Source organism: Azolla caroliniana, unplaced genomic scaffold (assembly GCF_043228905.1).
Source record: "Azolla caroliniana isolate FFs.n. ecotype wild unplaced genomic scaffold, voAzoCaro1.0.p SCAF_9, whole genome shotgun sequence".
Taxonomy (NCBI): Eukaryota; Viridiplantae; Streptophyta; class Polypodiopsida; order Salviniales; family Salviniaceae; genus Azolla; species Azolla caroliniana.
This window is the reverse complement of record NW_028230444.1, coordinates 2,115,231-2,187,319: the sequence shown is the minus strand read 5'-3', so window position 1 is coordinate 2,187,319 and position 72,089 is coordinate 2,115,231. Positions and strand designations below refer to the sequence as shown.

At 37.5% G+C, this 72,089-nt stretch overlaps 4 protein-coding genes and 1 long non-coding RNA gene across 8 annotated transcripts; 3 read left to right on the top strand and 2 right to left on the bottom strand.

The window, feature by feature from the left end:
- Nucleotides 1-11,076: 11,076 nt before the first annotated feature.
- On the bottom strand, nt 11,077-12,872 carry LOC147859815 (glucan endo-1,3-beta-glucosidase 14-like). The gene is made up of 2 exons (XM_087325057.1): nt 12,740-12,872; nt 11,077-12,395 (listed from the first exon to the last, which is right to left on the bottom strand). Exons 1-2 carry the CDS (start codon nt 12,846-12,848, stop codon nt 11,152-11,154), a joined length of 1,353 nt encoding a protein of 450 aa, XP_087181183.1. The 5' UTR covers nt 12,849-12,872; the 3' UTR covers nt 11,077-11,151.
- Nucleotides 12,873-19,281: 6,409 nt separating this feature from the next.
- Nucleotides 19,282-31,795, bottom strand: LOC147859814 (calmodulin-binding transcription activator). Of its 2 annotated transcripts, none has more exons than XM_087324179.1 (11): nt 31,588-31,795; nt 31,013-31,138; nt 30,104-30,219; nt 29,415-29,506; nt 29,285-29,330; nt 28,841-29,194; nt 23,915-24,283; nt 22,861-23,570; nt 21,370-21,958; nt 19,955-20,239; nt 19,282-19,695 (listed from the first exon to the last, which is right to left on the bottom strand). In XM_087324179.1, the coding sequence occupies exons 1-11, from the start codon at nt 31,619-31,621 to the stop codon at nt 19,660-19,662; spliced, it is 2,757 nt and encodes a 918-aa protein (XP_087180305.1). In that variant the 5' UTR covers nt 31,622-31,795; the 3' UTR covers nt 19,282-19,659. The 2 variants fall into 2 exon arrangements, with proteins under 2 accessions (XP_087180305.1, XP_087180306.1); XM_087324180.1 differs by having other exon boundaries at nt 31,013-31,132.
- A 4,763-nt stretch (nt 31,796-36,558) lies between these two features.
- Nucleotides 36,559-47,798, top strand: LOC147859812 (Glycosyl hydrolase family 47 protein). Of its 2 annotated transcripts, XM_087324207.1 has the most exons (16): nt 36,559-36,660; nt 36,816-36,965; nt 37,590-37,632; nt 38,215-38,280; nt 38,395-38,456; nt 38,803-38,902; nt 39,035-39,217; nt 39,698-39,746; nt 39,834-40,013; nt 40,309-40,429; nt 40,523-40,604; nt 40,735-40,820; nt 40,895-40,995; nt 41,231-41,372; nt 42,154-42,301; nt 47,111-47,798. In XM_087324207.1, the coding sequence occupies exons 2-16, from the start codon at nt 36,820-36,822 to the stop codon at nt 47,354-47,356; spliced, it is 1,755 nt and encodes a 584-aa protein (XP_087180333.1). In that variant the 5' UTR covers nt 36,559-36,660; nt 36,816-36,819; the 3' UTR covers nt 47,357-47,798. The 2 variants fall into 2 exon arrangements, with proteins under 2 accessions (XP_087180333.1, XP_087180332.1); XM_087324206.1 differs by lacking the exon at nt 36,559-36,660 and having other exon boundaries at nt 36,703-36,965.
- LOC147859813 (uncharacterized) lies at nt 45,586-46,942 on the top strand. The gene is made up of 2 exons (XR_015530206.1): nt 45,586-46,514; nt 46,619-46,942. It is a non-coding gene; the product is annotated as an uncharacterized LOC147859813 (long non-coding RNA).
- A 1,594-nt stretch (nt 47,799-49,392) lies between the features above and the next one.
- Nucleotides 49,393-53,736, top strand: LOC147859811 (protein FATTY ACID EXPORT 6-like). Of its 2 annotated transcripts, none has more exons than XM_087325106.1 (3): nt 49,393-49,700; nt 51,998-52,085; nt 53,053-53,090. In XM_087325106.1, the coding sequence occupies exons 1-3, from the start codon at nt 49,502-49,504 to the stop codon at nt 53,072-53,074; spliced, it is 309 nt and encodes a 102-aa protein (XP_087181232.1). In that variant the 5' UTR covers nt 49,393-49,501; the 3' UTR covers nt 53,075-53,090. The 2 variants fall into 2 exon arrangements, with proteins under 2 accessions (XP_087181232.1, XP_087181230.1); XM_087325104.1 differs by lacking the exon at nt 53,053-53,090 and adding an exon at nt 53,270-53,736 and having other exon boundaries at nt 49,394-49,700.
- Nucleotides 53,737-72,089: the final 18,353 nt, after the last annotated feature.

Here is a 72,089-nt window from a genome sequence, read left to right as displayed (position 1 = left end):
TTTAAAAAAAACATATCAACTACAACATTACAAATTAATTCCAAACAAACATGTTTTCATATGGCATCCTCTCACCCTCATCAACAAGCATATTCCTTTGTAAGCTTTGCATAATTAGGTATGTGCAGCTAAAAAGAAGTCCTTAATTAAGTCCACACTTGAAAGCAACTTCTTATACCAAGCATCACATGTATGTGAATCATCACCACCACTCCCAACGTGTAAAGAATAATTAGAATCCAACTCCCAAAGTGAGGGTTTCCCTTCTATACCTCTCAAGAAAAACAATAGTATGAGCAACAGATCCACCATATTGTCATGCCAATGCATCTCCCATATTTTGATACATATCCATCAGAGCATCTGCTATATTGTCGTGTGCATCAACCTTGGGAATATCTGATAAGCCCAAGGAGAATAAGTGATGACTTAAGGCAGCCAATCCATAAGCATATTGAGCAACATTTTTCTGATCGAAGCTATCAATACAGTTTTTTCTCAAAACCCCCCAGTGATATCTTGGTTCCTTTCTATCCTTGCCATAATTTTGACCCTCCTTTTGTACAAAATTCAAACTGTTTAGTGCTCTTTGGTTCAATCTGTGTTAACTTTGGCAATTCACTTAAGTCCGTCAAAGATTCTCTCAAATCTTTCGCGGGCATCCAAACATCTCTGTCTGTAAGAACATTTGAGTTTAAATGCACACTAGAATGATGAGTGGTAGTCTTCACAACTGAAGGTCTGCCGGTATACTAATACCCAGTTAGATCGAGTGCTTGACTAACAACTCTCCCAAGCACTGCTAAAACTTTGACTTTGTTTCTGCAAATTTTTAGAAGTCCCAATGAATGAAATGCAATCACTCTCCCTCCGCAAAAATCTGGTTTAGATAACCAACAACAATTGCAAATTCATGGATGCCATCAAGCTCCATCATCTCAAAACTCTTAGTGTTTCATCAAAACATCCATGTTTCTGTAGTTAGGAGACTTTGGAACCCATCTTCTTCATGTTGCAAACAAAGATGGCTGAACTTGGGGATACACCCTCTGTTTGCATCTGGTTCAGCATGTACCGAAGATCTTCAACAGAACCATACCAACATACCATACTCAACATATCCACAAAGTAGGTCCATGTTCCACATACCATGTAATGAACATAGAACTTTATCCTCTATTTGAATGTGAGCATGTCCTCTGGTTCCCTATTGAGAACAATCTTCCCTAGCTTGTTTTCCTTTAACATATTCTCCACCTTGGAATAAAACGTAGTGGGCTGCCTTGGTTAGCCCACAACTATCCTCTCCCATGTGTCATGAGTAGTACTAAGACAGAGAAGTATTGTTAGGAACAATACTAAAATAGAGAAGGAATTAGTACTAAAAGATGAGGATTAGTACTAAGGGAGGTGTAGAACTCTCGAGGGAAGGAAAGAGAGAGTGTGTGAGAGAGAGAGAATAAGGATAACAAAAGATATATTATGTTAAGGGAATATACAATAGTAGCTAGGAGGCTTAAGACTGGCGTTGAACCAATTTGGTTCGAAATAATGCCTTGTGCCTCCTTTTATAGTGTTCTCAGGAGTACTCCTGAAGTTTCTAGAATGTTCCAAAGAAATTTGGAATATACATCAATTTTCTATAGTAAAACTTAAATGAAAATAATATCCTTTGTATTACAATACATAGCATAATGGTAAGAGCTCGACCCATGTAACATAAGGTCATGGGTTCAAGTCTTGCCATATCATGACACTATGTCGAAACTAACCATCTCCTTCATCTCCACGATCATTGGGAATATACTTCTATGAAACCTATACACCATCAACACTTAGGTTTATCACAACCTCGAGAAGTATTGTTCATGTTCCCACATTAGCCATGTCAACGGTTACCATCAAAATCATGTACCTATAACAACAAGATGATATAGTGTCCTCATTTCCTCAAGAAAGTATGCTTCGACCCCACACCATCTTCACTCATCCTTATCACAAAACAAAAATCTACTTCATTTAGTCCACATCAACCATCTCGCCGATTACCACCAAAGTCCTGTACGAACAACAACAAAAAGAGTCTAGAAAGTTTCCTTATCTCCTCATGGTATGCTTCAGCCCCCACACCATCACCACTATCTTGATAAAAAACAAAAAGTCTGCTTCATTTAGTCCACATCAACCATCTGGCTCTCGCCGATTATCACCAAAAAATTTACCTACAGAAACAAAATAAGAATCCTCTCTACCTCTCCTCATGGAAATATGCTTCAATCCCCGACATCATTATCACTCATCCTATTAATTATTTATTTGACTGAGACATCTCATATATTTCTTATTTAGTAATTATCTATTTAACTAAGACAAACATGTTCTTAATGGGCATCGTAATTAGGTATATGTTAAGTTTAATTTTACTTCAGGTGCATTTGAGGCTTCCACAATTGCATAGAGTGGAGATGTAAATGCTTTTATATGTTAACGTATTACATGGTTTTTGCCATTGGTGATAGGTAGTGATACTTGAAAGTTGTCCCCTTTGGGGAACTTGATTCATTGTAGTTAGCTACCTTTTCCTGCAAGTATACTCCTCGAGTCGAATGTATATATTGCCCTTGTCTCTTTTGTCCCTAAGATCATTTCCATGGTAGCACTAAGTGTTTTGTGAGATTTATCCCTCTTCATACCCTATGGGCCCATCTCACCTCAACCTTTTCTTTCATGAGAGACACTTGTCAACTCATGCTTGAATCTACAAAGAAGCTCACTTAGATCTTCATTATATGGCCCCATGTAGGTTTCTCCACTTCTCATTTCCTCACGTTTGAGGTCACTACCTTCTCCAAGTCTTTTGTGGGGTCATTCTCCTACTATCCTTCTCCTTTTTCTTTGTCTCTTCACGACCAATTGTCTAATCAAAGCTCAAGGTGTTAGATATATCTAACAAAACACTCGTCAATCTACTTCAACTCATCCTTTCATCATCTTGCATCTACTTGCTTCTCTTACCCCCATCCTTCATGTTTTCACTCTTGTTCATGCCATCGTAAGCTCAAGGTGTTATGACTAATCACCCATTGATCTACTCTAACTCATGACTTGTTCATTGTCTTACATCACATTGCTCATCTCAACTTCATCCTTCATGTTTCATTGATCTTCACACCATTTTCTCCTAGATCATACTATGGAGATTGTGGCATTGATCGAACCATCCCAGTTTATTGATTGTTGGCTTGGAGAATTCTTAGAGGTTGATACACTAGGAATTATTGATTTGTACGCTTCCAAATCATCACATCAATTAAAGATAAAACTAATGATTAAAAAAAAAACAATTAAGAAAAGAATGGATTAAGGGCTTGTGTACTCCCAACTACCCCCAAGCAAACGAATTGAGATGAACCTTAAGCACCATCCCCATACCATTGAATATTTCCTAAGGTCATACCTTGGACGAAAGTTCACCAAGTGATATCGTCAGCAAGAGCCTTGCCACACCATTGATGTCTCAACAAAGTTATGACAGAGATATTCCTCTCTCAAATGAGGTTAGTTACTCCTCTTTTATACTTGCACCCTAGTTCCTCATGCCATCACACATGTGCTTGCCATGTGTCGTGGCACTTTAGAAATTTTCCTCTTTACGGTTGTGCACATAAGAGCGTCTGACATTTGCGTTTGTGTTGTTGATTGTTTTCCCATCAAACAATGTACGACTATTATGAGATATGCAAAGATTAGGGATGTAATGGGCTAGATTGTGGGTTTGGTGGTGAGTCAATATGATATTGCATTCATATTCATTGTACCTCAATATATTTATTGATTAGTATATTACTTTTTGAGAGAGAGAGGGAGAGAGGGAGAGAGAGAGAGAGAGAGAGAGAGAGAGATGTGTACTTTCAATTCCTACATTCTTTCCTCTTATACTAAGTTCTTTCCTATCTTACACCAGTGGTCATGGAAGCATGCGACCATTTGTTTCACCAAGTTTATGATATTTTCCTTTCTTGTAATAGTATGGATAAATTTGGTTAATCTTCCGCTCCATTCAAGATTGGAATTCATATTCAATAGTCACTTATTTCCAAGGTCTCTCCTCAAATATGCATTTTTATGTCAATTTCATCTTCTAGAGTATAGACGGCCTTGACTCTTGAATACAAGAGTTAAATACACATGTTTTTTGTTTGTCAATTTTGAGCAAACTCAAATCCTTTGTACCTCACATTGGGATATCTAAAGTAGCCCTAGATTCAATGTTTTTCAAACCCACATGAGCTCCATGTTTCAAAATATTCATTCATTGTTAGATTCCATATGTAACAAAAACAATATTAGGTCATACATTTGCAAGTTTCTAGGTTGTTGAAGTTGAAGTTAGAAGCTCTTGTTCATTAACCTCTATTAAGACCCACATCATGCTAGCAAATAGTAGCATTCGGAAAGACAAAAATCTCAAACACCATAATTTTGGGAGTTTGTGTCTTATGCTTTCCCCCAAAGGTAGTGTTTTGATTGTTTCAAAAAAATTATGAATTCAGCTGTTGTAGAGGAAATACAACGTTTATTTAAAGCTAGCAAATCTTGGTGGGACGTCACTCTAAGTTGTTTTCCATACCAACTGTTGTGTTAGGTAATACGTCGTTGTTTGACCTAAATGATTCCTTTGAATTTGTTTCAATATATTTTATTGATGTTTATTCATTTATTCATACCTAATTATGAAATAAAAGACTTACGGTCTCATTGTAAAGGCCCATCTAACTTGCTCCTGGCATAACATAAAAGAGAAACTTTAATCCTAAAATTTAAATATTTAAAGTTTATATGCAACATTACATTTTCTGTATTTGCTAGTAATGTATGAAGATTCTTAAACTAGGATTGTGCACTAATGTCCCATTGTTAATTTCCACAAATAAAAGAATATCGTATTTTTTTTTCCCGAAAGAGATAGGCTTTGGTATTATAAAATTATAAGAAATACAAAAGTTGTGTTGGATAAACGAATATTCATAGCAACCGACTCCATTGTGCTCACATCATAGCCGATTTTATGTGTATATACAAGAACTACACATATTTGTACACCATATCTCTAATATTTTTATGATATACTCCTCCCAAACTGCAACTAAGCATGCAATGTAACCTATACCACCAAACATTTATAGCAACAGAATCCATAAACAAAGTTAGTAGACATTGTTTCCCAAAATGACAAGAGCAATATACATCCATATTATGTGATCTCCATCTTCCCTAAAAATGAGCATTGAATCCCATGACCTTTTAAAATGCATTTGCTTCCTGAAAATGACATCAACATTGCCTGTAAAACTTTCGTAATGACCTTGTAATGTATGAATAAGTAACAACCATAATTCAACAATTATAACAGAAACATCATGAGTGACGTTGTCAAAAACTGATGTACATCGTGCCTTCAAATTACCCACATTAGAATAGATGAAATTGGCTTCCAAATAATATCATCCCCAAATTGCAAACTATCAATTAGAAAAGGTTGAACTATTTGTATACGAGGAGGAACTATGTGAAAGGCTTCCACTATATCCTCTAGAATGTTCCACCTAACCACACCCCAAGTGATCATACAATTAGCATGTATCAATATCATGAGCCTTAATACTCTCTTTCATACTTGCATAATTTTAGGACAAGACCATAATACATGCTTAATTGATTCCATCATACATCCACACAACTTACTATTTAGTTGCCATAACCAAGCCCAAACCGGTAGTGGATAATTGATCAATAACCAACGAAAAAGTACATTTTTCATGGGATTTTGCATATTCCATAACCACTTCCAATATTTAGATGCATCCATTAAAGAGGCCCCATTCACCAACCACACTTTTATAGCAGATGGCAAATGCAATTTCCTACTTAAGAGCAACATTCGTTCCAACTTCACGAATTATTGAAAAAACTGAACAAATTTAGTATGAGACGAAGGATTTGTATGTTTCCAAAGATAATCTGATGGATCTTGATGCAAGTCCAACAACGACTGTTTTTTAAATACCCATAGTTGGCAAAATAACATACTATTAGAAGGAGAAGGATCTAAAATTCACCTTTTACCAGATTTACCAATCATTCTCACTGGATGTTGCAATGCCATTTGCCAAATTGACGATTCCACATCAGTTTGCCATGAATATGCACAAATTTCATCAAAATAGAGTATAGATCGTACACCAATTTTCTTTTTGTAGTAACAACCCTTTTAGCAAAGTTTGTATGATTCAATATTCTCATTCTCTAGATAGAGGGATATTAATAAAGGAGGCGAAAGCTAGAAGAACTTACATCTATTGAGAAATGCCCTCTTCCGAAGGATTTAGATATTTTAATTTCATATTTTAGTTGTCTCTTATAGATGTTCCCATTTTTGTGGTCACATTGAGGTTTTCGATATGACGTTCATTGCTTTCGTGCCTCCTCTCTGAAGCTCCTTGAGTAAAGATGGCAAGAATATAAGTCATTCTTTGGATGATTGCCATATGATTAGAATGCATAGATATATTGAACACAATATAGCAAAGGTGAAAATATGGTAAGAATGGTAATTGGAGCTATATAAAGTTGTGTGCTACGAAAGAAAAGCATCATGAGTGTTTGAGATTTGTTTTAGTAAATAATTGAGTTTCCATTTTATGTTTCAATTTACAGGATCAAGCAAAAATACCATAAATTTTAAGTAAATGATGTGTGAGGACTATAATGGTGTAGTTATATGATCATGTCAAATTGTATACAACCTACTTGGTGGTCAATGTATGGCCTTGTTAATAAAGAGTAGGGAATCCTCATGTGCAAACACTATGAAAATGTAGTATAGGGAGATGACTATATATATGAATGGTTGGGGGAAGATTGAGTGTCTTGTTAGTAGGATTGCAATGAAGGTAATCGTGCCACGTATATGGATGTATACATACATATATACATATACATTTGCGTGCACTTATGTTGTCCTCACACAAGAAGGAAACAAAACATTCCACGTTCAACAAATTAATTTTCTTTACTAAGGGGTCAAGTTTCTTTCCTTTTATTGAGGGGTGATATATTAATTTATGGTAAACAAAAGAAGGTAGCACAAAGGTTAAGATACATTAAAAAGGAGCTAAATCGTTACCACTCAACTGAAATTACCAAAACTAAAAATTATGTGCAAGAAATTGTGGGGAAATACCATAGATATGTAGGAATTTATTAGAGAAACTACATATACATATGTTCGATGGGATCACATTCACTTAATAAATATTTGTTTTAAGTAGTTGGAGTAACATTTTTAGTGAGTGCTCAAAGGTGATGGTTTAGAAATAATATTGATATTTTCCTAAGGCATCGATGGACTCTTGTGTCGTCGTGTGCTGGCTTCAACTCAACTAAAACACCTTTTGGGGCAAAATGACCCATCTAAAGAAGACGAAGATTTTCAATGTTCTTTTCCCAAAAATTATACACTAACATGTTCACCTATTACAAAACCTAACTATACCCAAAATATGATTGCTTATTGATGTATCACAATTTGAACAAGTAAATGTTCCTCCCTTGATGTCAATGATCACGTACATTAATGGTTAATAATTTAACATTATAGCTATTAAGAAACAATGTTCTAATCATTATAAATTAACATAGTGTATGCATTTCCTAACGTACAATTACATGCTTAATGCAATTTGGTGTGTGCATTAAGAGCATCGTCTTTGATCAAATCATGTAAATGTAGGTATTTTGAAAATAAGCAAAGTATACTTTCCAAAACTAAAAACATTTATAAGCATGCTGTAGTAATTTTCTGAGACTTGGAGTTCAAACTCTCGAAAGACGATCACATCAATCCTCATTCTAATAATATTTCTTTTGCTTTTTAACATGGAAAATGCATTGAAAACACCAAAGACTAAATTTGGTATACTTACTATTATCATCACATGGTGATACACTGTTGCAAGCAACTACAACACAATGCACACAAATTTATGATATAGCGCTAGACAACTCTATTGTTAAATGCAATGTAGAACTCATAAAACATTTTTATGCAAGCTTATTTGATGCTTTAAAGTAATCATACAGTAGGCATAAACCTCGTGTCATTAGGGGCAACAATGTTTGGTTTATTCACTTTCGAGGCACACACAAAGACATGGATAAAGATAGACCATGAATACACGTTTCCTATTATTGTTTTATTACTTTAATGGCGTTCAAATCGACAAACTTTGATTATATGTGGAGGACATTTTGGGATCAAATGAAAGTTGTTTACCTTTACAAACCCCTTAATTATCACTTCGTAGACATTTCCCTATTATTCGTGTTTTGAGATGGGCAATGATGTGCATGTATGCTAAAAACATGTCATGACTCAACTTATCATAATGTTATGCTTAGTAATCATGTTATGCTAAAAACATGTTATGACTCGTATCATCAACTTATCATAATGTTATTCTTTGTAATCATGTTGTGCTAAAAACATGTCATGACTCTATCATCAACCTATAAACTTATCATAATATGCCCTTGTTGAATAATAGCACACATAATAAGAAAACATATTGTTTTCTCTTCGAAGACAAAACATTGTTCATTCACGTGGACAATTGTCATTTATCTCTTGATATTACACACAATAAACTAGGCAGTGTCAACTTTTTTTTTGCATAAAAAAGATACAACATTATGTAGTATTAAGAAATCATTGAAAGGTTGTACAAGAAAATAAGTTACTAACATACACTTTTGGAGGCAACTAATCAACACAATAATGGATAATGGAGTATACATGGTTCTTAAGAGCATATCATCACATAATATTTAAAAGGACAATTCATGTTTAATGGTTGTATACGTTGGAGGTATCAACCACCTCTTTGGGTATTTCCTCCACCGACATGAGGCATGTGGCCATGTACAAGCAATTGATAAAGGAAAGGAAGTTCATGAGGAGATCATTGACAAGGAATTGTTAGAAAAACATGTTTTATTGTACTTAGCAATACTTTGGTACATATGTATGCAAAATGTGGTCCACTAATGAATGTTTGTGGTAGCCTAAGAGCAATTGAAAAATGTAAAAAATCCATCATGAAGTTGTTAAGAATATTTGGAAATTCCATGTATCATTTAAATCACTTTAGACACGATATAAACCGTTGTTGGAAATATATATATATATATATATATTACCCTGGGGTAGAGGGCATGCTACGATTGATTCATTAGACTCAATGACATAATATTCACTAGATCTCATTTCCACCAAGCTATTTCTCGGAGGCCTGACTTGAGAGGAGTAAGGGGCCATTTTCACAAGACAAGAATTGATAAGATTGACTAATATTTGACAATAAATTTGGACGTATAGTGTCATGATGGACCACTTATTGAGTGGGACAAGAATACGAAACTTTAGTCGAAAGCATAAAACAAAAAATGAAGGAATTGACATGGGATCATTCATGAAATATTTTTATGAACTCAAGGAAACCAGGAAAGATTGGTAAGGTCCACAATTTATAATGCATAGTCCCATATCATGGTTTGTAATACATAATTATTTGGAGATAGGTCACATCCACTCGGGACCAATTACGTCCTTTCAATGCCATCATTTTGATTCTTCAAAAACTTACCATGCTCAACATGCCAGTTATAAGGGCCCACAAGGTTCGCATGTGACGTGATATTGTGGCAAACCAGATACAGGTCGACTTCGTCATATGCGTACTCTTTTGTTTCATTTGTGGGAAGTTGATTACCTGTTTGTATATTCATCTTTACTATTCATCATATGAGTACTCTTTCGTTTCATTTACGGGAAGTTTATGACCCTTTGCATATTAACCCGTACTATTAGAATGACCTTTAGTAGAGAAATATCATCACTTCAACCCTTGGTACTCTAGATATGTGTCAATGCCTTTCGTTTCACTTGTGGGAAGTATATGACCCTCTGTATATTAATCTTTATTATTAGAATGGCCCTCAAAAGCGAAATATCATTGCTTCAACCCTTGGTACTCTTCGATATGTGTCAATGTATTTCCTTTCATTTGTGGGAAGTATTAGGACTTTGTATGTATTAATCTTTATTGTCAGGTTGGCCTCGAAAAGCGAGAAATCATTACAAATCTTTGTGCCAATGCCGTGAAAAAAAATGAATGTCATTTTCACAATTAAATAAATGGTCACCATGCATGATGTGTGACTAAAACTCCAAAGAGTTAGTATAAAGCATTCGATGGTGTGAATTCGTCATGTTCTAGAAAAGCGTGGAAAGGCATTCAAACACTTACAAACTACTCCCCAAATAAGGTTGTCCGAAATGGGAGGTACGTGAAACCATGGGGGTGCATGAAAACGGAGCACAAGTGCCGTAAAGCATATTCGATAATGTGAATTCATCATGTGCCGGAAAGCCTTAAGAAAGAGAGCACTCAAAAAAGCCAACAAAAAACAAAATGCTCACTTTGATACAATACGATTGTCCGAAATGGGAGGGGAGGGTATGTGTGAAACCATCGAGAGTGCGAGAAACAAAGCTACAAACAAACAACGCACGCACGCCATTTGTAATTAGCCGGTCCTACCAAAGGGGGCTCAAGAGTGGTGGGATGGAGCATAATATGGCCATCATAAGTCACCACTTCCTTTGGGTCTTATACAAGGCCATTTTGGCCTCATAGAAGACGTTAATATATGTATCTTTTCTTTCTTCTAATTTCTTATTATGGCCCGAGGACGTAAATGGACGTGTGTTATGGCCAGCGTCCATTAGAACTCTCTCTCTCTCTCTACTCGCAAATTGCAATGGCACGCACAGGCACAGACACACAGAGAGACGAAGACACACAGACATAGCCGCAGATACGCAGACACAGAGACCGCAAGAGACTTCAGTCAAGACGCAGACACACACCTGCACACGCTCTCTATAGTCGTAATGGCACACACACACAGACACACAGAGAGAGGCGCAGACGCAGACGCAGAGACATAGACGCAGAGACGCAACAGACTTCTGTTCGTTCAGAATAGAGAGACAAAGAATGTAATGTGTGTTGATGAATTAGGTATGTATTATGATGCGGGCATGCGGAGGAAGAAGAAGAGGAAGAGGAAGAGGAAGGGGAGCGCGATCCTGCGTAGATCCGGCGGCGGCGGCGGAGGAGCGGCGGCGGAGGAGGACATGGTGGCGTAGGCGTAGAGGGAGGAGTAGGAGGAGGAATAGGAGGTAGGGCCGACGTCGTAGACGCGGGATCCGTTGGGGTAGAGGAGGCCGTAGTGGCGCTCCGACGTCGGGCCGGGCTTCTGGTCCTCGTTGAAGAGCGCGAAGATGAAGGCGGTGAGCGGCGCCGCCGGGTGCGCCGGCGTGCCCCGCCCCGACGCCAGCCGCGCCACCAGGTTCGCGTTGTACTCCTGCGCGTTGCCCACGCTGGCGCCCGCCTCCTCCGGGTCGCCCCACGACGGCCATCCCGTCTCCGACACGATCACGCTCACCCCGCCTCCTCCTCCTCCTCCGCCGAAGCCCGCGGCGGCGATGGCGGCGTAGACGGCGTCCACTTGAGCGTCCAGCATGCTTGTGTAAACCAGGCCGGTGCTGGGGTCGGTCACGGTGCTGACGGCGGCGCTGCTCGTCAGCACCTCGGCGGTGGTGGTACCCACCGGCGTGCTGCTGCTACCACCGCTCTCTGACGACGAAGACGACAGCACGTAGTGGAGGGAGACTCCCCCTGGGTCCGCCTTGTACGCGAAGTAAGGGTAGGCGTTGATCATGAAGGGCGCCTGCGTGTCGGCCAGGAAGCCTAGCAGCGACGCCAGCGGCTGGGCGGCGCCGGCCGCGAACTGGCCGGCGGACGGCGGGTAGGAGGTGCCCAGGACGGCCAAGGAATGGGCGGTGGACACGAAGATGTCCCGGTGCAGCCCCTGGCTCTTCAGCCCCGCGTAGATGTTGTGGATGGCCGGGATTAGGTCGGCCATTAGGCGGGCGTCCTCGCCCGAGAAGACCTCGTTGCCCACCAGAATCCCCGAGATAATGGTGGCCGGGTAGAACTTCCCCACGTTGGCTTCCACCCATTGGGAGGCGTATGCCGTGTCCGTCATGCCCGACACGTCTTCGTTGCCGATGCTCACCACGACTGAGATCCCTGTGTTCGCGAACGCCCGCAGCACCTGTGGGTCCGCGTTGTAGATCCGGGTTTGGCTCACGGACATGGACTGCAGGATCTTGACCACCTCTGTCGGTGGCGGCAGATTATCGGCTACCATCCCGTAGTTGATCCCCAGTGTCGTCCACTGCGCTCCTGCAGCTACCCCATCCAGCCCTACCACAACGAATTAATCGCGTGATTAGAAAGGCCCTCCCACAAATTTAAAGAATCCATCCCCCCCACCTTACTTTTTTAACATAATCTACCTGACGCCAAGCTCCTAATTCTAATACTTCACTCTTTGAGCTGCACACTGATGCCACAATTAATCTACATTAATCCTAATTAGTTATCCAATGCGCCACTAATCAACCCCAACTTACTACACATTCATAATTCTGATTAACCAATTTTTAATAGGGTATGAAGACGCGGCGGGATAGATTTTTATGTAAGAAGAAATAAAGAAGAAACTAACAAATAAAGGTCCAATTTCAATTTGAGTTCTGCTACTTTACGTGAAATTAGAAGAAGAAGCACCATCGTCGTGAGAGTGAGGTACGAAGAATAGAGTCCAAGGTTCCACCTCCATCGCCGGCTGTGGCAGAGCAGCATCAAGAAATCCATCTCTTGCTTGATTTTAATACATATATATATATATATATATATAGCTCTGCGCAGCTAACTACTGCTATTGCCAGAGTGATAATAACTACTACTGTGAGCTCGAGCTTATTGCCATGGAATGATTGATTGATTTTATGAAAGATTAGATCTAGCCGCAGTTGTTAGGAGAGAGAAGCTCTCTCTCTCTCTCGGTATGTATTCGATTTCAATCCTTATTCACTGTGCCGTCGTCGTGGTGGTCAGTCATCAGTAATTGAAATGAAGTAGAATTTCAAGATCTGAATCGAGCGAGCGGACAGAGAAGATGTGGAATAGAAATAAAAAATAAAAGGAGATCTGAAACTCATGAGATCGGCAGGATAATTAACCTCTTCGACAAAAAAGCAAAAAATGAAAAAGAAAAGGAGGAAAATAGGAATTTTTTAAAAAATCGAGAAAATTGTAAGGCAAGGGATGGGATGGGGAGGGGGGGGGCCCGCCCACCGAAATGTTTTTTTCCGTCATTTTTTTCTTGTTTGATCGATTCCTCATTTATTTATTTGTTTTTGTTTTATTTTATTTTTATAAAAAGAATAGAATCCCCCCCCCCCCTTTTTAATTAATTGAATGATTAATATATAGAGTGATGAGGACATCCTTTCTACTGGAGATCTAATTAAGAATAGTGTTACTGAGCTCACTTCAGTGTCCATTGCTACATATATGTACATATACTGTATTAGTCTGTATACATATACATAGCCATGTGATCGATTCATTGCAAAGTGCACACACTCACTGGAACTCGGATCGTCCGGACACACATGCAAACCCCTCCTCACGGGTCACACCATGTGTGGCCAGATCGAGATCCCCATCACATCATTTGATTATGTAAATTTGAGTGGGACTTGTTTCGTTCTTGCAATAATTATTTTGCGTTTATGAAAACGATTCTACCCCTAGTAAACCATTCCATTATCAGTGTTCTATCAAATGCACACAATGCAATTATAAGCGTCCCCCTCCAAATATGTACTATCATGAATTCTTTTTATTAAAGCCAAATGATTATATAATCGTCTATAGCATACATCCAAATTAGATTTTAATAGGGTTAAATATTGAAGAAAACTTTTCTATTGGGTTGATAGAAGAATATTGACAAGTTAACTACTTAAGAAAAACCCATAGAACCTACAAAGGTCAAGGTTTCTAGAGATTTAAATGATTTAGAGTGAATAAATCTATTTAAGGTATCAACTAAAACCATGTTATATCTACAATGTATTTGAACATAAATGTACAAAAATATAGTAGAACATGTCTTTCGAACATATGGTTGGTTATGGGTCATTAGTTGCTCCAACAACCTAATCTACACACTAGTTTGCGTGGCCTAATGTATTTTGGATATCAAGACCGTAAATAAGAGATCCAATTGCCTAGTTCAAGTTCAATTTGCCAAATACATTATTCGAAAACAACAACTGATTTCACACCTTTTACGATAGTTGGAAAATCAAAGAAAATGTGGGACGTATATGATTCATTTACATTTGTAAGCATGCACATTTTTTCAAAATTGCCTTGAAACTAGGAAATCGGCATCTTGGGTGTAGAGAGATAGAATTGAAGACCATGCTTATTGAGAATGTGGCATAGTTAGTACTCGGGCCTTTGCATATATCTTTCTCAATTGTGTTGAATACTATTTAGCCCAAGGGCATTCAGGCATTTGGTCGATTTTAGGTGATAAAGCTTGAGCATTCAAACAAAAGTTGAAGTGACCATAAATTTGACATAACCCTTGCACCAAGGTTTTTATGAATACCTAATACATGTGTTGAATTACAATATATTTTCTTATGCATACAATAATGTTTAGTATTGTTGCTATCTTATGGATGATGACATATAGTCATGTTGAACTGTTTCAGCTCAACATGTGCTATAAAAAATCCACCATGTATAGTGAAGGAGGTTCTATGGAAGCAAGAAACCCAATAATATCCATGTACCCACAATGCACAATGGATTGATTAAAAGTCTAGTTATCTAGGGGCAATAAGGTACCATATTTGCCATATTCCTATTAGAGAAGTCATATCAAGCCAAGGTACATTATTTGGTGTCGGGCTTTAGAGTGGTTGACGTCTTTAGAAGTTTAGTAAAGTAAAGTAAAGACCTCTCATTCGTGTGTGGACGGGATACTTAAAAGATTATCCATAACTTTGTCACTTTACTTTTAGGATATAGATGTTATTCACCAAAAAAGTTCTATTTCTTATCACCCGTATTTGTGGCATTTTTAGAGGTGGGCCTACCATGTTGGTGCACAATTATTTTGGCATCATAGAGTTGTGACTATTGATGATGTGTATGAGTATTGCTATTATTTGTTCTTTATATTGGTATCTGTGTCCTTTGACTCTTTGGAATAAATCATCACAAAGCCATATATTGTTCTCCCTCATCTTTATGTATACAACTCTATGGTGTGCTATCGAATCTACTCATTAAAAATTGTTGCTTTCTTGAACATAGGATCACCGAGTCTTAAATTTGGTATACCATACAAGTATTACGCTTACGATATACAAACCCTGTTGGTGCACATATGTATATGTAAAATCAACAATAGCATACGATTTCAATAGCTAAGAATGACGGTATGACCATGCTACTAATTGTCATATGATGATTTGATCGAACTTGGCTGTAACGAGCTTATGCTCTGGATTATCAATGTTAGGGTGTGGTACCACTGCATCACCAATAATTCTAGCCTTACTATGCACATGATCATGGTTGGATAATTTTGAAGCCAATGTTGGTTTCATGAGCTTTCGTATCATATTTATAGTCATTTGACATTTTTATCATCAAGATTCGATGCCTACAATGATCACATGGTCTTTATCAAGGTAAGCTTGAATAGGGTTATGGCATTTCCAAACATTTCAAACACGTGAGAGATGTTGTTAACACTTTGATTGTTGGAATCAATGATTAGCCTTACTTGAAAAGTGGCGACATGTATGACCGACAATGAGCTAGTGAGTGAGTTTTGACAGTATCACGTCATCGTCAACTGACTATGTGCGTCAATACTGGACACAATGTGGTTTATGGTCATGGATATATGGACATCAATTGAATTAATACGTGTTGTACATATGTACTAATGTTTATTCACACTTAATATAAGAACTAGATAAAAGAAGTCCATGCAAAAATACACATTGAACATAATCTTAGGCCAAGACCCATTGCCTAGTGATGCCATGTGCTCAATCATCCCAACATGGTTATACCTATTAAAACCTCTAAATAATATATAAGGGGTTTCAATCTAAATAATATACAAGGGGTTTGATTATATCTACTTTTCTTCTATATTTCTTATGGTTATTATGTATATATGTATGTTTTTGAGCGAAGTGTATCTCATTGTATCCATCTCTCCCTCTAACATGTATGTTATAAAATCGTAAATGGTAGAATAAAAACAAAGCAACAAAACTCGTTGGATATTCCATGCACCAAAATTACAATTAAACACATGTTTGTACAATATTTGATGCATAACATGGCTTTAAAGATGAGATGTTCATTCATTTTATTTACTTACAGGGAAGAGAAGCATATTTTAATTAGCCAAGGACAAGAAATAAATCTCCTTGACAAAGAGGAATTGTAGAATAGTCATGTGTTTAAATATAGAATCAACCAATGGACCCGAGGGACCATTAATAGAGTGGAATGATGGAGGATGAGAGGAGATGAGCTATATATTGACAATACTCTAAACTAACCTGATTATTTCATGATGATTGGGAGAAATATGTAAACATACATGCACACATTTAGTATAGCCCATTAGTGCATTACAAGTTGGCTAGTACTTTTTGTTTTGGTGTGACCACAAATGTTATATATTATATAGATATAGGTATACCGTATAATCATGAGTCATGACAATATGATTATAATTGACAATACTTCCAATATATTGCCATAGTGAAGCCAATGCTCCTTTTTCTTGGATTCCATTGGTCCTTTCGTATTGACTTGTCTTTGTCATATTATGACATAGTAGTAATATTTAAATGGACCACTTACACATTTCTTATAAACATCTCGTTTCTCAAACATGTAAACAAGCTATAAGGTGGATATTGTTTTGGTTACGTAGGCCACAATGGCCTTCTTCTTATTCTTCTTCTCTCTCCATCATCATCACATATCACATTTCTGTACTAAATCTTGTGCCCATCTACTAAACCTTTTTCATGATGGACTTTTAACTACTCATAGCTTTGAACTCTCCTTATTTTGTAAACACATGATGCCACATTCTTCTTTCTTATCCTTATTTATTCATGCCACTCAATCTATGTATGAGCTTGATGTTTCAATAAAGGGCAAGGTCCTTGAGATACCGGTGTGCATGTGCCTTAATGACAATGACATATCTTAATACTAAGGTGATGGAATTTGCTCAAATGAGGAATATGGAGGAGAACCTACCTCCATAACTAGAAATGGCCAATCACTTCAATTTTAGGGCCTTCATGAGTTGTCCTTGCATTTATATGCATATCTTTTAAGCGGTTCTAGGTTGAGTTTACAAGGACTACCCCAAACAATGAGCGAAGCATACATGACCAAAGATTAGTGAGTTTGGCAAACTGGGTTGGAGGTTTGTCTTGGGGATTTATTGTTCACATACATGTTATGATTTAAAATCCAACCATTTGCACATATGGGGCATTACCCTCGTGATCGTGCATGTGATTTGGCTTGAATCCTTTCAAATGGTGCCCCAATTTTGCTCACGTATTCATGCATCCATTTTAATCCATTCTAGCTCTTATGTCAATCAATGACATAATCCTAAAGGATCAAGGATCTCTATTTTGTTCATCGAACATGTGTATTTCTACATTGTGATCATACATCAACACACATGTCTATAGTATAGTGTGCATGTCGGTGAAAGCATGGGAATGGGAACAATTAACTGTGTCCTTGACATAACCAATTAGCTATGCAAAAAGCTACATTTAATTTGCATATTTTGGCAATTTTAGGGATTATAATAATGTGATCTCAAATAAAGACCGACTAAAATGTGCACCATAAATGGTAATATTTCTTTCCCTATAAATTTATAACAAATGATATGTATCTTTAAGATTTTCTCACTAAATATTAGCTTTAAAAAAAACTACTTAACCGTGGTCATTTTTGCTACATGTTAGCTATAATAGTGTTTTCATTCACACGCTTTCACCCATGTGAGTGTGCGCGCATGCGTGTTACAATATAAATGCTTTGCAAGCAACATTTTGGAAGTTGATAATTTACAAATGGGAACTCTTGAAAATATATCACATTAGCTCGTTCAAAATGTCTTTGTTTTATTAAGACAAAATATTATTAGACTAAAAATACTCCATTTTCTTGAGTGTACAATAATGTACATAATAAAAATTAAATTTCATCCATCAAAAGGTAAATCAAATAGACACCATTATATCTCCTTCACATCCCTTTAAGTTGTCATTCTAATCTCATTTTTGTGACAATATTTAATGATATTGCCCATAGATAATTCAATATCAAGTTTTGAAGATGAAATATATAGGATAAAGTTTTTTAGAGGATGCAACAATTGGAAGAACTTGATAAATTGGAAGGATTCACCAACATAAGAAATTTATAGCTATCATCTTAAGGGTCCTTAATAATTGCACTTTGTTTGCCTTTGCAAATGATATTAGGTATCTGAAGACATGCTAGTGTATCAACCAATAATAACATAACTACCAAATTTATTAAAAATTATGAAAACAACCATGTATTTATCATCACAAATGTACCCAATGTTGATTGTTCCTTGCACCATACTTAAATTTGATAACAAAGCATCCCTACTGTAGAATGGTATCATTATCACCTTCTCAACTCAAACACATATCGGAAATACTCTTCCTTCCATAATTAATATTCCCTAGAATATTATGGATACACTTCAAATCCCACTGATGTTTCATATAATGATTGTGCATGTACTTATTAATTTGGCAAACCTTATGATATATATACATGGCCATTTGTTGGCTACCAAGTTAACTAGATACCCTACAATAACAATATCACCACCTCTTAGTTGCATTGCCATATATGAAGAACATTGGGAGGGGGAAGTGATATTGCTTTAAATCCAAACGTGAGTCAATAACTTCCACCATTGTCTCTCTTATCTAAATATATACAATTAGACAAAGGTAAAGGTGCCAATAATATAAGAACATTTACCTCAAGTTTATGATTTTCAGTTATAATGGTTTTACTAAAATTACGAGGCACAATGTGTTAGAGAGAGAGAGAGAGAGAGAGAGAGAGAGAGAGAGAGAGAGAGAGAGAGAGAGAGAGAGAATCGAGGTGGTTTTAACAAGCAAGTTCATTTAGAACGAATATAGGGAATGAAGCTTTTGTACAAGCCCAAATAGCCATTGTTTTCAGCAATTGGCACCAATGCCTCACCTAAGCCAAAAGCAATAATAGCAAATATAATAGACTCATAGATGACATGTAAATAAGTATAAACCATCAACGAAATAAATAATGTCGGATGGTGGCATAGACCATGGCGGTCACAACCACTAATCCTCAACCTCCCACTCCCAGGTGTGAAGGTTTTCAAAGACAATTTTACAGGGAGAGTAATTATACAACATCGTAACAAGGGCTCCAGTTTAAACTAGAATTTTAAAAGGCTCAAACGAAACATGTGGTCGTTCCTCCAGAAATGTAGATTTATTCATTCCAAGGATTTGGAGGATGAATCAGAAGCAAGCTGTACAAAGCAAAAAGAACAATAAAGATCACCCATCACGGGGTCAAATTGTATATACACATAAGAAGCAAATTAATGTAAAACTAAATACACACCTATATGTATTGTGTATACAGTACATATATGAAGTGAATATGTATGCACACGTGTGGGTATGTTGTTTATTGTATATATTGTATATATCTAATATAAATGTATGCATATTTAGATGTGTATATGCATTTGTATGTTTGAATGTGTGTGTATATCCATGAGATACCAGGGCCTGCTTGAAATTCTCTTGCATCCTTTTATACTGCTCTCTTGCACTGCCTGACTTCACCATTGATTGTACCAGAACCGCAGCTCGCTCTACTGAATCCTCAGCTTGCTTCCGACCAATCATGAGAAAATCATCATTGCTTTGAACCTGGTTTGCTTCTACCTGGTATCCCCGAAGACCTTTACCCCGCTGTCTCCATCGCAAAACAGCTTTTTCAAGAACACCCACCGACCATATGAGGCGGTGATATTGTTTACGAGCTTGATGCATACGGAAAAATGCCTGGAAATGAAATATGACCTGAAGTTAGTGATGTACGCTATTAGAAATATCTGATAGGCTTGCTTGGGGATATTTACATATATATATATATATTTCCAATCAAGAAGTACTACAGAAACTAGTACTTCTAGTTGAGATTTTTCAATCTGCAATACTTATTTGCACAAATCAGCCTAAATAAAGGTTGACAGCATAGGAATCTAGTGTGTTTCTGATGTGTCAAAGAGGCTTCTAAGGATACCAATTGACCTGTTATTGATGTTCCATAGACAAAATTTCAAGGAAGCAGAAAGCATAGCATTTAATCATTGACTGTGTATACCAGAATTTCATAAGCATTTTTTCTAATCAATATTAGCAGGAAGTATGTCCCAAACTTTCATTGGCTGATGGTTATGCAAAAAGCATCACTTATCTCTCCTAAGATTTCCATTTTTTTTTCCTAATCTCTTCTTCTTCAATGGAGTGATTGCATCACCCATATATATTTAATATATTGAATGTCTCTAGGCATAAGCTGAATGGTGGGATTCAGGACAACTCCCAAATTTGTAAACTTTTTTATATGCTTATGGTCATGAAATATTATGCTTCTTTGTTTATGAACTTTAAAATGTTACTTGGACAACTGTTGTCTTTTCACACAAGAGAATATATTTTTCTTCTATAATTAGAAGAAAAATCTCAATCTAAATTTTTTACTGAATGTGAACCTGTTTCAGATATACATGCACTTCCATGGTACAACTAGTTTAGTGGAAAGCACTGAAACCTTAAAAATAATGTGCTGTTTTGAAAACACCAAAGTTCAAGGCATAATGAAAGATATATATCAATATACTGAATCAAACATAAACCTAAGTCATATTCTTGGAGAATCAACAGATGGAAACCTTCCCTATAATAGTCCATTTTCCAAAATGAATCATTATTGTGAAAAAAGAGAAATCAAGAAAGAAAAATGAATTAACATTTACAAGAGACAAAACATGGACAACAGGACTTAAAAAGAGTTTGGAAATGACAAATGGTGTCTCATCTAGGGCGTCGAAAATGATTGCCATACACACATGAATCATCACTAATACTACACACAATTCATTTCCATTAAAGTCAGGAGAAGGACAAACCTGAATTTTGACAACATTTTTACGAAGATTAACAAAATCTTTCCTGATCTTCCACCCACGAAATCGATTCTGAATCTGTAATACTGCATCTTGTTTCCTTTTTTGTTCCCGGTGTCTCCGATAAGCTCTCTGCAGCTTCCGAACTGCAAGCTGTTCAGCTAATGAGAAGCCATACTCATCAGCTTCTTCAATGGCATGAAGACGCTCTTTAAGGAAATATATCCGGAAAGCGGCTTGAATTCGAGCTGAAGTTGTGGTTGCTTGTCCTACCGCAGATAAAGTCTCCTCAAATATAACCTCATCTTCTTTTGTTTTTATGCTTCTTCTTAAGCTTTGACTCCTTCTCAAATACTCTACAACTCTTTGGCCTTCATCTTCCGCAGACCTTTTGTCACTATTATTTTCTTCAAGAGTCAATGTATTGAGGTGACATAGTAAAGCTTTCTCTGAAAGGTAACCTGCTAAACCATCATAACCTCTCAAAGCAGCTATATCTGCCGGAGTGCATCCTGATGGATTTTCTGGCGTCGGATCTGAAACAGTTCCTGGTTTTGCTCCAGCTGCTAATAATGATGCTACCATCTGCTCTCTATATTAACAAAAAAAAAAACTTTCCTTTCTATAAACTAAAAAAAGAGTAAGATAAGAAGCTGGCCTGACTCCTCTCTTTTTTTTAATTATGACTAAAAATAATAAAAATATCATTAAAAGTAAGATAATAAGAAGATAGTGTAACTCGTCTAGAGCATTTCATAATCATCAAATTGCATTACCCTTATAAAGAACGCCTTCTTTTATTTACATACAAATTAAGGACTTACGAAAACACGATGTTATTAATTGTAGAGGATTATCATTCTGGACCTAAAAAATGGGATCAATTTCAGTATTGAATATTCTGGTTCTGAAATGGTCATAATACTTGTTTAACCAAAAAGCTTCCCTCTACTTCATGGTCAACATACAACATGGTTTCCGAAGCCTGAAACGTTTCATGTAGCAGCTGGCAAGGCCTCTGATAAATTTAATTCAACTTCATCGATATGATGAATTTCCTCAAGTTCCCCCAATTTAGTTAGCAATGATAAAATAATTTGAATTTTCATTCATGTGTCAGTTTGAATTTTGTTAATTTATGAAAGTGAAATATCTTGTAGTAGCCCTATTTGGACAAATAAAGTAGACATATATCACCAGTACATGAAATGCATAATTGTGGTAATACCTAAAAACGGTAAGAAGCAGCTCTATGGTAAAAGGTCAGACACCAACTTTTTGTTTTGTTGGCAATATATGGATTACTATAAGAAATATGCATAGGTACATGGGCCACAAATGGTCAATAGCGATCATAAAACTGAATACAATGCAAATGAAATAAGCACTTGCTTACCAATTTGGGAACCTTACAATTATTTTAGATGTGCAATAATTAGATGTGAAGAAATATAAAACCTTGCTATGATAAAACGGAAAAGTTCATAAATTTACCTGCCATAGAATGCAGCCCAGTGTAAAGATGTCCATCCTGTTTTATCTCTGAAGTCAAGACTTATTTCAGAATCAACTATAATATCTATGACCCATTCATAGCCAAGTGCTGCTGCTAGGTGAAATGCAGTCTGTCCTTCCTTGTCAAAAGCTAACCACTTTTTCCCATTAAGCATAGGTGTATTGCATATATTATCCATCAATTTACATTCAAAAAACATTTGCAAAAGCTGCTCCTTAATTTCAGAAATGGTTCTAGCACGCCCAGACGATAAGTTTCCCATGGTCACCCACTCTTGATTTAGAAACCCCATGAGTTGTAATAATCTGGACGGATTAGATGCAGCACCAAGGTGTGACCTCTGAGCTGTGGATTCACAAGTGCGCACATTGTTTTGCAGCAGCAATTGTGTCAATCTGCACTGAAGATTTAAATCCGTGTAGACTTGGTCACTCTCCAAATTCAGTGTTTTCTTCTGATTTTCTGGTCTACTTTTAACCTCAAAATGCTTTGAATCACTGAAGACCTGTCTACTCCCATTGATTATACAGAAAGAAACTGTGCCTGGATTAGATATCTCTGGAGAAATACATCTGAATACACCAGGTTGGACTATTTCTGCTGGAACCTCAACATCGTCAAACATACAATACCATTGCATCTTGCTGATTTCACATATATCCCCGCATAATTTTCCTATAATTATGACCTGAGAAAGTTCATATTCTCAATGCTTGATCAATAACCACAATCAATAAAAAATACATTACCTGTTAAAGTACAATGTGAAAGAATTGCCTTTATACATCATATAACATGTAAATATGTAGTGGTAAGCTTTCACTTTGTAGCCTTCAGGTTATGCATTAAGCCTTGAGTAATGGATTTCATCTTAGGTTCATTACAAAACTTCTTCATAATTTAGGTTGAGATTATGCACACTAAAAATTGTGCTCTAAAATGTGGTTTTATGAATCAAGTTTCACAACACAAGAGTTGAAAACAATAGCATTGCATTAACTAATGTTAACCATGAAATGAGCCAGTTAATACCTTTGTTTCCTCAGATGTAAAGGTCCATGTTGGAGAAAAGTCTTTTATCTCAAAATAAATCTGTGAGTGAGCAGGCATGGTCTGCCTTTCCAGTGACTGCAATGATACACTTTCTTTGACCCTGTTTTGAATCTCATCCTGCATTGGAGAATCCATATCAGAGCAAGAGTTAGAGTCCATCACAGGACTATTTGTATCACCAGGAAGCTCTCTCTCCATCCACCTTTCTAGACTGTCAAGTTTCTTAAAAACTTCACCAATCCCTTGCCATGAAACTTGGGAGCTAAGTTCTTCATTCTGTGGTAGCTCCATAATATTACTTGTGGTAGTGATTGAGGATGACAAAGAACTGCTCTGGGGAGGAGAAGCCTGAAAATCATAAGAAAGGTTAGTCAAAAGGTCTGCAATACACATGCCTTCTCTTTTTCTACATAAACGCAAAAACAATATACAAAGATTGTGTTCTTAAGATGCAGTTGCAGATAGGAATAAATAGAGAAATAAAATTCTATTGATATATCCCACCCTCATTTTAAGAGAGAGAAATAAACATCCTAAAGTTTATCACTGGATCCAAAAGCAGATTGTCCCGGGAGATGTTAATCGGACGATGAATATCTTCACCAGAGGGCTTAGAGCAGACAAGTTTTTTGAACAATTTTCAATGGCACTTGACCTACATCCCTTCAATCTGCTGCGGAGGAATGAAGGAAAACTAAGCTTGGCTTCTGTTTGACGGTACAGCATAGTCAAGGTTGAAAGGCCGCTAAGATAACAAGCTTGTGCACCATGTAGGTGAATGTGCCCTCCTTGGGGGACGTGTGTGTTAAAGTTCAACATTGACATAATGAATGGGAGATTCCTTCGCATTGAATGAAGTGGATTGAAATCAACAAAACAACAATAAAGTGTTTTTCCTTGTAGTTGACTCTCTTCCATGATTACTCTCAATGTGACCAAATGATCCACAGTGGAGTGTTTTGGTCTAAATCCTGCTTGTCCAAATGCTCTTTTGCTTGTACTTTCAGCCCATGTGCTTATCTTTTGCTCCATAATAGTGCTATATAATTTAGCAATAGTTGAGTTCACCATTATTGTACGATAATTTGATACTTGATTCTTATCTCCGGCTTTAAATATTGATTTAATCCAATTCATAAGCCTATCATTTGGAAATCCTTGTTTTATACCTTGCTCTATAATTGTCATTATCCAATGACGAGTATGTGGCATTGTCCATTTTAAAAGTTCACTTGAGACGTAGGTTGCATCTGTTGCTTTCCCACTCGCCATCTTCTTTATTCCCTTATTGACATCATCAATATCGATACATGTAGTGCATGGTGTTTCAATTTTCTCAACCATAGGAGCCACACCTTCATGCATATATAGCCTTTGTACATAGTCTAACATCTCTTCATTTGTAAAGTGACCTTTCACATCTTCTTTCTTACCCTTGAGTTGTCCCCATGCTAATTTTGGTTTGAGCTTAAACAAGTTTTTCTTTTTCATCTCTTGGATTGGAAATATCTTCTTTTCTTTCTCCTCACTACTTTCTTATATAGGTGTCATGCAACAATCTTTTCATTTTCCCCTTCTATGGACTTAAACCATTTGAGATACATCTTAGATTCATCGTCGAACCAGGAATTACATGGAAAACTACACATCTTATGCCCACCCATCTGCCTCTTAAAGTATTGATATCCAACCTTGAGTATGATATCCTTCAAATGTTGTCAATTTTCTTTAACATCATTGATTAGAGAAAAATTTAACAAATGGTCCTCCACTTCATTTGCATACATCTTAGCTTTTTCGTAGCAAGGTCGGATGATACATCTCTTTTCTTCTCACTCCATGGCATCTATTGGTGAAATGTGGAATTGCAAGCTCTAAGTACAATGGCTTGTGGTCTGAGTTCAGAGATAGAGAACCAACTTTAAACACATTCACCAATTATAGATCTCATGCCAACATTAATGCGTAATCAACCACACTTCCTCCACCCGAGGATGGTAAACATGTGAGCACATGTCAATGGGAATGCCTTTATACCATTTAGGATATAGTGCAATTCGTTCAAGATATGCTAACATACTAAGAGGGAGTGATAACTTAAGTGCCATACTTAAGACACCACCAAGAAGGTTGAGCTCATATATGTATGCTTTATTCACACATAGAGGCTTTGTGCTTCAATGTATGAATACCCCTTCTTAGGAAGGAGACACATATCGAGAACACATGTATACTCTGGTCCCATAGATCAAAATTGGCCTCTTTATTGACGATAAAAATTCAAAAAATAAATAAATCCTAGATTGATCCAACTTCAATGTGTACTGCTATATATGTCATATATAAACCCTTGTCATCGACAGATACAGGCATTATCTCCCACCATCGTAGGTGCTTCCCTCACTTTGGAGACCTCTTCATTCTGGATCGACCTATGCTAAAGATCTTTCGAAGACAAAAGTTACAATATAACTTGAGAATCTCACATGAGCCAAAAACCAGATTCCCTCGTCTATTTTTATTTTATTTACTTTTATATTTACTGAGTAATACTTATTCTATTTTGATTTGTTGTTCTCAAAGACGAGACAATACTTAAGATGTAATCTCTTGTTTGGTCTTATAGGCCATTTTGGCCTTTTAAAAGACGTTAATATTTCTTTCTTTCTTTCTCTCTCTCCAACACACACATGCATCTTTCTTAATCTATTCCGCTGCATACTGTATCCTCTAGTTCTTTACACATTCTCAAACAAGCACCCATTAGTGGGATACCCTACCAACAAGGTTACAGAAAAGAAAGTACATCAGCATCAATTGTCGGAAAGGGTGAACTTCTATGGAGAGGTATTGGACAGATTGGAAAAAGGTATTGAATTGACTCAGCTCATTAAGAAAGCATCAAGCTAACATAAGGATAGCACAAGGGCATCTCATACAAACAGACATCAACTGGACACAAAAAGTCACTCAAATGAAAAAGTTTGCCTCTCAAACAAAGTCGATGTACAATGTGTCTGTTCTTGACATCAATAAATGAAAGTTACAATCCCAAGATATGAATCAAAACTAAAAACCAAGTGAAAAGATAAAAAGGAAATGTGTCTGAGGTGGTGGGCATAATCAGCAAAACCCGACTGGTCAAGAAATTGATGCTCCAAGTTGTGCTTAAACACATAAAGAGAGTATAAAAGAAGAAAAGTGTGCATCGTAGTTGGAGGTTGTTGGTTTCAACGTGATATATTTACTCAGGCCAATCCAAAAAGGCAGTCAACGATATTTGTAGCCTGTGCACCCAAGTCTCAAGCTGTCATGCTTGGTGCTCTCTCAAGGTACATGTGCCTCTCCATGTGAGAAATTGGAGAAAGAGAATTTCTCCATTCTCATATCAAGAAATGTGTACCCATTTGTACAAAATTGAGACATCCTGAAATGCCACTATTTAGATATATGGCATGGCCTCCACTGACTTAGTTCCAACCAGATGAGCCAATTTTCTGCCTTAATAGTCATCTGATCAATTTCACAAGTAGATAGCACAAGACCCAAATCCAGATGTCTTAGATTGACCCAACCCACCTGATTTTGCTAGCAGTACCAAAAAGTTCAGAAGTTTTCCTTTCCTTTCCAATTACCTGTCCACTGGCATTCTTCATTATTCCATGAGATTTGCTAAAGATAATCTCCAATAAAATGTTAAATAGTGGCAGTGCACCTCTATACCGGTTTCCCCCCTTATTTAATATATATAAGAACTGCTCATTACCGAAGTACACAAAGTATCACCATTTCACCTCTTCCATTGACACACACACGAAGATAATTGGTCAGCTAGTCCTCTTGGCATTCCTTAGCATGATATTGATCTATCCTACTTTCATTTCCGGATGACATGACTTTTTGTCTCCACTCTATTACATTATCACTTTCTTCTATCCCCACAGAGCTAGCTTGATGCTCTCTGATACCATGTTTGCACAGTTTTGGAGGTGTAAGGTCATGGAAAGGACAAATATAGAGAAAAAGGTAGACAGGCAGAATAGGAATGATTATCATATCAGGAAGAGGATTGCAAGGCTAGTCACCTCAGAAATGCTGCTTATGAGCTGTTCTAGACTATTTTCACAGCTGATTGTTGTCACTCGTTCTCAGAACTCATATCAGTAGCACAACAACATCACAGTAGCATCAACATTCTCTGCCACCACTCCACCTAACTGTGGAACAACACTGAATGTCCCTGACACATGGAGGATGTTGTGGCATATTCTCTGCAAGCCCCTTAGTTAAACATTTTCAGTAACTCCTCTTTATTGGCATCAGACATCACAGGAGCTCATTCCTACTCCAAACGCATAGATGAACCAACTTTTATCGAAATCAAATGTCATCATGCATTACATAGATGTGAAAGATAAGATTGAGGTCATGAAACAAACAAAGTCATTGAAAAACATTGGTTTCAATGGCAGATGACGTCGCTCCCGTTAAAGATCAGGAAGAAGGCATTGGTCAATGAAAGGCATGAAGATAAAGAGCCACTTTATTGAGGAGGTGTAGCAATCACCAAGGAATTTTGCAGACTGACCAGCTGATTCCCCATGAATTTACAAATGATTTTGCATTTTTGTTTAGTTCCCTTTTAAAGAGCTAGAATCTAATGGACATTCGATTTATCCATTTTGTGCCTGAAATCAACAAGCATTTGCCTTTGGATGATGTTAATATAAATGTTGTCCTCAATGGCATGAATGCCCATGAACCATAACATATACTGCAAACTTTAATGTTAGAATGAGATATAATTTATTTGTAAGATTCAAATAATATAAGCTTTGAATAACCTGTGTATTGTTTTATATAAGGCAATTCCTTTTTTGAGGGCAGATCAAGACTTTAAAATACCTGAATTTCAACAGGATCTTGAAATTGCGAGGATACTTGTTGTGAGATGAATAACCTATCATCATTCAACTGTATTTTATTATCGGTTGCCAAACCTCCTGAATGCCATTCTTCTTGTTCTGGAACAATCTTTTCAGTAGATTGGAAATCATCGAAGAAAAATTTATCATCAAAGTCATCATTTTCATATGAATTGAAATCACTAAAATCCAATGGCGCTCTTCTATCTGGGGTTGCAGAACTCAGAGAAGAATTGAAATCTGTAGTGAGAGGACTCGATGAAGGATAGTGTGGTATTTGTAATTCATTTTGTATATTTGGTAGAAAATTAGGTTGAGTGTTGTTCTTCAAACCCTACACACAAGAATCACCTGGCAGACAATGAGTACTTCAAGTAAACATTCAGATATGTGTGTGTAAGTTAAAAACTTTCAGAACATATACCTCTTTAACTTCCAAGTAATGGACGAGAACAATATGTTCAAGTGTCCTACAAAGACCAAACTTCTCATCAGATTTGTATTGCCTTACAGAACCATAATAAAAAAAGCATGCTGAAGAGCGTCACACTAACTTGTCAAGTAGCCAATAGGCCCTACGTTGTAAGTTTGATAGACCTTCCTCACCATGAGCATAGTAAACATGAATCTTTTCCTCACTGCCAACCTGATCAATTTCGATGGGAGTCATTTCATTAATCGTTGGAAAAAAAAACCTACATGTCAAAAGAAATTGCCTCGCACTAAAGGTTTTGACTCTCTATTTCTCTGTATTCATTCATGATATGAATCATAAATGACTCCAACAATAGAATGTATGACTTGCCCAAGTTGATTCTACCCTATTTCCAATCAGTATCAGATATTCGTGTTTTCACTAAGTAAATTTTCGCATGATTGCTATATCTCAGAAAACACCAACTCTATTCTTAAAACATATATGGTGAACATGTTCGTCATTTCTTTGTAATCATTCTTTGTGGGTTTCATGGTTTCCCATCAGTAATAACGGGAAATCACAAAATAAATAAAAAAGCCGGTTCACATGTGAGCAGAACACTTCTTTTGCGGTGTTTTTGTTATATTTTCACATGTCTTATTGTATAAAAGAAACAGACCACCTAATCACTAGTTAATGGGAGATTGTGCTATGCATCTCTTTTCATAAACATTTTCAAGCTAATCTTTGGCGTTGGAGTGTGATGTATATTTAACCTCACCCACACATATTATCAAATGCCTACAGACACCTTTAAAACATCACCTTCAGATGTTCATGAGCCTCTTTCACAGTTCTGTTGTCCTTCTTCTTACGCCATGGATGGCCATCTCTCCGAAAGTTACGCAACAACTTCCGATTGAAAAGCACCAATGTGCCACCTTCAAAGTCAATGTGAAAATTCTTAGGAACTAGTATTCAACGTACCTAAAGTGAACTCTAAAATGGGGAGATATATATTACTGTCATAAAATTGACACTTTGGGCGCTCAACATAACCAGAGATACCTAAACAACGGAGAATTTCCTCAATGAGCTTGAAATGTCTCTGGAAATTATCGTTCAATTAAATTTTAAAGATCTGGAAAAGGGATATGTTCATCAAAAAGCTCTGAATGGCGTCTGAAAACGATCATTCAAACAAGAATTTACACATTTGGCTAGAATTCTGAGAATCAACATAATAAACAAACTTACAAGCTTCTAATCCTGAACAGACTCTGAAAATTAAATGCAAATTTAGATTAGAGCATTTACAATACCAACAGGCATCAAAAAAGGGATATTTTCATCAATAAGCTCTGTGTGGCCCTTAAGACTATCATTGAAATGACAATTCGCATAAAAACCAGAATTTAGACATTCAAAAAGCCAAAGAGACAAAAAAATGAGATTTTCATTCAGGAAGTCCAAAATGGTCTATGAAAACTAGCACTTCATTGACAAATTATATACTTGGTTAGAATCTGGGCATTTAACAAAACCAAACAGGCCTACAATAGGAAATTTTTCTTCAAAGAGTTCCGAATTTATCCTAAAACTATCACCAAATTGACATATTAGGCTAGAGTTTGTGCATTGCACATAGTCAAATCGGAACTAGAAAATGGAGAATTTCATCGATGGGCTCTGAATTTACATATTAAGCCATAACTTGGAAATGAAAAAACTTACTTGGGGGCAGGTTCAATGGTTCTTTATTAATTGGGAATGCATCACTGTTCATTAGAATATCATAAATCTCAATTGGCCGTAGCCAACGTGTTCGTGCGGCTTGCCAGATTTTCTGAAAATCTACACCTGAATTATGTTATTATTTCAAACACTGTGAGAAACCCAATAAATCTAAAAATAAATAGATAATAATATAATATAATACAAAAAAACATCTGTAAACACGACAAGCACGGTATTACAGAGAAGGCAGGGATATAATCACAAAATTCACTGTAATTTATTACAGTGTCTATGAGAAATTCATTCAAGTTTTTGAATTACGGAGAAAAGGGAGAGAGGGAGTGGGAGAGAGAAAGAGAACAGCTTAACCTTACACAGAAAAAAATTGATATGTCATTTTTTACAATTCCAAGTTCTAAACTTTTTCAATGTCTAACCCCTTTCGATATCGCTAAAATGAACAGCGGTAAAAACCTTAATTCTCATTCTCTCTCTCGCTCTCTCGCTCTCTCACTCTCTCACTCTCTCACTCTCAATTCATTCATGTGCTCATGTACGAGGCATAACATTACCTGTAGAAGAAGAAGAATCTCTGAGGCAATTCATTGAGAGGAAGATGCAGATGAATTGGAGCAGGAAGACTGAGAGCTAGGTTTGGATGAAAAGTCTTTGGAAATAGCAGCGAGCGCACACACAAATATATAAATATACAGGCAGGCTTAAAAGCAGTCATTGGACTCTGTTCTTTCTTTCCTTCTCTTTTCTCCTCCTGCTCTCTTTTCTCTTTTTTCCTTCCTTTTTACCTTCTTTTAATCCTCCATGGAAAGCAATATGTATGTAGCCTATACATATATTTACATTATTTGCTTTTATTTATTTATTTATTTATTTATTTATTTATTTATTTATTTATTTGCTTTTATTTATTTATTTATTTATTTATTTATTTTAATTGATATATGGTTGTTTTCTTTTGTTTGTTTGATTATTTTCTAGCACGAAACTTCAACTAAAGTGGCCATTTTGTCTTGAAATTTCTATTAAGATGACCCCCCCCCCCCCCCAATCTTTTCAAATACCTTGCTTAGTCATTCTATACTCTCTCTCTCTCTCTCTTTCATAAAGCTATGTCTAGTTCTAAAACAAGATGATGTTATTTTGAGGAAGGAAAAGATTGGCATTAATAATACGCATGAGATGGATATAGATATGATGTCAAAACCATCGTACGCATATGTTATTGGAGATGGTGAGGAGGAGAGGACTTATCAATACTAGGAAGTAATAATGCATGTGGTTGCTAATGAAGCACTTCATGAAATTTTATTGGACAATACATATATGATGGTGAATGTAGAAGAGGATGAGAATGTACAGATGGAGATGCCACGTAGGGAAATTTTTAAGGCGTTTTCCATGTTTCATGAGAGAAACAGTATTTGCTTCTTTTACAGGGGAAAATCCTTTGGTAAATTGGGTGGTGGCAGGTGCAATGCCTTAATGCAATGGTAGGTGGGAATAGTGTGGAAGTTGTGTTTAAATGTCCACACTGGTTTTCTGAGGTCATTTTTCGAACCAAAGAACAACATGATAGATTATTATCGCGTCAGCCAGTCTTTTACAATAATAATTTAGCCTATATTGTCCCTTGAAGACCACTAGCTAAGTGTTCGTATATGGGTGGAGGTAGAGTGTAAATTTTCCTTTTTCTGTACTCCCCCCCCCCTTGCCTATTCCAACTTATTAAGCATTCATACATATATATTTATTTACATAATTTGATCGAGCGTTGAAGTGACCTTATGAAAATTGCATTAGCATTGATTGGTTTACACTTTGTAGCAACAAAACAAGACTCCCTTACCACACTCTTTTGGATCTCACATGCCACTTTACTGTCCTCTCAACAAGGAGCTAATAAAATTATCATCTAAATTACATAAAAAATGCACTGAAAAGGTAAAGCAAGAGTTGGAGATTGATAAGGATTGTATAAGTGTTGTGAACTAGAGAGATGGAATGGTATTATGGGAGTTACATTTTGGAATTACGTGGAAACTGGGAAGGCGTGTTTCTGTAAATTTCCTCGTTTTTTCTTTTTCTTTTCTTTTTCCCTCGAGTGTGTGTACAATCATTTTCAATCACAATCTTGTGGGAGGATGCTAATATGAGCTATCAAATGCAACATTTTTAGATCTAGTTTTAAAACAAGTGGAACAATTCAACACAACTTTCAATTATCGTTCACGTCATAATTAGAGATTGCGGAATAAAAAACAGCAAAGTTATTTAGCTTCATAAAGAGTCTAAAATGAGATGGTTAATCTTTAATTACCTTTTCCCTTTTAAAATGGAAGGCAATTAATATAGCATTTATTACTTCAATGAGATTTTCATGTGATTAATGCAAATGGTATGGGATTTTTTTTGTGTAATTGGTGTGGAATATGCTTATAATTTTTCTAAACTCATAAATAACTCGATTTGTATTTATCATAGAGCAACCGTTAATCAATATGATGATCTATTTTTACCTAAGCATGAAAGCAAACCACCACAAAATATTTATATAATGATAAACAAATACAAATGATATTCTATAGTGATGACTAGATATGTAGTAACTTTGAAAATAAGTTTGCATATTGTTTTACCTTTCTAAAAAAAATATCAATAACATATTCAGATTATTGTACCATTTTCAGATTTATACAATACATATACATGCATACAAGCTTGTGCTCCTTTCAATTTGAGGTCCGAATCATGTGAAAACGCTAAGAAAGCACATAATTATACCTTAACAAGTATGTATATATGTGGCATTATGAGGTATAATTAGCAACAATTAGGAAATGTGCCGGTTGAACAATAATTACAAGTTTTTAACTACGAGTTTTTATGATTGAGCTTTTACCCTAACATGTCATGTTTCAAACGCTAAAATATTTTATGGGAAAAGACCATACAAAGTGACCCCCAATCATGAGAAGTGGTATAGATATTTTATGTCTTTAGAAATTATGCACGATCGGGCATCATATTTTTTAATCACATCATTCATTCACATTCTTGTATGCTATGAAGTTGATATGAGAGACGAGAAATTCAACAAGACATTGTTCAATGAATGTTACTATAAGTAACAACTCATGATCAATAGTGATAATTTTACAATGGCAAAATTATATTATTTTTGACTTAGTTACCCTTGCTTGGATGAGGTAATAAGAGATTATGAGAAAATCCTAGGATATGTAAGATTATAAGCGAACATTTTTGCATTTACATTGAAGTTCTTCCATTTTATATATAATTCCAACCATGAAATTAAAAAAAATAGAGATTCTATGGTGATGGAAGGTGCCCACCTTTGAGCTATATGCTATTTTTTGTAGAATAACTATAGTAGTCATCGTGTGTACACTATGTTGAGATTTTGTTGCGCCTAAAAGTTAGTACATTTAAAAATAGAATCAAAGTGATTAAACAGTTTTACTCTAAATAAAAGTTCCCCTCGATTTTCATGAAACTCTTCAAAGTTACATCCCCCCTTTCAATCTCTCTCCAAACAACATGTTTATATATTAAGCTAGACATAGCTTAAAGAGTTTACATGTTCTATTCATCTCTCTCTTTGTAGTCTTTTGTTACAATAAAAACAATGATTCTATTTAATAGTGCATAAGTCCAATAAAATTATTGTGTGGCCCAATGTCTTAAGGAACAAGCCACTGCTTCATATCTTCATTCGTCGAGCACGATATTGTATTGACACAAGGTATTCCTCTAACATCATATCCGTGAAAACCCATGGAATTTAATAAGGGAACAAACTCTTTATTGCGAGAAAACTATTTGTAGGGTCTGTACTTTGGTGCCTTTTCTTTTAGGGAAAAGTATCAGGATACCCCTAGAAGTTCGTCTATTTACCAGAATGCCCCTGGAAGTTCCAAATTTACCAAACTACCCCTATGTCCAAATAATTACACTTTATAAAGTAATTATACACTCAAATCTACAAGCCCTATTTACCAATGATGGAAGAAATGGACCCGAACTAGCCATATTTACCAAATTTTTGAGTGTATAATTACTTTATAAAGTGTAATTTTTTGGACATAGGGGTAGTTTGGTAAATTTGGAACTTCCAGGGGCATTCTGGTAAATAGACAAACTTCCAGGGGTATCCTGGTACTTTTCCCTTTCTTTTATTGGTCCTTCTGAGATAGTGAGACAAAAGCATAAGGTATTTATTGTTTCTAAGGGTCATGACTCATGACATATTTCACTTATATACACTACAATCCTAAGAAATGACTAGTTTGATCATCAATGGCAATGGCACACATTTGTAGACAAGGGACCTACAACAAAATTATAGTTCTAGCCTCTAGGTATAGTATTGTCTTTGACTCCACCAATCAAAAGTTAATGTTGTGTCTAGGTATCGTATTTATGTACTTCACAAACATATAATGGAGAATCAGAGAACTATGAGGCTCTAAGTGGAGTGAGATCAAAAGTGGTAACATGATTTATATGCTTCCCACTTGGGATAAATTTGAAAGAACTACAATACTTGAATGGTACAATCAGAATATAATAAATGGGGGATTGTTTTATTGTCTCCATGGAGTATAACCAGGAGTACGTAGGTTGAAATAAACATGGATTAGATAGTTATTACAATTGAGTTTTTTGAGCATGTTGTCTTCAAAGGTGTTACCTTTATATTAAATAATCTCTTAGCAACTTCCAATGCTTTCATCACCATCACATATTAGCTATTTCTAATTTACAGACTACTTTGAGAGACAGACAAAGAGATGAAATGATACAATTGCATATTCAAAAAGCCAAAATGATGCAAAAAACACTGAGTAGAGAGAAATAAGCAGGTCCATATATTATTAATGTTCACAAGAGATCATATACAATTTGTGGGTCGAGACGAAGCCCATGATCGAGCTTAGGTTCACTTAATTATATTATATGACTTTGTCGATACAACGAAAAATATGCAATTAGTAATGAGCAAGCAAGCCAAATGAAACTAGTATTGGGTCCTTTCAATTGTACGACTTTGATGCTACAATGTAGAGTCTTAAGCAAAGTAGGAGAGAAAGAGAGTGAGTGGATGGGGTTGATAGTTAAGATGGTTATGTGGTTGTGAATTCAATTCCACACACACAAGATGGCAAAAATAAAGTTAAGTGGACGTGATGACTTGAACCAATGACCTATTTATGTTGATTTGATGTAAGGAGATCACATAGTTGTTAAGTCAATTCCACACACACAAGATAGCGGAACTAAGATACGTGGAAGTTACAATTTGAACCAATGACCTATTTATGTTGATTTGATCTTCTGGAGATCATGCAATTGTTAATTCAATTCTACACACACAAGATGGCGATACACGGATACGTGGAAGTGATGATTCGAACGAATGAACCTATTTACGTTGGTTTGGTGTACATAAATAGGTTCATTGGCGAAACGCAGATATGTGGAAGTGGCAGATTCGAACCAATGACCTATTTAACGTTGTGGCCATGGTGTTTTGATAAAATTCTCCTCCTCATCAATTGTGGCCATGGTGTTTTAATTCATTCTTCTCCTCATCGATTGTGGCTATGGTAATTTCAGACATTCTCTGCCCTCCTCCTCCTCCTCCTCCTCCTCCTCAATAATGTATGCTGATGATGGTCTTTGGATCTAGAAACAAGCTTGATTTGCTTTTTCTTCTGTCATCTGGTTTGGGCGATTCAATGACCAACGATCGATGGAGAAGAACCATGGAAGGACAACCAAACAGAAAACATTCGAGCTCTGTTCTTCTCCTCCTCCACCTCCTTTTTTTAGGGTTCTCGTGTCTTCCGATGCTCATTATACCCGTTTCTGCCCGAGATCGATCTGTTCTGAAAGAGAATGTCCGCGACATGTGAGTTTAAACTTGTCATGTAAATGGTTACCTACTGTTATAAGCAGTTCAAATTTATTTTTATTTTTCTGTATAAAATTCTTCACGCTTACACATGAGTGTTTTGCTCCTTAAAATCGGAACTCCTTTATATTATAAAGGAAAATTGATTTTTTCTCCACTTAACTCATCATATACTCTTGTATTTTTTATTTCTTCTGATCAAATATGTTTTTCTTTTGAATAGTTACTCTTTTATATTTTCCCTGAAGCAAGTTGGAATTCGTTTCCCTTCATATGTGTATTTATTGTTTCATGTATTTCTATCAAGAAAATGTCAGTATTGTCTCATCATCTCAATGAATCGTCTGCATTGTTAGAAATCGTGAGATTTTTTCCATCTAATTCTTTATCATCATATTTTCTATCAAGAAAATGTGAAAGTTTTGGTAGTTTCAATGTAAGTTGTTTCCCTTATATAAATTAAATCAAGCAATTTGAGTTTTTCTTTTCTTCAAATGTACTGTTCTATATTTGCTATATCAAGCAAAGGTGAGTTTTTGACTTTTGTATCAATCTTTATCTTATATGAAGTTTCTAATTATATAACGTACAATGCCTCATGAATTTAGTCATGTTGTGCAGGTTTTATCATGCGTACAATAATTACATGCAATTCGCATTCCCTGTGAGTATATATTAATTTTCCTATGAAGGTGATCAGATTTGTATCTCGTTATCCATTGTTACTGAACTTATGTGAAAAGTTTTCAGATTTGATGGTCATATCATGACTACAATAAATTAATGATATGCAGTTTGCATTCTCTGCGTGTGGTCCTCTATTTTTTTCATATAAAAGTGGTCAGATGTGATGTCTATCACTCCGCTATCTATTTTAATGATATGAAACATTATCAAATTTTCTGTTTATATACTGCTTATGATAGTTATCTGCAGTTTTCATACCCTGTGAGTATGTATCCATGCCTGTTTTAATGTGTATGACATTATTTTTGTGCGTCAGGTGGTCACATATTATGCCTATCCCTGTACATACTCGGAATTAATGTTTAAAGTATTTGAAATGATCGCATAAAGTAGTCAGGGTTTATGTTATCTTCTCTCTTTTTTCCTGAAATCATGGTTAGGGTCATCAGCTTTTCTGTTTCACGTCCTGTTCTTTTTATAATTTGTTTCCTGAAATCACTTTGAAAGCGTCGCGATTTTTATCCCCCAGTTTTCGTTTTCTTTTTCTTTCTGATTCCAGCATGATGAGTTGAAGCCATTGTCAAAATCATACACAGACTCTCTTGCAGAATTGGGAAACTTGAATGTAAGTTTCATCCCCATTGCCTTTTTAAAATTGTATAGCTCCATGGGTAGAGGGATTTGTAATAGCTTAAATAAACAGATCACATGAGACTAGTTTTTGTTGTTATTTGTTCAGCATGAACACTTGCCGGACAATTACACGGGCACAGCTCTTACTTTAGTTGAATCATTGTCCAGGTACTATATTTGCAATGCAAATCCTAATTATGCAATTCTCTTGATTAAACAATAGATTATTAACCTTTAAATCCTCTTGGAATTTGATGTGATGACAATATGGTTCATGGCTTATATTTTCTCAGCTCCTTTCAATGTTCTCCTTAGTCTTTATACTACCTTTGATGTGAAAGCTTTTGACCGTTAATTCAGGATCAGTAAGGATGGATAAGTCATGCATGTTGTAACTTGTAGGTGACTATGTAATAGTGTAGATAACAGTACAGATCCATGCGTCAGTCATATAAGGGACAGTATAACTCAAATTTCTAATGAGCTGACAAGAGCAAAAACATGTGTATGCTAGTTTAGCTGTTTTGGGAAACAAGACGGAGTTTGTAAAGGCAGTGGTATGGTTAGCAGAAAACCTTTCATTTGACTTGGATATTCGTGTCAATCTTTTCGAGGTAAAAGCACTAGCCATATATATGTATATGTATGAATATATAGATTAATCATGATTTATATGGATGTTGGTAGAAATTGAAATATGTTTTTATAATTAAGCATGTGAACATCTTTGGGCATGACTTTTGTAGTGCAATATAAGGATGCTTGGGGGTCTCATATCAGGACACTTGCTTGCTTTAGATCATTATGGGGATCTCATTCCGGGAGGTTATAAAAATCAACTTCTTCAGCTGGCCTACGATTTAGGACGGCGGTTGATGCCTTCATTTGATACACCTACTGGCATACCCTATGCTTGGATTAACTTAAAGGTATTATGTTACATTCCCAGATTTCATATTTTGGAGAACTTTGCCAAAATACCCTGGTCTCTGTGGATGGATGTTTCTCTCTCCAATTTGCTTTGGAAGTTTGAGAGTTAAATTGCAGAGTGCGAAAAGGTGAGTAAATTTGTTGAAAATGATTTAAAGAGCTTTAGAGAGAAACAGTAAAAAGGAACATCAACATTCCTAAAAGATGGTAATGGCCTTTGCGACCTGACAAAGGTTACAACATTTTATGTTAAACTCATTAATGTGAATAACAAAAGAAAACTAAAAAAGCAAATGTAGAGATAGAGACTGTTGAGAGAATTTTCAGAGAGGGGTATTTGCTGAAATTCATCAAAGTGAGGCGTTTTCTGAAATTGGAAAACATGAGATGCAGTTTGGAAAATGCTATAAATAGGAGGGGTATTTATAGTAAATGTATGCATTCTATAATACTGTTGTATCAATTCTTGTGTCTTACAGAATGGAGTCATGAAGGATGAGACATTGGAAACAAGCACATCAGGATGTGGTATTGAATAATGAAGACACACATTCATTTATTGTAATTGTGTTTTGGGGTCTTTTTGAGGGCACTAAATATAAAACTTCTAAACAGGTTCATTGATACTTGAGATGGGTGCACTATCTCGCTTAACGGGAGATCCACAATTTGAAGCTGCTGCACTTCGAGCTTTACGCAAACTCTGGAGTTTGCGCAGCCCATTAAATCTCTTTGGAACAACTTTGAATGTTGCAACTGGAAAATGGATTGAACATTCAACTGGCATCGGTGCTGGTAGGAAATGATTTTTATCTTATTATGCCACTGAGCTTTTATTGTTTCCATACATGCCCTTGGTCAAATTCCCTCTCGAGCAATTACGTATACTAATTGAGAAAATATATTGTTAATCATCCCCATAGCAGTTATATGGTCAATTCATCCCCCTTTCTCTCTGTGGAGCATTTTGATAAATAACTGAAACTCAAGAGCATTTTAGGAAATATAGAAAAACTCTGGGGTATTTCAGAGCTGCTGCTTTCATTTGTATAAATATATATAGAGACATTTCTGATGATGATGACACCAGGTGTAGATTCGTTTTATGAGTATCTTCTTAAAGCTCATATTCTCTTCGGAGGCGATGAATACTGGGATATGTTTCAATGTGCTTATATTGCTGTCCAGAAGTACTTTAGATATGGCCCATGGTATGTATACGTAATTTGTTTTCTTCATGTCGTGGTCAAATGTTCTAGACATCCTATTTTACGTCCCTAATTCTTTTTTGGAACCTATTGTAGGTACCATGAATCTGACATGAGAACTGGAACAGCAACATATTGGCAGCTCACGAGTCTCCAAGCATTTTGGCCTGGTGTACAGGTGAGGTATATCATGTTGGTTTTGCTCTTACATGGTTTGTGAGCATGTTTCTCATTCAAATCTTATGGACGTAATATTACTATTATTCTCCAGATGTGGACATTTTTTCACTAAATCTTCTTACATACAGGTTCTTATTGGTGATATTGCAGCTGCAAATGCAACACATCGCGAGTTCTTTGGTGTCTGGGAAAAATATGGTGTGATGCCTGAGAGGTATGCCATTGTTATTATAATGCTATTGTTTGTACATTATTAGTGGAGGTTTCTCATTTTCTTTTTTTCTTCAGATATTTATTGGATAGAGGCATGATCCATCCAACCGAGAGGTACTATCCCTTGCGGCCTGAATTAGCAGAATCAACATTTTACCTCTATCAAGCCACAAAAGGTTTGTCTTGACCTCAGCATCTGGAATGCGAATTGTAAAATCATAATCAATCTCTTTTTGGGAATTTCACTTATTGTGGTAAAGAAAGAAAGATATATTAATGTCTCTAAAAGACCATAATGGCCTATAAGACTGGACAAAGATCACAATTGTTTATGTTATCTTATGAATGTGAGTGACAGCATAATAAAAATCATTCATTGAATTTTACTTGTTTATTTCCACTATTATGTAGATCCTTGGTATCTGGATGTTGGTGAAAGGCTTCTTGCTTCCTTAAACGCTTTAACTCGGGTTTCTGGGGGCTATGCAAGTGTTCGAGATGTAACGACAATGGAATTGGAAGATCATCAACATAGTTTCTTTCTTTCTGAGACGTGAGGGCAGTTTGATGCAATAATGCGTGTTTTAATAGGACATGAACCACTTAAATCTATAATAATACAGTAATATAATTCATCATAGGCCTGGATTTTTAGTAAATTAATCTGCCTAGATATATGTTTTTGGTGCTATGTACATATGATAATACCTTTACATTGTATTTACTAAAAATATTTCCTTGGACTTTTTGTCTACCATCACTATTTAGTTTGTCATAAGATTGTAGTTGGCAATTTATCAGAAACTTACAGTTGTGCGTTGAAAGATGTAAGTTGTGTTTTGAAAGAAAGAAACAGAGATAGATAAAGAAACAAAGATATATAAAACATCTCAGAAAGACTACTTATAAAAGTGGATAACAAAACAGAAATATATTTTTGATTTAGAGTCTTTGTTAGTCTGTCTGTTGGTGTTTCGTTTTTGCACTGTCTGAAGTACATATAATGATACTGTTACCTTCACGTGTTCAAAATATTTCTGGACTTTTTCTTGGCCATTGAGTAAATCAATAGTTTCTGTTAACATTTTAGCAGAAGATTGATCGGAAACTTGCAATCATGCCTCAAAAAAAAGAAAAAGAAAACACTTTCTGGAAGACCAGATGAAGCCTACAAAGATTAGTACTGCTTCATTAACTCGTCAAAGCAACTAATGAAACAAAAATGACGGCTTGATCTAGATTCTTATTTTAAGTAAAATGCTTGAAACAAGAAGAGAGGTTTAATGTGAGACTTGGACCACAAATCTGATATAGCTGATTATATATTTTTTCAGGTGCAAGTATTTATATTTACTCTTTGACGATAGCTTTCTATTGGATCGGAATTATGTCTTCAGCACTGAAGGACATCCCCTACCCGTTCAAAGATCTTGGCAACAATGGGTTCCTTTTGATCCCATAAATTATGATTTGTCACCAAAGGTAAGCAATGAAAACCATATTTAACAACCAATATAATTACAATACCGAAATGCTTTAACTTGAAATAATTCATAAAATACGTCCATGATATTCTGCATTTCTTATGGTATTGACAAATTACCCATTGACTTTAAAACTTTTGCAAGTTTTCTTGAATTTGTGGGGAGAAGGAAAGATATATTAACTTTTTTTTCAGAGGCCAAAATGGCCTATAGCACCAAACCAGAGATTACATCTTAAAATGTTAGTCTCATCTTTGAGATAAACCAAAATATATGCATCTAAGTAAAAAAGAAAATAAAAAAGGACCAAAGAATCTCATTATTGAAACATGTAAGACTCTCAAATCAGATAGATAATTTTTTTTCTTTGAAAGATCTCTAGCATAAGTTGATCCAAAATGGAGGGATAATTGAAGCAAGTGAAACACCTACAATGGGGGGAGATAATGGCCATTATTTTTCGATGAAAAGGGTGCTGAGATTGTGATCCACAAGGTCGGTGCCTATGTGCATGACAAATTGCTGTTGCTCGATCGATTGTAATCCCTTTGCAATGTCCTAGTGGGGAGCCCATTTGTGTAGCCTTTGATTGACTTGTAGCATGAGGAGTGTCAAGTCTAAAGAAAGTTGTGATTGTTCTTTGTTGATGAGCTTGCATGGATGTATTGTTGTCCTTCAACAACTTTTCCCTGTATCTCATGAGTTCTAGCAAGAACAGCCCTATGCATTATTGGTTCACAAGTTCCATTACCTTGCATAGTATGTAAAAAGTAGTTCCTTACAATTGGCCAGCTTCGTACCAAGTGATGCTACGGGGCTGATCGATGCTCATTCATTATCCACTTTAGTGATCAGTTTGGATCACTCTATTCTTTTCCACTTTGGTCATGTTCATGTATGGACAATCCAAGCTATATTGGAACCATTCTTGCTTTTCAGCCTGCCAACAATGATTATCTCCATGTTCACAAATCTGGTGTGATGATTCTAGTGGTGGTCTTAAGTTGGATACTGGTCACTAATCAAAATGATGCCTTGGTCACTATTGGCTTTGCTCCTTATCATGTGGGAAATTATCGAGACTAAAGGTCTCTCTAAATGTGTCCAATTATATATGCCCTGTGAAAGCTCAGTCCTCAAATTTTCTCCTCTTTGAAGAATCCATACAAAGAACCACAGTTTAGTTCATGGTTCTTGGATTTGTGAACATGTGCATTGTCTTTCAAAGGGCAACAAAGGCAGCATATCCAGAAGAAAGTTGAGCACATGCAGCCTTCCGCAGGGAGAACTAAAACTGTGTGAATGTTAACTTCTAGATATGTGTAGGATCGTGTAGAATTCCAGTTTTGATCTCACTACCCATGCTTGCATGGTGCCAAACACCATCTGTTTAATTTTGCTTATAAAAAATGACTTTAAAACATTTTTGTCCTCCCAGTTTGATGGGAGGAATATTACCCAGTTCTTCAAAATCTGCAAGAAGGAGACACAACAAAAAAGCCTGGGAAGCAATTAAATTTCCTGCTTTGATTAAGTATTGGTGGTTAGTTTGCTAAGCCTGATTGAGGAGTTGCGAATCTCCTGAAACCAAGCCTGGAAAACAAGCAAAATTTCTTGCTTTGATTGAGTAGTAGTGGTGGTGAATTGCGAAGACAGATTGAGAAGTTGCAAACCTTCTCAAATTGGAGTTCTGCAAACCCTCAATCTGGCTTTGCAAACTCACTGCCACTGCTCAATCAAAGCAAGAAATTTTGGAGGCTTATGTGGTGGAGTTTGAGGGGGTGCTGTGTGATGAGTTTTCGTCAACAATATGGTGAGGATGATGTGTGATTTCATTGAATGGATGGAATCAAATGGGAAAATGATGTCTATTTTGGCAGTGTTTGGCAATTTTGACGGAAGATTTGGCTGACTTCTAGTGCGCAGCCAAGCACCGCTCAGACCAGACAAATTTCTACTCTTCCTAAAGGTGGTGGATCTAAAAGATTGAATGGATTTGGAGAGTCTTCTAGAATAAGAAAATATCACTAATGGCCTTGGGGGGAATTTGGATGGGGTGAAGTGGGCATGCTAACACTTCGAGAAAAGGAGACAATTGTTTGGGGACATTTGTGAAATGGATTGGGCCCTAATACTATTGGAGTTTTACCAACAACTGAATCAGGTGTCTAGAAGGATTCTGCTGAGATGAGGATTGCCAATTCAGTTTTGGAGGAGTTACTTAAAGGAGATGAAAGATGTCCAAATCGTATGGGTAGGAGAGCAAGATATCTGGGATTGCAAGCTAACCAATCACAGGAATTTGTGTGGTGTTGTGGTGTTGTGGTTGGTATGACAACACTAATCAATAATATTGAGATTGTTTGAAACTCAGTTGATCAGCTCAAAGGGATATAATCTTCTATGAAGACTAGGATTCACTCGGTTGAGACTCACATATTCCTTGATGTGAACTCTTATTAGAATATCGTACAAGAAAGCCTTGTTTGAAGAGGCAGTGGTATGTTTCTCTTATTTCATAAAATAGCCGTCTTCAAATTCTATTCCCAGATGGCACAATTGGCTGGTCTGTTTTTCCAGTTCACATCACTCTAATTCTTTTTTGCTTTAGTCATGAGCACCTTAAATTCTAAAACAGCAGCTGAATGCTGCATTTTCTATGAAGATCTTGATCACTAATGGCTCATGGTGCTTTAGACTTCAGAGAGTAGGTTCAGCTATTGAGATTTCCAAAGAAGCCACTTGGTTAGCATGCTTATGTGATGCGAATGTGGGACCGGCCACAACCGGCTAGCAAGCGAAATGAGAGAGACAAGACACGAAAGAAAAACGGGAGACAGAGAAGCACAGATACCAGAACACGAGATTTTAACGTGGGAACCCTGAATGGGGAAAAACCACAGGAGCCCACAGACTCCAAACAGAATCACTATGAGGATGAGTATACAAGAGACTCACAGGCAACGACCTCAAGCTCGTCTTGGTCTTACAGACTGATACACACACACACACACACACACACTCTCACTCTCACTCTCACTCTCACGAGTCACTAGGCACACAATGATTACAACTCTGATCTACATATACAATATGTTAGCCCTAGGTGTATTTATACTAATACACAAGTATGGGCTATTTATAAATGTAGCCTCCAATTGGCTACGGCCTAACCGTCATTCGGCTCTCTGCCAGCCTTCATCCGATTCGCATATCCAGCTCTTGTTTGGACTGATCAGCTTGTGGCTGATGCCTTAGCCGATCGACTACTGGTCGATCCGGCTGATATCCTGTATCCAGCTCCAGCTTTCTTGCATATCCCATCCGGAGGGACCAGCGCAGTCAGTATAGTATGCCTAAGAGAACATTTGGTTGTCATAGCCAGAGTGCCTGCATATGTCTGACTAACAATGCCATGTTTCATGCCCACACAAAACACATTGATGTGAGGACCATTTCATTTGGGAGATACTTCAAGTTGGTCTGATCTTGTCAATCAAGGTCAAAACATCAGACTCTTGTAGATGTTCTTATGAAGAGCCTCCACTATGGACAATATCAAGATTACGTAGAGGGAATCGAAGTTACGTACCTTAAAAGAGCCTCCTTGGGCCTTTTAAGTGGGTGGTTGTTGGGGACTTCAACACACCCAGGAATCTCCTCATTTACACTTTGACATTTTTCTCCCAGGAGCTCCTCTGAAGCTTTCTAGTGATATTTTGCTTGTACAAGCATTATACATTGGTCTTTTTGCTTTTGGTCTGCCTGCGTGTACATTTTTAAGCAGTTCACATTGTCTAATTGGCTGAAGTGCTCACTTTAATAATATGATGTTCCAAAACCATGAAACCCTAGATTTGCGGCTAAACTTCTATGAACTCTCATATGATAATGAAATCTACTCATTCACTCACCTTGGTTCGTCAAGGCCTACTAAGTTCTTTCAGTGATGACAAATTTCATTTAGTTGATCATTCATTTGAAACAATGATCTTCATGATTTGGTGCTTCTATTACTCATTCTTGAATCTTGGTATGTATGGTCTCTGTTAGCATTCTTCTACTCGTTCCATGGTGACTAAACCACACGTTTTCAGTGGAGATGTGATATAAGGGTTGATTCCCTATACTTTTGAAGCTTGAGCAAACTTTATCCAACGTTCCTTGTGTCAGCCTTCTCCATCATTTTTAAAATCTTGTGGTCTTCAAAGGTGACATTCTTCTGTCGGATGTGCTTGGAAGCTAGGCATCTGCACACAACGTTCCTCACCCTCAACCTCCGCTTCACAGAACTCGCAAAGTCTTTGCATTATAGGTATGCAATGTGCACATCCTGCTTCAATTTCTAGCTGGTCGGAAGAAACTCTGAGTTGGCCTATTGCTTTGTTGGGCTATGGGGTATGTAGACATGCAATTACCTCGGTTTTTTTATGTGACAAGGTCATGAAATGATCTGTGGGAAGAGGCTCTGTTGGTGTGATCCACGTTTTCTGGGTATACAGTTGCCGTAGATCTTTCCAGCTCCTGTCATCATGTTAGAGAGGTGTAGGATATCTGACCAGTGGCAAAAGTCCTCGATGTCAAAGCCATAGATGTTGAGCCACTTCATCAAATGTGTATCATTATTCTTCTTTCTGTTCTTTTGTCGCCATTTCCTCTGATGCATGGTTTGAATCAGGTTAATATTAGAGAGAGAGAGTCTCTCTCACTCTCTCTCTTTCAATTCCCCAAATAATAATCTAAAAATATTCAAATGCTTAATCAATGAAGCCCACACCAAGCTAATTGTTTTTAAAAAAATCCACAGAAAGAACCAGGAAAAGTGGGAGAGAGATGTGGTAGTGCTATGCAATTGAAGGTGTGCCCAAACTTCAGAGGATTTCTATCCCTTCAGGATGAAACTCTGATGGTTGAGAGTGCTTGCCATGTTTTGGACCAAACAGCAGATCACAAGTGTAAATCTAGTCGAGATTGTGGAATTGATGCATCATCTTGCAAACGGAGAACTTGCAGTTTCTCTGGATATTGTGGGTTATGGGAAACAGCACCATAGAAAACATGTCACAAGAAGAGTAAAAGAGAAATGCCTAATGGGATATTTTTGCATATACCCAAAGAAATGTCACTTTTTTAAAGATTTAACCAAGAATGAATGCCATGTAGAGATGTTTTCAAGTGACAGAAACAAACAAGATTTGGCTATGGACTATATTGAAGAAGAGCCAGTCGTGAACAGACGTGGATAGAAAATCAAGAGAAATATATTCTCCGTCATATTTTGACGACGTCAATGAAAGATTATTCTTTGGCAGCATTGTTATTCATTGATTCTATATTCAATGGTTACAACTTAAAGATGTACAATAAGCTCTTGACCATGGACTAATCTCATTCTGTAAAACAGATTTAACCCAGCAGTGTATTCATTATTCTATACGAAAAGGCAAAAATGTTAATGGTTTACGACTCCTATATCATGTCATATTGCATAGTAATATGCATGATTGTTCATGCAACCTCTCTCTTCACACATATTTAGATACACATGTATCTTTGGTTTGTGTATCCAAGTATTAATACTTGGGGAATGCTTTATTCAAATATTTATTTTTATTTTCATGATTAATTGCAAAGAAGGAATAAAACATCACAAAGATGTGGACGAGTTGGTTTCAGTTGATGACGTGACATTGGTTAGAGAAAAATTGTTAATAAAGTTTTGCTAGTATGATGATTAACAATAAAAAAGCATATAGAGAGCTTCACTTAGTCTTGTGTACGAGGTCATATGCTAATCGTGAGTCAATGGGCGAATAAAAACATGGCATACCAGTATGGTATATAACCTTGAGATAAAACTTATTTATGGCACCTTGCAAACTTGCATTTGCTCCATCACGTTGATACTATTTATACAATAATTTTTAGTTTTTTGGGTTGTGCGTGCTTCGAATATAGATATTTAGTAGTTTTCTCGTTAGGGATAGCAAACACTTACAACAGATGAATGATTCTTTTTTATCCTACTACTTTTCTCTCATAGAAGTATTGAGTGTGCATGCAAGTCCCTCAAGTTCCACAATGCAATTGAGTGTGCTCTCCTTTTCAACATGACCTTGTGCAGGTAGATGTAGATATATCTCTTGCCCATAGCTTTCATCATGGTTTAACGTGCATGTTCTTGAATGTCCAAACAATGGAAGACAAAAGAAAATTGTTGATCCAGAGATCAACTCAAAGCATACCAAGAGAAAAGAAAATCAACATAATGTTATCAATAACAATGTACCTTGCTATGGTAGAATTAGAATAAAAATTCTACCTTCATTTCTTTTAGCATGGGCAAGGACGTTTTATATCCCATGTAAAGAGAGGGAGAACTGACAATCTTTAACCCAAGCAATGGGGATTCCATCACTGTGTATTCATAAGAAGTAAAGTTAATATTGCTCTACATAAGGGTACATGAGGCATTGTATTAATTGGCATGGTAACAATCCCATTGCTTAAACTTGGGCAGACTCGTTCACATGGACATCAAACTGTTCCTTATAGAGCACGATTTGTTCGGAGACGATGGATTAATCATATAATTGTAGGGTTGTCAATTCTTATGTACATTTGCCATATCAAATCTCGATGATTAAATCTGTTTCGAATCTCATCGATCAAGTCAGATGTGTTTGGATTAGAATTGTAGTTTGGTACAGACATCTCGATTCTGAAGTTGTGCATGCAACCCCTAACACAAAACTCTGGAAACAAGGTGGGGTGCTTCTTCTTGATTCTATGGTGCAATGATATCACAATTGTAGATGGGCCCAACTCACGGGCAGGTTGTTTTGGATCCACATCATGGGAACAAGCCCAAGGTGTTAATTAAGAATGCACGTATGTAGGCATTGGGCATTGGTGAAGAGAATGTCAACATGATCGAAAGTGTGTGGAAAGCACATGCTATTGAATTAAAAAATGTATGTCAATGGGTGAAATGGGCAAAAGGCAAAAAGCAAAAGGCAAAAAGCAAAACGCAAAAGTCTTTCGTCTCCATCTTTTCCTCTTCTTCTTCGTCTTCTTCTTCTCTTCACATTCCGAAAAAGAGACATAGAGAAGAAGAAGAAGAAGAAGAAGAAGAAGAAGAAGAATTTACGAAAAAGAAAAGAGAAAGAGGAGGAGGAGGAAGCAGACGAGAGAAACTATGCACGATTTCTGCTTCACGTTCCCTTATGGCGCCCTTGTTCTTGCAGGAGGCCTTCTAGGTTTCCTTCTCAAACGAAGCTTTCCGTCTCTCCTCGGAGGAGGCATCTCAGGATCTCTGCTTTTATTCACCGGATACCTCAGTCTTCAAGCTTTCTATAAAGGATCCAACTCTTTCCTCGCTTTGTTTCTTCAAACAGGTGGCGTTTTCTCTTTGCCTTTCTCATTTGTTGATTGAATTTATGCACCATCTCCTACCCTCTTCGTTCCTTCAAGCACGTAGCCTTTCTATTTCTCGTCTAGTAATAGAATTTAAGGATTATTTCTTTCCTCGGATTGTTTGCTTCAAACATTTAAGATTTCTCTATGTCTTTAGATTTCTTCGTATTTTTTATTGCGATTGCATCAAAAAGCTTCATTTTATCTGATCTTGACTGTTTTTTCAGAAAGATGGAGATTTTTTCCTTTCACTTTTCTTTTTCTTACTTTTCTTTTCCCGTTTGTAAACATATTTTAAAGCACCGTCTCCTTCAATGAACCAGTTTGTGTAGGTTGATGTGGTAAATCAATTTCTAATCATAGCTTTCGTTAATTCGTTGCAATAAAAAAAATCTTGCTTGAAACACCCAGAATTTTATTTTCATCCCTTTTCCTTCTCTTGTTTATAAAACCGTATGTAAGCTTAGGTCATTAAGCAGATCCTTTTTTAAGCATATGATCTAGAGCTTTTTTTTTCTCATTTATCAACAAAAATTGGATTTTCTTTCAATGCTTCTCTCCTAACGGATTCTCTTTTCATTTCTCTCTCATAAACAGTCTTTAGGCATTGTCTCCGTTGAACTCCTTTTCATGTTTCTTAGATTTGATCTGGCCAGTTTTCTTGAGTTTAATCAGCTTGCAGTGTTTCCCTTGCTTGTAAAAGAGTCATGAAACTGATTCTTACACTCGATGATTGCATCAGAATTAATCATTATTTCTTTCAAATTGTTCTATGGAACTATATGGATTCATGCACTGCTTGGTAAAATTGAGATTAGATTCTATGATTTGATTCTCCAAACAGTTAACCTTCTCTTTCCTTAGCCATTTCTCTTATGTAAACAATCTTTAGACCTATTCTCTTTTTATTTGCTGCTAACATTTTTCTCCTTTCAATTCTTTCTGATTACGATCACATAAACTTCAATATTCTACACAGTCCATTAATCTTGTTCGTTTTTCTGCTGTTCAATTTCGTCAAGGTTTGATATTGTTACTCTTCGAGATATCTTGCTGAACTGATGTCTTGCAGTGATATCTATTCTCATCATCTCCTTCAATTCTTTCAGTGGAACTGTATGGCAAGATTGATATCTTATAAATTAGTTCTGTAAAGCTCACAAGTCTTTGTTAATTTGATTTGTTCAAAGTTCTGGATTTTCTTTCAATTAGAACTGCTGCCATTAATAATTCTCTCGTTTCAGTTCTTTCTATGAAACAGTTTGGCATAAATTGAGAGTATACTACGCTCTCTCTCTCTCTCTCTCTCATCGTCTCTCTCTCGCGTTGTAGAGAGGCAAATGAGGGATCTAATGGGATGAATAACCTTCGTATTTTTATTAGTGGTACTACTGGCCTCACTCAATTTACGATCCATTATTGATGTGTTATCCATTCCATTCCCTTTCTATATACCATTGGTAGAATTCATTTTCTCTCTTCATTTTTCCTTGTTATTAGACAGTACTTCACCTGATTGTAATTTCTTTAGTCTCATAGGCCATTTTGATATTTTGAGAACGATATTATATCATTTTATTTTTATCTTTGTTGTTTCTGAATATAATATAATTCATTTTTACTTGATACGCATTATGTATATTGAGAGAAAACAAAGATGTTGTGTCTTTTGAGGATGATATTATATCATTTCATTTTTATCTTAATTTTAATGACAATATTAATGATATTATCATCAAAATCCAATTATCTTAATATGCATCACGTGTTACGTAAACATTTTGCATTTGCTGAAATGAAACGGAATGTAAGTTCAAGATTCCAAACCCAGGAAGCCTAAAACTCATGAAACCGTTCAATTCCGTATGCTATCCTTTTATTATTGGATTGGTCAATATCCTCAAGATGTGGTTTGGTTCATATTCAATATATAACTCCATCATGTATTTCTTCTGTTGTAAAATGTTCTGAGCCTTACCATGCCAGATCATGAACTTGTGTCATTATGCTTTCTTCTCTTTGTAAATGTTGATACAATTGTAGAGAAAATTGATCACAAATTTAAAGACTAGTACCTCATTTAGTGTAATGCATGTGCCTTAATGCAAAGTATACATGGTGCAATATGCATGAAATGTCCTTTCTTTGAATTGGTGATCATCCTCTTGTTGTCTTGTAACATGACATATGGCCCATCTACCTTTAACTTGCATGAATGAATATAGGTTTCACACATTGAATGTGATGTATGGCTGATATTGCATCTTTTCTACTACAGTTATTTCAGTTGTGCTGACTTTGGTGATGGGACAACGATATCTAGATACTGGAAAGATAATGCCTGCAGGGATAGTGGCTGGTATCAGGTTGGTTCTTGTTCTTGTATTGCTATACATGAAGAATTATTCAGTTAAAGCACAGGTTGTCAATGTGAAAACCCGAATCTTACAATCATATATGACATACTATCAAAATCACTGAAAATAGGTTTAATTCTAGGGAAAAACAGAAATTTAGTCCTATCTATTTAGGCGTATATCAAATCACTCATCATACCCCTCTGTAGCAAGGTGTTTTTGGTAAATAAACCAACAAGTTAATGGTATTTTGTGTTTTTTCCTTAAATTTTATGAGAACGTGAGTTTGGTTCCGGAATTGTACCTTCAAATTAGAGTGAGGGAAATTTGAATCTGTGCCTTGTTTGGAGGGAATTGAGGATTACTTTCCTAGGGCCCAAGTATAAATACACCATGAAGCAAAAATGCATTCAGGATAGAGATGGGAGACTGGAATCTCAAGAGAATTTATAAGCACTATTGCAGCAAAACCATATTGTTGATCAACAATGTGACTAATATTAGATAATCGCTACCGTTGGGTTTTTGAATTAAACATACTAGACCATATTCAATAAGTGTAAATAAAATATATTAAACAAAAGTTTGTCTAGATTTGAATCGACAACGTTTTTTTTTAGAGTTATTGGTATGTCGTTATGATAAGGAAACCATTTCTAATATAATGATAAAGTATACACTCAGATTACTCTAGGAGTGTCATGTATGCACTGGACAAACAATTGTATATAAGGGCCTCTCACCTCAGATTGAATATTGCAGAGATACTGTGAGTTACCATGAGATATTGTATATAAGGGCCTCTCACCTCAGAAGAGGGTTACCATGAGAGAGATACTGTGAGTGAAATTGTATACCAGTGTGTTCATGTCGTTCTCGATCTGCACTTTGTTTGCTATGTTTTCTCAACCTCGACCTTCATTTTAAAAATATAATCATCATTTGTAACATATGTGAAAATGGTTGAATAGACTAGATATACTAAAGACTCCACATGAAATCACAAATACACATATGTAGATAAAAAAATCAAGTAATTGCTTGTGAAAATTTGTGTATATATCTCTGTCTAAAAATAAACACAATGCTTACGTGACAGTATGTAAACTGATTGTATTTATTGAACTTCTCGTGCTCATTTTATTGAGGATGATTTTAGTTTTAAAGCTTACTTATTCTATCTTTTACTGCAGTGGGGTGATGGCTTTATTTTATTTGTACAAATTGTCAACCGGAGGAAATCACATTGTCAAGAAAGGACCGTAAGATCCTCATGGGATTCCCAAGGTTGTATTATGTCATCTCATACAACCCATTTAATTGAGGCATTATACTTGGAAGTTTCCATTTTGTACTCATTGAACAAAATTACTTAGGTTTGTTTGTATATTATGTGGTCATATGGTTGGTGATGCACACCATGGACCATGGTTTTAACACAATGGACCTTCTCTCATTTGGACTTAGGTCTCGTAATCTTCAAGTGGGATAAGATTTTGAGATTGAGCACATTTGGCATGATTGTTATATGATAAAAAAGGAATTTGTAAAGTGTTTGGAACCAATTGTGGATGAGGAAACAGAGTATCTATTGCATGGTATAATAACATGACTTGATTTAGTTTTGTTTATTTTTTGTTATTAACCTTTTGGCTTAGCTTAGACGTGTCATTGTTTTGTATTATTCCTAGTCCAAGCACATATTAATGGAGATGTTTGACCAATTAGTTAGTATATATGGTTGTTCGGTGAAGACCAAAATGACATGCGTTCAATCTATACAATTAAGATGGTGCTTTCCATATTATGTAATATACTCGAATGCATTGGGAAACATTCTTTTTTCATACGAATGCGTATGTTATCAAAACATTCTTATGTCTTTTTTATCCACTTTTAACTTTCTTACCTAAAAATAAAATTACCTTATAATAAATAATGAATACAAAAGTATGGTATTTGCCATACTTTGAGGGTGTTTACCACACTCAAATGATTGAAACATTCTTGAATGGGAATGCGCGTATGGTTCATACTATGGTGCTTTCCATTTGTTCAGCTAAATTAGTACAATTAGTGAGATTTGAACATGTACAGGAGGGAGAGAGAGAGAGAGAGATATTAACGTCTTCTAAGGCCAAATTTGGCCCATGTGACAATTGATTTACAACAAAAATGGGGTATAAATTAAATTAAATTAAAAAAAAATTGAGAGAGAGAGAATGTGGCTCAGTTCGTAAGGTTATCCATTAGAGACTAGAAAGTCATGGATTCAACACCTATATTCCACAATGGGATATAATAAATCAAGAGAATATGTATGCAGTAATAGAGGTGTGAAATTTGGGTGTAATGATTTTGGTGAGTGACATCATATAGGGAAATTATTAAACATATTTCTCAAACTTGAGACTAGAGCACAATTATTTAACGAAGATGAGACCTAATTAGGTTGAGGCCTAGATAATCATGGTAACTACTACTAACAACATACTAGTAGCAACAGTGACACCATGATAACAAATTATATCAGAGATTTAAGATATGAAGGCGATTGTTGACCTCCCACATAATGTCTTGTAGGTCTCAAAACTTCTAAAACATAAATTTCTAAACACGCAATAGTAAAGCTCCTTGTAATTTCAGGTTTTAATTTGTTTTTTGACAATGGCACATTTTCTGCAATACAAAGAATGAAAACCATAAATTTGCCCCATGAATACATTGCAACACCTTCATAAGGAGATTTTAGACCTCCCACATTATGTCTTCTGGCTGGCAAAAATTCTAAGACCTAAATGTCTAAACACGATGTTATATTAGTAAAGCTTGTTAATTTATACACACAACAATGTGTTCATTGACAATGCATATTTTCCACAACACAAAGAATGAAAACTATAAATTTGCCCTATGAATGCAATGCAACACCTACTCATCTTGTAGCAAAATTTGCATCAACATGTATGTCTATATAAATCCGAAGGTCTATTTTTTATAATATTGTTATGCTAAATTCCATTAAGAAACTCACTTGTCCCTCCTTTATTATTTTATAAACTTCATCCACAATTCCTCCCCTCTTGCATGCACATAAAGCTCTTCTTTATTTGTTCTTTGTGGTTTATTGATTTGTTACATAAAGTTGTCCAAGTTACATTTCCTTTATTAGCTTAGGAAAAGTTATTTATGCATAGAGAGATCTTATTATAATTTTGGGAGGGCCAAAGATTTTCATCAAGTAGTGTTTAACACTTAAGACATTTTCTGAAGAACGAAGTAAGAGTGAAATTTGTGACTCTCAAAGCGTTCATTAGGGATTCTACCATATTGACAATGTATAAAACCCAAAACCAAAACCAAGGCATTATATCAAAGAGTGACACTTGGACTGACAAACTTGTTTGTGGCGAAATATGCATAACTGAGGAATCTCCTCAAATGTACCCCAACCACCCATCTAATATTGAAGAGAATGTAATCCAAGTTTCATGGAAGGAATAATATAGATTGTGGACAAAGAGATGGGCTTGAACATGCATCGGTGAGTGTGGTTTACCTATGTAGAAAAGTTTTTTCAGTAATTCAATGCAACATATTTATTGATCACCGAAGATTTTCTTATCTTATTTGTGTTGAGTGTCATTCTTTTGTGATGTCGTTTAGTGAGATTTGCATATATGGAGGACTTATTGTCACATAAGTACAACTTCTTCACCTTTTGTTGAGTCAAGTGGGGGTTGTGTGAACTACAATAGTTGAGCACATTGTGCCAATCGAGCAATCAAGTTGCTTTGTTCATGTAGCACTAGTCGAAGAACTGTCAATTGTAGCGTCGGCCATAATCATGTACTTGACTTTTGAGTCTTGTTATTCTGAATTTTTTCTTATCTTTTTTGTGTTGAGTGTCATTCTTTTGTGATGTCATTTAGTGAGATTTGTGTATATGGAGGAGTTATTGTCACATAGGTACAACTTCTTCACCTTTTGTTGAGTCAAATGGGGGTTGAGTGAACTACGATACTTGAGCCCATTTTGACAATCGAACAACCAAGTTGCTTTGTTCATGTAGCACTAGTTGAAGAATTTTCAATTGTGGCATCGACCATAGATCATGCGCTTGACTTTTGAGTCTTGTTATTCTGAAATTTTTCTTATCTTTTTTGTGTTGAGTCTCATTCTTTTGTGATGTCATTTAGTGAGATTTGCGTATATGGAGGAGTTATTGTCACATAGGTACAACTGCTTCACCTTTTGTTGAGTCAAATGGGGGTTAAGTGAACTACGATAGTTAAGCACATTGTGCCAATCGAGCAACCAAGTTGCTTAGTTCATGTAGCACTAGTCTAAGAACTATCAATTGTGGCATCGGCCATAGATAATGTAATTGACTTTTCAGTCTTGTTATTGATTCCATCTCTTGATGAATCATTGGGTTACCTCTTCATTATCTCGGTACAATTTCTTCACCTTTCGTTGAGTCAAGTGGGGGTAGAGTGAACTATGATAGTTGAGCACATTGTGTTGATTTAGATTGAGCAACCAAGTAGCTTTTTTCATGTAGCACTATTCGAAGAACTATAAATTGTGCCATCAAGTCAGACATAGATCATGTGCTTGACTTTTGAATCATGTCATTGATTCCATCTCTAGATGAATCATTGGGTTTGTGCTTGTTGACTAAACCATTGGGCTAAATATGTCGATCGATGTCTATGTTTCTCCGATCTATGTTACCTTGAACAAGTTCCACGTTGCATTGGTCCATGTCATGATGAATGAGCTCCATGTCATGCCAAAAGGCATTAATCCATAAGTATCAGAGTATACAACAAAAGGCATTAGGTGAATGATTGTGAAAAAAGTTATTGGTCCAAATCTAACCTACGCAAAAGATATCAAATTTACCTTATGGAAGTTTCATTGTTAAACTTCAACTAGATACATTGAACTACATTCCATGCATGCATAAAAAACACCCACTATGTTTGGCAAGGGAGAAAAAGAAACACAAGCTTATAAAACAAGGCCTAACTCAAAAAAATTGATTTCTCACTTCAAGAATGTTTTGGTTCCTTCTTCTTCTTCTTCTTCATTCTTCTTCTTCATTTTGGAAGCTTGCAGTTTGGGAAATATTGAGGTTAAGGTTTAGATTATCTTAATTTTTGGACTCTTGACTTTATCAAGTTCGATAATTGGAGGAGAATGAATTCAACAACTCATGATTAAAATTTCAATCCAATCGAATGTGCTCCATCCATCTAACTCACCATTGTTCAAAATGTTTATACCTGGTGGATTTTATAGCCACTCTTTATGATCTTAATTTAATAGAATAATCTATATCAATCATAAAAAATTGTGAATTTTGTATGTGGTTTTACCGATTCATTGATACGTGACACTACACTCACAATGAGTTCAAATAAAAAAAGTAAGGGTGAAGAGCATAATTGTTTGAACACTTGAACTCAATCCTCGAGCTTTGGGCTTTTAGTTGCTATTGTTCTGGTTGACAGATACAAAGGGTCGAACGACTTACTTACAAAGTCGTTTTGTCAATGGGATTGTGGTTGGAGATTGGGGTCATCCGACTCTGCTCAATGATTGCTTAAACACAATTAAACATAACACACACTGAATTACCATATATTATTATGATTGATTGTTAGCTACATGTATTCTGAGTCAGAGAAATTCTGAATGGTAGTTCAACACAAAATATACTCTTAACTAACAAAAATTATATTAAACTTATAGCAATACAGACTGATCCAATTACAATGCTCGCGGCCCCTTCTTTATAGGCAACTTGATAGACTTTACCAAGAAAATACAATTGCCATTCAACAAGAACCTACAATTACAACTAGTTGTCCTATTTTTTCTACTTGGCGATAATAATTTTCGACTATCTCCTTTCACATTCATCGGCTACGACTACGACCATGACTACGATTACTACTCTACTATTTCGACTATCATTATACTAGTTTGTCGACCTACATAATACATACTTTGGCTAGCTTGGTCCATCCCACCGGCTAATACATGAGAAGTAGTAGAAACTTGTATCAAAACATCCCTGTCTCACCTCTAGAGAATCTTCTTTACCAGGATGAAGATGATGATGATTATGATAATGAAGAAGACGAGAATTTCTCCTCAAAAAACAGCAGAAACATCAACATGATCCATAGCAGAAGAAGAAGAAAGAGGCGTGGAACATCTCACTCTCAAGGAAGAACATGAGAGTGAGAATGGTAGATCTGTACAATTTCACGGTCGAAGGGACTATGGAAGATACACAAACATTGAATGAGGTGAAAGACAGAGTGAGAGAGCAGGGTCGGCTATGGTGGAGTTTAGAAGCTTCCAAAGGTGTGGGATGATATCTATAACCTGACACTTCTTCACTCACACCTTCCACAGGCATTCTAGTTATGAATTCACAAACAATTATTCATTAAGAGCAACCAAAACAGAGAAAGAGACAGAAGAAAAAAACAACACGAACAAAATGGCAGAAGGAGGAGAAGAGGAAGAAAAAGAGAGGGGCATGCGAGTAATTTTAAAAACCAAAGGGCACCAAAAGAATTTCAGAAAATCAGAGGGCATACAACCAAGGGTAACTAATAGAGTTTCAATAATCGAAGGGCATCGACAAAATTCCCAAAACTCACATGAATTAAAAGCAAAAACACATGCACATACACAAAACATCATTTTAAGACCTAAAATAGATTATCAAAGTTACAATGTTACGAGATGTGCCGACCGAACGAGGGGTTCGTGTTACATGTGTTCTGGTTGAGGGAGTTTTGACCGATGAGATAGGAGAAGACCGAGGGAGTTTCGATTGATTGAGTTCCGGTCCAAGGACCAATGTTGAAGTTATTTACACCCTGTGGGTTCATCTATGCAAGGCACTGTCCCACCGGGCATGCCAAAATATTGTGTTGACTTGATCTACAAACACAAAGGGTCGAACAACTGACTTACAGAGTCGTTCTATCAATGGGATTGTGGCTGGAGATTGGGGACCGTCAGTTGTAAAAAGTAACGTGCGGAAGCAAGTATGAAGACAGAACAGAAGGAAGAACAATCAGGTTTAATGGACAGCTTGAGCTTATGCAGTATACACGGGAGAGACAGAGAGAGTGAGAGAGAAAACACAAGAACTATATTAAAGACTCTATTCACCACACTCTATACATATGTGTGTTCCATGAACACTTTTATACAAGTCCTCGAAGTACTGACCGTACTTCAATGCTCTTTAAGAGCTCCTACACTAACTCCCAAATATATTCCTCACGGAATATCTTTCCTAACGGCCTCCTGGTTTACTCACTCGGCCTAACCGATCGGTCCCAACCGATCCGGTCCTCGGCTTCTTCAGCCGATCCGACCGATGTTGAGCTTGTCTCTCAACACTCCCCCTCAAGCTCAACTCGAGGCTCTTCGGGATCCTCGGGCTCACAGCTCCGGTTCCTCCTGGCTTCACGCCTCGCTCGCGCTCCTCGACCTGTTCGACTCCGCGCGCTTCGACCCTTCCGGTCGGCTTGTCTGCTCATGCGGCCCTTATCAGCTCTTCTGTTGTTGCGGTGTTGACGCTTCTCCTGCTGCCTTTTCTTCCGCTTGGGCCTCGGTTGATTCAGCGTATCTGAATCAAACATCCAATCCGACTCGGCTACCTCCGATCGGTTTTCGCTCCTGTCCGAGTTGGCTGTCTCCAACTCGTCTTCGGTCTTCTCGCCCTCGATGGCATCATCTTCCCCATGCGTGGTTGGCTTCGGCTCTCTCCTTCGGTTGCTCCCCTTCTGTCCTCTTCCGAACTTTTCCGTGGGTCCGCCCTCGGCTTCTTCAGCCGATCCGAAGTCGAACTCGTCAACCGACTCGGTGGTGTCGCGGTCTCCGCTCCTTTCCTGTTGCCTTGGGATTGCTCTCCCCCTCAAGTTTGGCACGTCGAGGTGACGCAATCCGAGCGCACCTGAGAATTGCCGCAACTTGTCCAGACCAAGAGGCTTGGTGAAGATGTCGGCAGTCTGCCGATCTGTCGGAACGTACTGAAGTTCGACTTCACCGGAAAGGACATGCTCACGGACGAAATGGTAGTGCACCTCAATGTGCTTGGTCCGTGCGTGGAAGACGGGGTTCTTCGCGAGTTGGATGCTGCTGAGGTTGTCGCAGTAGATCGTTGTTGGATCGGACACCTCCTCTTGCAGGTCCTTAAGTAGCCGCTTCAACCATATGGCTTCGCATGTTGCGACAGCCGCTCCTCGGTACTCAGCTTCGGTGCTCGACAGTGCAACTATCGGCTGCTTCTTACTGCTCCACGCGATCGCGGCACTCCCGAGGGAGAACGCGTATCCAAACGTGGATCGGCGATCGACGGCGTTGCCAGCCCAATCAGCATCGGTGTAGCCGACTAACTGCGCGACTGCACCGGTCCGATATAGCAGTCCCCGGTCCTTAGTGCCGTTGACATACCGAAGTATGCGTTGCGCACACTGAAGGTGCTCCTCGGTAGGTCGCGCCATGAACTGACTGATCACTCCGACCGGATAACTGAGGTCGGGTCGGGTGATGGTCAAGTATATGAGGCTTCCGACAATTTGTTGGAACCTCGTCGGGTCGCATACCTTTCCCGTATCGGGACGAAGCTTGACGGTTCTGTCCAGAGGAATCGAGACGGACTTACAGTCGGCCATCCCGAATTTGAAGAGCATACTCAGCACGTAATGACGTTGGCTGATCAATATGCCTTCGGGGATACGGATCACTTCGATCCCGAGGAAGTAATGAAGGTCCCCCAGATCCTTCATGTTGAACGATGCCGCAAGCTGGAGCTTCACGCGGTCGATTTCACCTAGGTCGGTGCCAGTGATGACCAAGTCATCAACATATAGTAAAATACTAACCGGTCCGAGTCGACCTTTCCGGATGAACAGGGAAGAGTCCGATTTTGACGTGACGAAGCCCATCCGACGTAGTTGTTGCGTGATCTTCGCGTTCCAGGCACGCGGGGCTTGCTTCAGTCCGTAAAGGGACTTCTTTAGTCGGCATACTGCCGAGGAGTTCGTTCCGGAGTGAAATCCGGGGGGCTGTACCATGTACACCCATTCCTCAAGGTCACCTTGCAGGAACGCATTCTTTACATCCATCTGATGTAGGTGTCACCCCTTGGTCGCGGCTACTGCGAGCAAAACACGGACGGTCGTCATTTTCGCGACCGGCGCAAACGTCTCATCGTAGTCGATGCCGTGTTTCTGCGCATAGCCCTTTGCCACTAGACGAGCCTTGTACCGGTTGATCGAGCCATCGGTGTTGTACTTGACTTTGTACACCCATCTACACTCGATCGGTTTTACCCCTCTTGGGGCATCAACCAGGTCCCAGGTCTCGTTCTCCGCCAATGCGTGCATCTCTTCCTCCATCGCGGCACGCCAATTCGCGTCTTTAGCCGCTTCTGCGTAGCTCTCCGGCTCACGCACTTCCGCTACACGAGTCATGTACGCATAATGATGCGCCATGTACTCGTTGTATCCGAACCGCAAAACAGGGTTCTTCTGGCGGGTAGATCGGCGTAATCTAGCATTAGCCGATGTCGAGGCCTTCTCGGTCGACGCGGACTTCACCTTTAAAGACCCGTCACCGGTTCCCTCAGAGTCGGACTCGCGTCAGTCTGACTCGTTCCTATCCGTGCCGGAATTCGACACCTTCTTCTTCCCATTCTCTTTGCGCGTAAGCCGTCTCCTCGGCTTCCTGTGCGGGGAATGCACGGCCGAGTCCCCACTACTCGCCGGCTCTTCATCGGACTGGTCGTACTGACTCAGTCGTCCAATCGGTCCACTTAAACGGAGTGAAATCGGACTCTCTTCGTGGGTCTCGATTTCGGGCTCATTCGGAGGCATCTCAGCCTCTCTGACCTCATCGTCAAAGCTCGGATTGGAGTCGGGGTTCGAAGTCGGGGGCTGGTACCAGGACGCGGACTCGTCAAACACAACGTCACGGCTGACACGTGCTTGTTTGGTGCGAGGGTTATAGCACTTATAACCCTTCTGCTCGTCCGAGTAACCGACCAAGATGCATTTCTCGGCCTTTGCGTCTAGCTTCCTCCTTTTCTCCTTCGGTACATGCACATACGCAATGCTACCGAACACCCTCAAGTGTCGCAAGTTCGGCTTCGTTCCGAAATATAGCTCGTGCGCCGACACTTTGTCTCTGATCCGGTTCTGGATGTATACCGCAGTCCTTACCGCCTCGGTCCAGTAGAACTTGTGCAAGCTCTTCTCCTCCAGCATTGCTCGTGCCGCTTCCACAATCGACCGATTCTTCCTCTCGGCCACGCCGTTCTGCTCTGGCGTGTATCTACAACTGAATTCGCGCCGAATTCCCATTTGTTGTAGATAACCGTTGAATTGACCAGAAAAGTACTCTTTCCCGCCATCCGACCGCAGGCACTGGATCTTTCGTCCCGTTTTCGTTTCCACGAACCCTTTGAGGTCCCGGAAACAGTCGAAGACTTCGCTCTTCCTCTCAATGAGGTAGATCCACGTGTGTCGCGTGTGGTCGTCGATGAAGGAGACGAAATATCGGCTCCCGCCAAGACTAACGTTTTGTGCCGGCCCCCATACATCGGAGTGTATAAGGTCGAGCTTGTTCCGGCTCCGGTTTCGCTCATTGGGGAAAGGAAGTCGGTGTTGCTTCCCGAGCTGGCAGGCTTCACAAATTTGTGCCTTTCGGCCACTAAATTTGGGCAATCCTAACACTACCTGTTTCGATTGCAAATCTTGAAGCCGTTGGTAGTTGACGTGGCCAATCCGCTTGTGCCACAAGTCGATGTCCGACTCGGATTTTTGTCCCTTCGCGAACATTGCAGTGCCGCCGTTAGTGGAATCGAGGATGAACATCCTCCCGTCTCTGCGCCCTTGCGCAATCACACGGCCTTCTTCCTCAATGAAGCACCTGAGGTGTATAAACCGAACTTCCATCCCTTGGTCGACGATCTGTCCGACCGAGACCAAGTTCTTCGTGATTGTCGGAACATGCAGCACGTTCATGAGTTTCCCTTTCTGCCCGACATGGCTAAGGGGAACTTCTCCGACATTCGCGATCGGATGCGGAGTGTCGTCTCCAGTTGCGACTACTCCAGGTTGTATCGGTTTTTCAAGGTACGAGAACCACTCCTTATGGCTCGTCATGTGGTTTGACACGCCGGAGTCTACGTACCACACCTCGTCCGATCTCGGGGTGTTCTATTTCATTGAGTTTGCTTCGTGTCTCGTCACGAAGACAGACCCTTCTCCGGCTCTCCCGGAGACTTCGGCATAGTGTGATCGTTGCCGATTTCCCTTGTCGGTATGTCCGGAGCCGTTTCCGGAACCGGTTCTCTCCGAGTCGGCGCGCTTCTTCCAGCACTCACTTTCCCTGTGGCCTTTCTTGCCACAGTACCAGCACTCCGCGATGGCCTTCCCTTGCCGGTTCTCATCGCTTCGACTCCCCCTGTTTCCGGAGGGTCCGGAGTTGCTGTCGGCATCACTTCGGTGCCTTCTTCCTTGATCTCGTCGGCCGCCTCCATTGCGCGCCGACTCGCCTCGTCCTCCACGTCCACGGGGCCTAACTCCCTCCGTGTACAACATTCTGTTGTCGGTGTGCGTGCTTGTAGACGCACCCACGTGGTTCTCCTCTACCGGGAGCATTGACTGTAAGTCGAAAAAGGACGGCGTATTCTCCCAGGTACACACAACTGTTCGGAACGCTCTGAACTTCGACGCCAAACCTCCGAGACAGATCTAGACCATCTCGCTCTCCTCGATGTTCACCTCTATGGAGGCGAGGGAGTCGCAAATATCCTTGATCTTCGAGGTATAGTCCGCCACCGACAAGTCGCGTTGTCGTAGTTTGTTCAACTCCTGTAGGAGTTGAAGCTTCCTGGTTGTGGTGCTCGCGGCGAAAATCTTCTTCAGATTTTCCCACGCACCCTCCGGCGTCTTTGCATCCCGAACATAGCTCAATAGTTGTTCGCCCACACACGACGCGAAGCAATATAATACCCTGCTCGCCGATTGCTCCCACGACGGGAAGTCTCTATGTGTCGATTCGGGTGCCGCGTCATTAGCTCCTTCGACATAACTCCAGTAGCCGTGGCCGAGCAGGTACTGGTGCATCTTGTAGGACCAAGACGCGTAGTTGGTTCTGTCGAGCTTCTCTGTTGGAAGCGAGCTCGCCATGCCTCTATCCATCGTTCTTCTTGTTCTTCTTCGTCAAGCTATGTCGGCTGTAGAGAGGTTCTCAACCCTCGCGCTCTGATACCATGTAAAAAGTAACGTGCGGAAGCAAGTATGAAGACAAAACAGAAGGAAGAACAATCAGGTTTAATGGACTGCTTGAGCTTACGCAGTATACACGGGAGAGACAGAGAGAGTGAGAGAGAAAACACAAGAACTATATTAAAGACTCTATTCACCACACTCTATACATATGTGTGTTCCATGAACACTTTTATACAAGTCCTCGAAGGACTGACCGAAGTACTGACCGTACTTCAATGCTCTTTAAGAGCTCCTACACTAACTCCCAAATATATTCCTCACGGAATATCTTTCCTAATGGCCTCCTGGTTTACGCACTCGGCCTAACCGATTGGTCCCAACCGATCCGGTCCTCGGCTTCTTCAACCGATCCGGCCGATGTTGAGCTTGTCTCTCAACATCAGTCAACTCTGTTCAATGATTACGTAAACACGAGTAAACATAACACATACATTGAATCACCATATATTATTATGATCGATTGTTAGCTATATGTATTCCGAGTAAGAGAAATTTTGAATGGTAGTCCAAGACACAAAATATACTCTAACTAACAAAAATTATATTAAACTTCTGTTACAATGCTCCCGACCCCTTCTTTATAGGTGACTTGAGAGCCTTTCTCAAGAAAATACAATTGCCATTCGGCAAGAACCTACAGTTAGAACTAACTGTCCTATTTTTTCTACTTGGTGATAATAATTTTCAACTATCTCCTTTCACACTCATCAATTATGACTACGATTACTACTACTATTTCGACTATCATTATACTAGTTTGTCGACCTACATACTTTGGCTAGCTTGGTCAATCTGACTGGCTAACAGTTGCGCAAGAACCCGAGCTATCAACCCACTGAGTGAAGTGTTCAAGGTCCTAACCCTTAACCCTTGAGTGTCAACTCAATCTTAATCCTCTAGGAGGGGCATTCAAGCTCACTATTCTCGAGACTTCACTCTTACATAAGAGTGTAGAGCCTTTGAGGCTTGGGCAAGCTCCCAATCCTCAATGGTGTTCCCAAATCCTTGAGGGTTGACATCCAATGTTAAGGATTCAAAAGCCCTTGAGCTTGCAATGCTTGATTTTAAGTTTAGGCCCCAACTGTTGACTTCACCCATAATCACATAAATTAAATTATTCTTTTCATATATGCCCACACATAAATAAATAAACCACATAGACATATACTCCCATTTAGATAAAGACTCATACACACCAACACACACATCCTTACACATACAAGTATACATAACAACCCATGCATAAACTCATATACTAGTACATATTCACAAACACAAAAGTCAGACCAATATATTTGCACGTTCACTTGGATGTACTTCTACACATTAGCATACACAAACTCATTCATATGTAATACACACACTGAGATATAAGCATATACATAAGCATGCTTATACAAACAAATACAACCATAAATCTAAACACATGTACATGCACGTATAAACATACAGAAGCAAATACATATAGTTAACTATCTACAAATACTTTTGTTGCAAATAGTAGGGTGGGGATTATGTTGTTTTGATTATGGCTGATCTTTGATGTACTTCTTTTGCTAACTAATGGGAAATAGTGTTTTTTTTGGGGAAAAAAAAAAACTATCTATAAACCTAAACTTAGACTTACTCACATACATATATATCTCTCACATTCATACACATATGGATACAAATATAAACGCATACATCTTGTACATATATACACAAAAACATACATATGCATGTAACGGCAAATATGTATACACCCAACATACCAATACAAATTCTCCTACATACAAGTTTCCACATAAGCACCATATATGTACATAGGAATAAATAAGTTAATATCCTTGAGGATAGTGGTACTTGAAGAACATCTTACATTCATGTGAAAGGAAAACTACAAGGACAAGCATTTCAAGAAATCGGATAGAAAACTTATCGTCGATGTTCCTTAAGGAGGACGTTGTCTTCCTAGTTCTAGTCCTTGGTGGTTCCACTCACACGTGCATAACTTCACTACAATGAGGATTAGAAGGGCAAAGCAACGTACTCCTATGTGTATTAGTTATACAAACAACAAGCAACATAAGTGGGAGAAGAGAATAAATTAGTGATGTCGTCTATTGTTGTTGCTAATCAACAAAGACGCTTCTTTGAAGCCTTACTTCTTATTAGCTAATTATTCTCTTAGATACAACAAGGATGGTTGTAACTTGTAGACTTACAACAACGGTGTGACAAGGGAGATGATTTTTAATGTACACATATGCCCCAACATCAATGTCTTCACACAAAGTGTGAACATTTGAGCTTCTTATCTCAACATGCTCCTTCAAGCTTGACTATATTGTGTTATCTATCATGTTGGCCAATGATTTTGGTTTTCTTTGCTCATTTAAAAGGTGATATATTGTGTAACAAAGATGTGTGAAAGCAAAGATTGAAATAATGTTTACTTGATGGGGCCAACATCACTCACATAGTGAAGTTTTGCACTTTGAAGGGTCATTCTCGAGTCCCAAGGGGCTACTTGCTCATGATGAGCTAACCAAGGTGTTGGGGTTGCCTCTCCACTCCATGTAATTGTGGAAGCCTCAAGTGCTTCTTAAAGTTAAAATAATGTTGAAACACACCTAATCACTACATATAAAGTAATTTGTTTATTAAATAGATAATTATTATATAAGAAATACATCATGTTGTCAATTAGATAGATAATTGTTAAGTAAAAAAACATATTTATCTCAAATAATTAGTGTAAAAAACTATATGGAGAAAAGTGACTCTTAGTGAACGTAAAGGGAATGAGGTCCAAAAGGAGCCTAAAGTTGGGGTACCCAATAGTTTGTTTTACATGAGTGCTCTTATCCTTTTATACAAGTTGGAAACCTGAAATGTCCTCATTCACAGTACACGCTCATTGGGTTTCTCATTGCCACTTAAAAATAATTCACCACAAATTATAATAAGACCATGTTTCTTGTATATAATTGGCCTATGACCAACTATTTGCATCGGAAATATTATGGCCCACAAAGATATTAAAATCAAAGAATACGACATTATTTTCCTTGAAAAAATTTAAACCCAACACTTAATACATAGATAACCTAATAGTTTCCAGGAAAAGTTAGCATGTCGTGTGGCATGGTGTTGTTATCCCTCATAGGAGTTATAGTTTTGTGATATGTGTCATGGATCCGTAAGGAACTCCATGTGTATGAATAAAGAGAGCATGATGTGAAACCTATTGGTAAGAGAAGAGATGAGTGACGATCACATGTGGATTGGATCCATAGGCATTCTATCACAAATGTCAAAAGATTGGATGAGAGGATGAGAAGTAATGGATTTCGGCAAGAGGAATTGGAAGAGGTGATATACGAGAGGGATGCATGAGAAAAAAGAGAGCAAGACAGAGCTACGAGAGTGGCCTCTAAAACCATACTCGTTACATCACATACATCAAAAGATAGAATCATGGGATGAGAAAGAGAGCATATTCAAACTAGAAGAATCAGAAAATGCAATAGAAGAGATGAATATAAGGGAGACAACAATGCAATAAAACGAATGATTAAACTTTAAGGTAGATTCCAAGACAAAATGACTAACATCCAAGACTAGTGTTTATCTACTTCAAGATCACTAGGGGGGAACTTCCCCTTTTTTCTTATTAAATGTGTGTGGGGATGTGATGTAGAGCCTCTCCGTGAGCTTCATGATTATCAAAAGACAAATTAATTAACATCCATGACTAGCATTTGTTTATCTACTTGGAGGTCACCAAGGGGAACACTCCTTTTTTATACATTAGAAATTTAGATATGTGAGAATAAAATGCAGGTTTTTCCTCAAAATAGAGAACCTATGTGTGAGTATTAATTACATTTTTTTTCAAAACAAGAGAACATGTGTGAGCATGAACTATGTTTTTCTACTAAAATTAGAGAACCTATGTGTGACCATGATATGCTTATTTCCTAAGAATGGAATGCCCAAAGGAAATGACCTAAAATAGACCACGCAATACAACGACACAATCTACACTCCATCAAAAACATACAATTTGCTTGGCAGTCGTGCTTGTCGCCTCCAACTCGTGACCCTTGTTCTTGTCAATTCCATCTAAGCAATAACAACTTATACGTAACATTTTTCACTAGGATCAATCTTCCATAAGGTTATTGTTCATGTATGAGATAAAGATGTGCATAAAATGTCTTTTTGTACCAATATTCCTCATGCTCTCTCTCTCTCTCTCTCTCTCTCACTAACTTTCCAAGAGCTCTTCCGTAAAACATCAAACACATTCAACACCTTTCATCATGAAAAATAAGTTCCAATCGTTTGACCATAGATTTTCACATGGTTTGTTGAATTCTAAAACCTTCCCAATGGTTAAGGTTGGATACATGCCTCTACGACCCATAATGATTAAAGTTGTTACGCTTTTAATGATGATTATTTGGAAATAGACAATAGCATAACCTCTCGTGTGGGTTGAGACTGAACTTGAATTCATGAGTGTCTTTATTGAAAAACCACAAGGAAATTATCTCCTATGACGTAGCTCAAATTGCAACAAGACTTACCTGTATTGAAAGACCAATCTCCAAAAAAACAACTCTTTACTTTGCTCAACATGACAATGCCAAACTTTTAGTTTGTTGGCCAAAGCTTTTAGCATCAAAACACAAAGTGCCTAGAAAAAAATACATTTAACCACCAAACAATGAGTCAATGTGCATTCTCCCAATCATGAACTATAAGCAATGTCCTTGATTGTATCTCATTGTCACTTGCAATATCCATTTCCTCTCTTATTCTTTGATATACCCTTTGTGTATGTTGCATTGTCATAAACTCTTAGTTATACTTTTCATGATTCAAAAGTGTATATTGTCTCTTAAAAGTATTTGTACTTTTATCAAGATGAAAAAAACCTAGCTATGTAAATGTTCCGTTGTAAAAATGTACTATAATATTTGGTTACACCTCTTATTTGTGTTTTCCATTGAAACATAAGACCACTCGAGCTAAAATCAACATGAAAGTTACTTAGTCCATTGATAGGGTTAAAATTGTAAACCCTCTAATGTTTTGCTTAGCTCTAATTGTGAGATCAACAATCGTGGCTTTACATCCGACATAAGTCCCACCCATTCGCTCATTTGCTACATCCCACACACACTGCGACAGAGGAACTCCAAGGCTACCTAATGAACAATGATGGGAGGAAGGAAAGTAGTGTGCGAACTACTACTTGCGGATAGGGGAACACACAATGTGTGTTGCATGTGGACATATCGAGTGTCAGGGGAACACACAATGTGAGTTGCTTGTGGACATATCAAGTGTGTACACTCAGCTCGGTTCCGCCAAAAAGGGGTGTTTATGGGCAGGCATGTGCAATGCCCGATTCATTGATTATCCATCACACAAGTGAAGAGAAGAGAAGAGAAGTGAGAAGGTGAAAGGTTTTGAACTTTTGGGCGTTACGCCACTCATTTGTTTTTCTTTCCTTATTTTTAATGCGTTTAGAGAGAAGGAAGAAGCTTGGAGCGGTTTGTCCGCCACGTGGCAAATCCGGAAAACTCAAATTTAATGGCCGATGAAATCTGATTCTCCCACTCAAATATATTTTTGGCGTGAAGAGAAAGAAGGGAAAAAAAAAACCAATAGAAACAAATTAATAAGGCAATAAAAGAAATTGCATTTATTTCTCTTTCTATTTTTTAAAAACGGATTAAAAATAGGTAAAATCTCAAATGCAAGGAATTGAAAGAAGGGAATCGAGATTTGGTTTTTTCAGTAACTATTATTTTTTAAACCCAAAAGTCTTTTAGTTTAATAAATTAAAGGGATTGGTTTAAGTCAATATTTATGTTATTCTCAAGTCAAAAACAAAATCGATTGGAAAATATGTTACCTCATAATTCAACAACATGCATGCCAATGCCAATACACACATTGACACAATCGGACTGTTGAATCAAGAAATTACTACCCATCGGCCTACCCCTCACTAGCCTCGTAAGTTCCTATACACCATCCTTAATCTCAACATATTGGATCTATAAACCAAATTATATCATTTAAAGTTCATTCTCAATATCTAAATGGTCTTGTGCACCTAATAACGCGTGTCCAGGTTTTCCCCTTTGGCAAGAGAAAAGAGTGTTCAAAAGTCACGAAGAAACTTTAATTTTCACTTTAAAGCTCCCCTCAATTTGACCATAGCTACAGAGCAACATAAATAAAGAACACACTTCATTGTGACAAAACTCTCTGTGTGTGTGGCCCATCAATGGATAGTATCTAGCTTATTTGTTCCAAGTAAAGGTCTTTGATAGTAGAGACGCCTTTTTAGGTGTTGCCACGTTCTTGAAGTAACTAACAAACCCTTGTGAAAGTTATCCATCTCATAAGCACAAAAGAAATATAAAAGATTGTGTTCCTTCATACAATTCTTTCTTGTACATGAAGTCATAGTACTATTAAATTCCTTGTCCTACGTAAGCATGCAGTATATTGATATCCTCAAATATATGAGTTTGCACAAGTTGTGGAACTTATGCACGGTTTGGAGTTTGTGACATTTTAGCTGTCCATATCCAAAGGCAATTTGTTGAGTTAAGGATGTGATACGTAGTCCTTAAGATACTTATGGTGGTTTAGTAGTTACACAAAAGATTAAATGTGACATTGATCACAAAGAAAACCACAATATTTTGGGTGCACATTGCCTTCATGCACACGATAGCATACATATATATGGTCATTACTTGGTTTATCTCATTTTTTAATGGTTGTAAGGAAGTGTGGTTCTATAGGCTTTAGATATTACCATAATTTTTTTAGTTAAGTAGACACAAAATCCTTTGTGAATTGAAAGTGAAAGAATTTTAGGAAATATCATTGTCACTTTGTTATTGTTTCATGTTATGGCAATTGACATTAGATTAGTTCATGACTTCGTATTCATCTCGATTGTTCATCAAGTATTCCAATAAATTTCAATCATGTAGTTACTTCAGGATTTTAAGAATCTTAAAACAAAGAAACTCTTGTAGATGACATAGTCCCCCAAGCAAGAACCCTAGAGGACGCAGTAAAAGTATATGGATTCATATTGCTCAAACGAATATAGATCCTTACGTAGTGTAATTGTAATTCTCAACATGGTACTTCATCATGCCCTTGACATTTGAGGAGTCCTTGGGTGTATCCTCTTGATAACTCTTACAATTAGTTTTTAACTTCATTGGGTTACAAAAAAAAACACTCTTTAACAACAAGCTTCCATGTGCACCAATTTCAAATCACTAACATTGATGAAGATTATTTATCCAAACAAGATGGAAAAAATATTCGAAATTATATATGTCTCTACTAAAGTTGCTTCAAACATAATTCATAACTATTATGAGCACCAATAACTATCATGAATCGTCTCTTCAAAAAAAAAATCATCATGAAATCTTGGAGCGAAATATGTGAAATCAAATACTCAAATAATTATTCATCCATTGGTTCATACAAGTTGCGAGCATTTGAAGTTTTGTGAAGCAACATGTGTAAGTAGGTGCATTCATGCATGTTCCCCCCACAAAGGACGACGTGCATTAATATTGTAATAAACTTCATAGTGTAATAAATATATGCATGGTTTGACTTTGGATAAAAATTG

Coding starts and splice junctions, on each gene's coding strand:
- LOC147859815 (XM_087325057.1), bottom strand. CDS start 12,848: ATGGATTTCTTGATGCTGCTCTGCCACAGCCGGCGATGGAGGTGGAAC. Junction 12,396..12,739: donor GCTTCTTCTTCTAATTTCAC/GTAAAGTAGCAG, acceptor TCGTTGTGGTAG/GGCTGGATGGGGTAGCTGCA.
- LOC147859814 (XM_087324179.1), bottom strand. CDS start 31,621: ATGAATTGCCTCAGAGATTCTTCTTCTTCTACAG. Junction 29,507..30,103: donor AGGCTCATGAACATCTGAAG/GTGATGTTTTAA, acceptor GAAATTGATCAG/GTTGGCAGTGAGGAAAAGAT. Junction 20,240..21,369: donor AAAATGTTGTCAAAATTCAG/GTTTGTCCTTCT, acceptor TTTCATTTCCAG/GCATTTTTCCGTATGCATCA.
- LOC147859812 (XM_087324206.1), top strand. CDS start 36,718: ATGCTGATGATGGTCTTTGGATCTAGAAACAAGCTTGATTTGCTTTTT. Junction 36,966..37,589: donor AAAGAGAATGTCCGCGACAT/GTGAGTTTAAAC, acceptor CATGTTGTGCAG/GTTTTATCATGCGTACAATA. Junction 40,430..40,522: donor TACTTTAGATATGGCCCATG/GTATGTATACGT, acceptor AACCTATTGTAG/GTACCATGAATCTGACATGA.
- LOC147859811 (XM_087325104.1), top strand. CDS start 49,502: ATGCACGATTTCTGCTTCACGTTCCCTTATGGCGCCCTTGTTCTTGCA. Junction 49,701..51,997: donor CGCTTTGTTTCTTCAAACAG/GTGGCGTTTTCT, acceptor TTTCTACTACAG/TTATTTCAGTTGTGCTGACT. Junction 52,086..53,269: donor GGGATAGTGGCTGGTATCAG/GTTGGTTCTTGT, acceptor CTTTTACTGCAG/TGGGGTGATGGCTTTATTTT.